At 39.7% G+C, this 72,089-nt stretch overlaps 2 protein-coding genes across 2 annotated transcripts in view; one reads left to right on the top strand and one right to left on the bottom strand.

Moving 5' to 3' along the window:
- Nucleotides 1–4,697, bottom strand: part of PSKH2 (protein serine kinase H2) — a 20,724-nt gene extending 16,027 nt beyond the window's left edge. Inside the window, exon 1 of the mRNA XM_044246971.1 lies at nt 4,513–4,697. Coding sequence (XP_044102906.1) covers nt 4,513–4,697 — 185 coding nt within the window. The remainder of the gene's footprint in view (nt 1–4,512) is intronic.
- A 19,854-nt stretch (nt 4,698–24,551) lies between these two features.
- ATP6V0D2 (ATPase H+ transporting V0 subunit d2) lies at nt 24,552–69,692 on the top strand. Its single transcript, XM_044245370.1, has 8 exons — nt 24,552–24,879; nt 36,665–36,836; nt 55,195–55,373; nt 56,780–56,859; nt 58,280–58,357; nt 65,518–65,694; nt 66,882–66,959; nt 69,201–69,692. The coding sequence occupies exons 1-8, from the start codon at nt 24,750–24,752 to the stop codon at nt 69,360–69,362; spliced, it is 1,056 nt and encodes a 351-aa protein (XP_044101305.1). The 5' UTR covers nt 24,552–24,749; the 3' UTR covers nt 69,363–69,692.
- The last annotated feature ends 2,397 nt before the right edge of the window (nt 69,693–72,089 follow it).

The raw sequence follows: 72,089 nt of genomic DNA, 5'->3' as shown, positions 1-72,089 counted from the left end.
CCTTACTCATTGTTGCTTAATTGTATTCCTTATTTTTGAAAGCCTCCCCAGATTCTTCTTTGAAACGGAGGTAAGTGATATAAAAGTAATTAGTTGGTGGAAAGGTAACTATTAAGACAACAGACTTAGTAACAGCAACTACCATTTATTATACATTTATTGTGTGCCAGAAAATTTATTTTTTGAAAAAAATTCTAATGACAATATCCCTATTGGCTAACATAATACTATCTCCCTTTTTCAGATAAGAAAATTAAGAATAACAAAAATTAAGTGATTTTCCAAGGTCACACAGATTATGGTTGAAATGGATAGGATTTAAATCCAACCCCTTCGAAGGTGTTTCACCGATTGAGTACCCATGCCCTATCTCGTCCGCAGCAGCACCCTGATAGACAAGCACTGATAAAATAAACACATCAGGTGGGGACAGTGTTACAGCCACAGTTTTCTCCCAGCGATCCCACTGCACTTGCAATTTCTACACAAGAAACAGACTTTTAACATGGGATATATGTCAATGCATAAAGTTATTTTCTCTCTTTCCTCTCTGGGAAAGGCCAGGAGGTCAGCTAGGATTTCAAAGACTGGTGATCTTAAACTTGAATTATCCGTGTAAACGCCTATGTCAATTTGAGAATTCTATTAAGTTCAACCCTCTATTTAAGAAATGTCGAGAAAGGGGAGCCTGGGTGGCTCAGTAGGTTAAGCCTCTGCCTTTGGCTCAGGTCCTGATCCCAGGGTCCTGGGATTGAGCCCTGCGGCGGGCTCTCTGCTCAGTGGGGAGCCTGCTTCCTCTTCTCTCTGTGCCTGCCTCTCAGCCTATTTGTGATCTCTCTCTCTTTCTGTTGAATAGATAAATAAAATCTTTAAAAAAAAAAAAAAAAAAGAAAAGAAAAGAAATGTTGAGAAAGTGCTCCACTTAGAATCACGATTTTACAGCTGGAAAGAATATTAGAAAATGACTTACTCCAACCCCTCATTTGACAAATGAAGAAATTTCAAGATCAGGTTAGCAGATTGGTTGTTTAAATTGTACAGTGAGGATGAGAACCCAGGTCGCCTTACTTTTATTGTAATTTGCTACTCTTCCACTTTGTTAAAACTTCTCCCCAGAAAGGATGCCAGCAAGTGGAACCAGCTCTGGGAGTATGTAGGGAAAGGTAATGCTTTCAGTTACATACTCAGTAACAGAGATTCAAATGCAAACATCAATCTGTGCTGAAAATAGCCTTACTTCTTTTGGCTGAGTTTATTCTTCCAGTAATTCTTCCCTCTACCTATCTATTCCTTAGGCCTGTGCTTCCTAAATAAAAGTGTCATTTGGCTGTACCAGCTTACAGAAAACAGCTTTGTTCTATGCAGTGCATTTAATTTTCTGGGCAATTACTTTATCAAAACAGAGAGCAATTTACTCATCTTAAGTGGATTCTGTCGCCTCTTCTTTTTCCAACTTTGCTTTTTTATTCACATGCACTTTCAGATTGATTTTGAAGATAATCATGGGCATTTTAAATTCTGTTACTTTGCAGACTAGCCAAAATTTACATTTACCTTTAATGGAGATGAAAGCACTTTGCAAATACTAATTTATCACTATGCCTTCAAAACTGCAGGCAAAATCATTTGCTCATGAAATTAATCATCAGCTATCAGATGAATTACCATCTCTGAGGAACTACACTCTTTTGTTTAAAGAAAAGGAGCTTTATTCAGTACTGCTAAGGGACCTTCATACACCAAATACTTGGGAAAAAAAAAATGATAGTAATTTGGCACTGAAGGGAACAGTAGGCTTTAAGCCAAAATGTAGAGTAGTAGAAATAAATGGTTTCAGATTGAATAACCAATGTCTCATAACAAATTCCTATAACTGCAGCCTTGCTTGTGATCCCGTGATGGCCATGGACGGTGACTATTTTTATGATTTGAGTGGCTATATCTTCTGCAGCGCCTGGCACAGAAGGTACAGCAATAAATGTTGAATGAAAGAATCACTCATTGAATACATATTATTTCCAAATGACCACATATATTTTGAAAACATTAAGGATCAAATCAAACATCAGAGAAGGCATTTACAAGGCCATGCCATTCCTTGCCCTTCCACTGCTCCACTCCTACCCACTGCCCAACAGGGCAGCCTCAACATTACTTTTGTAGGTGGTGCAATTTTACATCACCCTCGAAATTGAAATTATTACTTTAACTACAGCTGCTACAAACCGGGAATTTTTTCAACGTGTAAAAAAAATGAAAGCCAGAAACAATAGTAATATCACAACGTGTTTGATAGAAGCAACTGAGAAAAGGCATACAGTCAGATTTAAATTCTATTGTCTCTATTCTGCAAGAGTTCTAAGTGGATCACAATGAAGAAGAAAGACAACTGTATTCTAGACTCAATTCTGTCACTAACTTGGGCAAGTCACTTAATCTTTTGGGACTTAACTCCTCATCAGGTAAGGAGCCTTGAGTTAGTCACTAGGGCCCTTACAATGTTGTGACCTTCCACCTCTCTGACCCCTTCACACTCTAAAGGACTAGGACTATCCCGCAGATGGAGGTTATGAGAGTAGGTAAGACTGGACCACAGCAACCTCATTCTCTCTGGGTGTGGATAACCAGAGATGCCATCTAACCAATTCAGTCATGATAAGATCCCATGTCCATTCTGATTCAAGTTCAATTGGGTCAGCCTACTTTGTCTCTAAGCTTAGCAGCTACTGGGCTAATCCAAAACGTTTCCTTATATTAGAAGTTCCCAAGTAGGCTGGGAAGTGGCTCTGCACAGACTGTGTTTACAGCACTGCAGTAAAGTAAGCATATCATTTGAGGGCTAGAAATGTCCCTGAGGGGGCGCCTGGGTGGTTCAGTGGGTTAAGCCTCTGCCTTTGGCTCAAGTCATGATTTCAGGGTCCTGGGATTGAGCCCTACATTGGGGCTCAGCAGGGAGCCTGCTTCCCCTCTCTCTCTCGGCCTGCTGCTCTGCCTACTTGTCATCTCTCTCTCTGTGTTAAATAAGTAAATAAATAAAATCTTAAAAAAAAAAAAAAAAAAAGGAATGTCCCTGAGAAGCCAGATGAGCCACCCACCACTGTGTTCCACCAAGCCCTGCAGAGTGGAAGAGGACTTCATGATTTCCTTCCTCTTTATGGCCAACATGGTATGTTCTGAGGAAGGTAGTTTTCAGGTCCAACCAACCTGTCATCCTCGCTCATTTCTTACAGGGATCAGCTAGGTCTTTTTTTTTTTTTCCAAAAAAAATATTTTTTTATTTATTTGACAGAGATCACAAGTAGGCAGAGAGGCAGAGAGAGAGGAGGAAGCAGGCTCCCCACTGAGCAGAAAGCCCAACGTTACCGATGCCGCACTTGATCCCAGGATGCTGGTATCATGACCTGAGCCAAAGGCAGAGGCTTAACCCACTGAGCCACCCAGGTGCCCCAAGTCAGCTAGGTCTTATGTGTGCCTTAAGAAGACAATAAAAAATACTGCACTAATATCTCAATACAGACTTGTGTCATGCACTGTTCACCACAATTTGCATATATTACGTCAATTATCCTCACAACATTTGTATGGAGTAGATATTATTATTATTCCCACTTTACTGAGGCAAAAACTGAGGAAGGAGAAAGGCTAAGGAACATTCTCAACCACACATGACAAAAGACACAAGAGTGGATCAAAATCTGGCCGATTGAAAGACTTGTTTCTATTCCATGATTTATGGTCTCCTTTTCAAGAATGTGGTAAAGATCCTTCACAAACATGCCTGTTTGGTCCCAGCTCCAGCATATCTGTGGCAAGGCCCCATCAACCCTGTAGGGGTTGGGAGGCCTTCCTCCTTCCCCAGCTCTGAGGTCAGGATTCCCTCCCCTTCCTTGCTCCTGTTCCCCCTCTACTTTCAGTCTGGAATTTTCCTAATCCTCTGCCCTCCCTGCTCAGAGGTGTCAAAGAGAATTTGTCCTAACACTTGCTAAAAACAGTGGAAAAGACTTTATTCCAGACTATTACAACTGGAGTCAAAACTATTGCCGTAGGGGAGAGAGACTGACTTCAACTCTGTTGAAACAAAAGGAAAGAAAGTACTCAGCACTGGGCAAGCTAGTATAAAAGTCCTAGAGGAACTCAGTGGGGGGTTGAGGCGGGGCGGGGAGGGGAGATTGGTAGAGTGACTAAGCCACCTGTGTTTGCTAATTAGTGCTTAGGGAAGTTGGGCTCCTGCCTTCCCACAGAGACTGGGAGAAAGTGGCCTCCTGATTACATTTCAAAAGGATGGCCTCCTAGTCCTTGGGAAAGACATTCCTAGGTTGTAGAAGACTTACATCTCAAAGAGGCAGAGGAAGTAGGGACATCAGGGACCTGTCATCTGAAAGAAGGCTGTCTAAGGTTTAATCAAGCTGGGGCTATTAATCAAGCTAAGGCCATCTTGATGCCTGCTTGGTTTATCTTCCTCAACCCAGTCCCAGGCCATTCCCTCTGCCACTGCTTCACCTGGCGCTTTACCTGGCAAGGACACGGGGGTCGAACCTGGCGCGGAAGCGGGCCACCTGCATCCTCCAAGCCGCCTCGGACACCGCCTCAGGCCCAGGTCCTACGTCTCTGGAGTTGCCCTGGCCTTGACCCTCCTGCTTGACCGGGGCCAGCACAGGCGACCCTGGGACCACCTTGGTGCTCACACCGCAGCCCATGCCTTCTCTGCTCTGGAGAGGGGCGAATCGGCCGGGAACTGTAGGTAGGGCTGAGCAGTTTTTTCCCCCTGGAGCTTGGGGGTGGTGGGCGGAGAGGGACCCAGGACAGATCAGGTCCACCCCCAGGGCCGGCCTAGAAAGAAACCCCACTGTGGATCTTTGTTAGGAAAATAACTTTCAAAGGGTCCTGCTGCCATGAGGCCACCTTGATGGTCACTAACATTTTATCTTTCGTAGAGTTTGACCTGGTAAAAGCAAAGCATACAGAGAAAAGGCAGGAGCCTCTCGTGCCTCTGCTTAATTCTCTGGGCCTTAGTTTTCTCATCTGAAGATGTGAACATACCGGTGGAATTTTGATCAGAATGGCATTAAAATATAGATGGCTCTAAGCAATATAGACATCTTAACAATGTTTATTCATCCGATCCAAGAGCATGGAATGGTTTTCCATCTTTCTCTGTCTTCTTGCATTTCTTTCATGAGTGTTCTGTAGTTCCTCAAGTACAGATCCTTTACCTCTTTGGTTAGGTTTATTCCCAGGTATCTTAAGGTTCTTGGTGCTATAGTAAATGGAATTGCTTCTCTAATTTCCCTTTCTGTATTTTCATTGTTAGTGTATAAGAAAGCAACTGATTTCTGTACATTGGTTTTGTATCCTGCCATATTACTGAATTGCTGTATGAGTTCTAGTAGTTTGGGGGTGGAGTCTTTGGGTTTTCCATATAAAGTATATGTCATCTGTGAAGAGAGAGAGTTTGACTTCTTCATTGCCAATTTGGATATCTTTTATTTCTCTTTGTTGTCTGATTGCTGTTGCTAGGACTTCTAATACTATGTTGAACAAGAGTGGTGAAGATGTGAACATAAAAAATTATATGAGCCAACGAAGGATATCATCTCCTTCATATCATATCATCTCCTTTATCATCCTATCCTAAAGAATCTTTATGTTTCCAAGGCTGAGCTGTATCTAGATGGCAGGAACATTAAATATATATGTATGTCTTAAACTAGAAGAACTTATAATATTGGATGTATGTAATATTATTGTACTCTGTTGCATTAATTAAACATGCATTAATTAAACACACTCATTTGTTTCTGGTACTCCACTAACTCTCCTGCAGCTAGAAGAGCCTTCCTCTGGATGATTCAACTGAAATAGAAAGACTGGGAGAAAACCAGGTGTCTAGAACCCAGCCCAACACACTGTGCAAATACAAGAATAAAATATGTAAAAGTAATAAGAAGAAAATTATATAATCTTTCTATTATGTAGAAATTGTGTAATCTTATAATATATAATAATTACTATATTATTAATTATAATTATACTATATATTATCTTATGTTTTATATATTTCATCTTTGCATTCATAATTATCCATATATGCATTATATGCATGATATGCATATTTTATATATCTGGTAAATATTTCTTTTTAATAAATAGTATTTTATGTATTGAGTAGATATCAAGATATTGATTATATGTCGTTTACCTTGCTAAATTTTAAGTAAATGATGTGTGGAAAGTGAAATCCAGTGAAGACCAAGCAAATCAAGATGCGGGACCCCTAGCAAGTTGTAGAACCAGTACTGCAGCCCAGTCTCCAAACGCCTAGGGTCGTGCTCTTTCAGTTATGACATTTCCTTTATAAATTCATTTAATTTTTAGTTTGATTTAACACAATATCTGTGATGAGTCAGTTACTCATGGATTTGCCCAGAAGAACTGTATTTTGAAGGAAGATTTGAAATACGACTTGAGGGTTGCTGAGAGAAAAATGAGCCTATCCTGCAAGGGGAGCTGAACTACCAAATAGTGAACTTTTTTTGATTAAGAACCCTCAGAATCCTCTGAGTACTAGGAAACCAAGAGACAAGATTGATTTTTTCTTTTTTTTCTAAAGATTTTATTTATTTATTTGACACACAGAGAGAGATCATAAGTAGGCAGAGGCAGGCAGGGCGGGGGGTGGGGAGCAGGCTCCCTGCTGAGCAGAGAGCCCTATGTGGGGCTTGATCCCAGGATCCTGAAATATAACCTGAGCCAAAGAGGCTTAACCCACTGAGCCACCCAGGTTCCTGAGAAGATTGGTTTTAAGCTGGTGCTGGTGGCTCAAACTTTTAAAATAATTCTCAGAGTAAACAATATAAAGCAAAATGGAAAAGAATAAAAGGACAGAAGTAAAATGTCAAGGTGATGCTCAAAGAACTACATTTGTTACTCAGAGGGCCCTCGAGTATGGGTCGTTTGGATGTGTGGCCCAGCAACTAGGACACATCCATTCTAAGTTCAGAACTTGGGCAGCAGGGAAGGAATCCAGTAGTTAGGAGGCACCTCTCTGGTGTGTCCCCCGTCCTTCAGGTCTCACAGAGCTCTGGTCTCCTTGCTGCAGCTGACCACAAAGCAGGAGAAGCTTTGTCAAGAGCCTCTCACTAAGCCTGAGCCACATTCCTTGAAAATTGGCTAAAATAGTCACTGATTTTAAAGCCTTTTAAAATGAAAACAGTAATAGAAACCATTGATGAGCTCTCTTTTGGGAAAGCATCAGCTATTAACTAGAAGTGTTATTGGTGAAATAAATCTTGTGCCTGGAGAAAAAAATGAACTACTTAATGCATTCAAAACTGCTACTTACTCTTAATCTCACAAAACAAACTGAGGGATGCTGGGGGGAGGGGGGTACGGAGAGGGTGGTTGGGTTATGGACACTGGGGAGGGTATGTGCTATGGTGAGTGCTGTGAATTGTGTAAGCCTGATGATTCGCAGACCTGTACCCCTGGGGCAAATAATAATACATTATATGTTAATAAAAATAATTAATAATAAAATAAAATAAAATGGGGGGGGGAAAACTGCTACTTTTAAAGCTTTCACTGAGTTTTGAAATGTTGAAATGTTAAAGTCACATCGTAAGCAAGTTCTTTTAGCCTAAGTAACCCTCAAGAAAAGGTGATAGCTCAAATAACGTGTGGCATAACGTCATACAACACAATCTCTTAAGTGTATTTCTCTTTATCATGTGTAATCGCTACATTATTTAGGACACCTCTCAAACACTGCTTGGGATACGTGCTATGTATACATTAATTAACTATTTGTAGTTATTTAAATTACACATTTTATCTTAGTTGAAATAATAAAATTGTTAAAATGAGCTTTAGACTTAAGACCAGTTTTAAATGAATTTTTATTTTTACATCAAGTATTTCATGCCTACGGGTGGCTTCCTATAACACTTATACCAGCTGAATACATCGAAATGGTGTCCAGCATCTGTTTCTGGGCGAAACTTGACTCCAGTGGTGTTTTCTGAAGAGGATTAAATAAATTGAACCTCCAGCTTCCGAAGGAAAACACCTTACCTCATTCTCAACTTCCACTCATTGCCCCAAAGTCACAAATTCTTAAGAAATGATCATCTGTAACGTTCCTAACCATATGTAAATACTGCTCCAATCACTTCTGCCAGGTTCCATCCTGTAACTAGTTTTTGTTTTGTTTTGTTTTTTTAATGAGAGAGAAGTTAAATCCTAAAAAAATGAGGATAAATCCTAAAAACCATTCTGGAAATACATATTCTGAACCCATAGAAACTTCCTAAAATAGCGCTCTGGCTTATACTTCATAAATAGATTTATGTAACTTGACCTGTGAGAGCAATACAGTTATAATCCAGCTCTTAAAGAGTATTCCACTGAGAGCATGTAAGGAATTATGTCCAATCAAAACCCATTAAAGACTCATATTATCATTTAGAGAGAATTCATTTAACTCTTACATGAGCAAGATTGTTGGAAAACATGAAAAAAAATTTTTAACATTTTTGTATTCTAGTCTATTCTCAATATTCGGTACACTGTAGTAAAGAAGAGCAAAAAAGAAAATAGGGTTATCACAAGGAGTGAAACACTGGGAAGCCCTGCAATTCTATGCCCTCCCATATCTTAAAAACAATATATATCTATAACCAAAATATTTGTTTATAACCAAAATATATATATAACCAAAATATGTATATAAAACCTATATATATATATAAAACCAAAATATATATATATATAACTAACCAAAACACATTTTAAACAGATAACATGAAGAATTTGTTTCATTTAGAATTAGATCCTCCTGGAATAGCTGCAATTTGGCTGTAGTTATTTTTCCAGTCTTGCTTCTCTTTAGAGCCCTCCGGCTGGGATCCATTTTCCCTAAAGTGATCTCACGCCTGAAACATCAGTCTGAAGGTGCTCCTCTGATTGACTTCCTTTTTCCCAAGGTGTAGGATTTGTGTTTGTAATGACAACTCGCACGGGGCCCTTTCAAGCCAATTTCACATACCCAGAGACGCCACGGCATGCAAGCAAGAGCGCAAAGCTGCTCGCTGGGCTTTGTTCCCATGAACAAATAATACAAGTGTCTCTAAGTAGGATGCCTTTGTGTGGAAGTCAGAGACGGGAGAAAACTTCCAGCTTCCCTTGGTAGATTATTTCTCACTCTCACAACACCTCACCAAAAAAGAAAGAAGCTTTAAAAAAAAAAAAAAAGACCATAATCCAGACAAGTCAGGAAGAAATTTTCAATGACTGAAAATGTTTTTCCTTCACTACAGTAATGAATTATTCATGTTAACTTGCCTCTCTCTGCATTGGACACTAAATAAAGAGTACTTAGCTTTTGTACGATTTCAAGTTTAAAACATTCTTTATCTTGCAATTACAAAAAAGAAGACAAATTATTAGTATATATAGTACTATACTGTAGGTAAGAACTCTGCTGTTAAGTAAAAATACAACTCTCACTTTGTTTATAGTAGCGAACCAAAGAAGTGACAGACGTCACGGTGAAGTTTCCCTATTTTAATGCATCAGTTAAAGTGGGAAAATATTTCACTATTTTAGCTGATTCGCCTATTCTGTCTTTTCAAGGTGGCGATTTGAATCCAGAGCCTTTAAAAAATGATGGTTAGACATGTTTAGTTACATCAAAACAGATTTACAGTATGTTGGTGGGTGGAAAAAAAGCCCTATATGGTGTGATATCATTTTTAAACTCACTAATGAGATAAATTCCTGTGGTGAGGAAGGAAGCCTCTGGCTAATAAGCAGTAAGGAATTAGGCCTGCTGACAACTATGTGAGTGAACTTGGGAACAGATTCCCCAACCCCCACTGAGCCTTGAGATGGCTAAAGCCCCAGCCTATAGCTTGATGTGAGCTCCTGAGAGCTTTGCTCAGAAAATAGAACTCAAATGTTTATGTCCCAGTGACACTCTCTACCAGCTCTATGAAGGAAGGTTACTTAACCTTCTGGGCACCCCCCACAATTTTTCTCATCTAGGAACCTGAAATAATAAAAATATAAATGTCATAGGATTGTTGTGAATAACTTAACTCCCGTAAAGCCCTTAGAGCACTGCCTGGAAGAGCATAGATGCTCAATAAATATCATTTTTGTTATGTATTATATATAATTATTATATGTTACATTAAAAACAAATATAAGTAAATGACTTCAAAGGATATTACTAATCTATTATTATGTAACAAACTCCCCCCAAATATAGCAGCTTTCAGACAACAAGCATTTATTTTTCCCCAGTTCTGAAGATGAGGCATCTAGGAGGCGTGCTCCCTAGCTGGGTGCATCTGGCTCAGGGTCTCAGGAAGTTACCATCAAGCTGTCTAATGAGGCTGCAGGCATCTCATGGCTAGACTGAGCCTGAATGCCCTTCCAATTTTATGTCTGTAACTATTAGCAGGTCCCAGTTCCCTGCTGGTTATTGGACAAACAGACAAACAGCCTCATCACAGGCGCTTCTCCACAGATTGCCTGAATGTCCACTCCACACAACAGCCAGCTTCCCCTACGACAGGGAAGGAGAAAAAGCAAGCATGCACGGGTGAAGGAGGAAGAAAGTACTGAAAACAGAAGCTTCAGTCTCGTATAACTCTATCTCAGAAGTGACATCCCATCACATTTGCCATGTGTTCTTGGTCACACAGCATCTCTGTTCTCATGTGGGCAGGAAGCGTGCAAGGCTATGACTACCAAGAGGTGAGTATTTGAGGGGGCCATCTTGAAAACTGGCTTCCGGGGGCGCCTGGGTGGCTCAGTGGGTTAAAGCCTCTGCCTTCGGCTCAGGTCATGATCCCAGGGTCCTGGGATCGAGCCCCGCATCGGGCTCTCTGCTCCGTGGGGAGCCTGCTTCCTCCTCTCTCTGCCTGCCTCTCTGCTTACTTGTGATTTCTCTCTATCAAATAAATAAATTAAATCTTTAAAAAAAAAAAAAAAAAAAAGCCTCTGCCTTCGGCTCAGGTCATGATCCCAGGGTCCTGGGATCGAGCCCCGCATCGGGCTCTCTGCTCCGTGGGGAGCCTGCTTCCTCCTCTCTCTGCCTGCCTCTCTGCTTACTTGTGATTTCTCTCTATCAAATAAATAAATAAAATCTTTAAAAAAAAAAAAAAAAAGAAAACTGGCTTCCGCAGAGGCAGCACTCAGACCAGAGAGGGAAACTTCATCATGAAGAGGTATTTTGAAAGTCAAAGATAGCTAGAGATGAAATTGTAGGCTCTTTCTCTCACTGGAATGAAGTAGTCTTGCAAGCACTTGGCCTTGTTGGGGAAGAGAATATTCGACATGATTGGACGTGATGAACATTCAAACCTCTTCGAAGCGTGGGTTTCTATGATCTTTCATGTGGTCAAGTCTAATCATTACTAGAGAGTAAGGCTCTTGAGGATCCGGATCACTGTGTCCATCCAGCTGTTAAAATAAAAGGAAGATCTCTGTAAATTCATGTTAATTCAGTTTGTAACCAACAGACATTAAAACTACTATCAGACTGAATCAAAATGAATGTATGCACATCTGTATGTTAATACATTTTGAAATACATTTATATCCATAATTTTGTAATCAAGCACTTATTTTGCCATAGTAAGTCCTTTATATTCGCTTCTTTTTAAAAAAAGATTATTTATTTATTTATTTGAGAGGAGAGAGAGAAGGAGAGAGTAAGCACGCGCTGGGGGAGGGGCAGAGGAAGCACAGGAGAGAGAAGCAGACACTCCACTGAGCGGGGAACCTGACATAGAGCTTGATCCCTGGACCTCAAGGTCATGACCTGAGCTGAAGGCAGACACTTAACCAACTAAGCCACCCAGGACCCCCTTTCTATTCACTTCCATTGCGTTTCTCTAGGGACTTCATTTTATAAACTTTTCAAAGGTCTGAATCTAACTACTGAAATTAAAAATAAATAAATAAATAAGTTGTGATAACTACAAACACATGTGATTTCAGATAAAACCCCTCGCAAGGAAAATATGCAGTTGCTAGGAGATAGAGAAATAAAAATTTCAAAAAGGATCCAAGATATTTAAGAGGAGAATAGAAATACAAAGGGGATAAATGACTACCAGTGGCATCTCAGCAGAGTAGGACATTTTGTAATTTTCCATCCCTGCAGTCTAGATTCTAGCTCCATATTCTTCCATTATGAAAACAAAGAATGCATGTTTACTCCTACACTTCAAATTCAACCACTTTAACCTCTCATCAGAATGCAGTTCTGAGCACCTGAGTGGCTCAGTTGGTTAAGCTTCTGCCTTCAGCTCAGGTCATGATCTCAGGGTCCTGGGATGGAGCCCGAAATCTGGCTCCCTACTCAGCCGGGAATCTGTTTCTCCCTCCCCCTCTGCTGCTTCCCCTGCTTGTGTTCTCGATCTCTGTCAAATAAATAAAACTTAAAAGAAAAGGGGGGGAAAAAAAAGAATGCAATGCTGAGGGAAGAAACCAAAGAGATATTGTGTTATTCCAGTCCCTTCAAGAAGCAGGTGCCGAAATACGACTAAATGTGCAAGAATGTTATGTGGTGAAATGCGTGTGCAAAAGGAAACAGGGAGGGAGCCAAAAAAGACTAAAAGAGTCATTAAAAAAGACCGAGTTCTAAAGCGCCATGCAGAGTGTCATCAGGAAGTCCTTGAGCCAACTCATCTGAGAAAAGAGTCCCCTGTCTCTCAGGAACAGGTTTTAGGATTATCCACCACAGAGATGTTGGGGGAGCTGGCGGCCTCTGGGCAAACACAGTGGATTTCAAAGTACAGAGGCTGGACCTCAGTCAAGTTCCTGAAAGTAAGAGGTTCTCAAGGTGCAGTTCTCATGGCTGCCTCAGATACCAACTATCCATACAATTACTAGGGGGAAAAAAGCAGTATTTGAATTATCTAGACAAACAGTTTTCAGATGAGCATTTTAACAAAAATCAAAACGTGTATTCAAAGAATTTTTGCAAAGTTTTCATAAATATCTCAAACACCAGTGGTTTAGAGACTGATTTCTAACTTAAACCAACATTTTGCTTCCTATTTACTGAAACATGCCTTGGATTTCCTTGTTGTAATATTTTTTTTTTTTAAAGATTTTATTTATTTATTTGACAGAGAGAGATCACAAGCAGGCAGAGAGGCAGGCAGAGAGAGAGGAGGAAGCAAGCTCCCCGCTGAGCAGAGAGCCAGATGCAAGACTCGATCCCAGGACCCTGAGATCATGACCTGAGCCGAAGGCAGCGGCTTAACCCACTGAGCCACCCAGGCACCCTCCTTGTTGTAATATTTAAACCAAACCAAACTCTTTAAAAAAAGTTAACAAGGAAAAAAACCTCGGTTCTTTTTTTTTTTTTTTTTTTAAGATTTCCTTGGTTCTTGATTGACTTGTGGTCTCGGGGCCTTTCCACAGGTACGAGATAACAATTCTCACACAAACCTTTCTCTCCAGGGAAAGAGCTTTCTCTTCCTACAACACAGTCCACTGCATTCTTGGCAATACTTTTCTCTCCAACTGTTAGTCTGTGACCAATGTTTTCACGCCGGCATTTTGGAGAAACCTGCTGTGGATTGAATTGGAGGTCACAGTTTCCTTCCAAACATTACTCTCAGAATGTAGGACAAAGCCCTTCTACCCAAGAGGAGCCCATGGTCAAGCTGAAGCCAGCTGTGAAAGCTTTCAAGACTAATTTTCTTCACTCCATTATCAACCCTTCTGGTGTCCAAATGTGTCCGGTGCTGTTTGGCTTCAGCTATAAGAGAGAATGTTTAAATCCAGATTTTATTCCTCCGGTATGTAAGGCTTTATTTCTGAAATGCTGTTTTGTGTTGTTTTTCAAGACATTCTTTCTTGTTTTATTCACTTCAATTTCCAAATCATGCTGGTGCTTTAATGAAGTAGTAAATTGCTGAGCTGCCTGGTGGGAAGATCTCAGGTTATTAAAATTACATGATTGGTTTGTCCCTATACGTTTGTGCCTTTTACAATGTTGAGTAGAGAACCATTTGCCAGAAAAATGGTTCGGACAAGAAGTCTAATAAATAAAATACAGTGCTGAAAATCATTCACTAGTTCAAATATTTTTTTTTTTAAAGATTTTATTTATTTATTTGAGAGAGAGAGACAGTGAGAGAAAGCATGAGCGAGGAGAAGGTCAGAGAGTGAAGCAGACTCCCCATGGAGCTGGGAGCCTGATGTGGGACTCGATCCTGGGACTCCAGGATCACGCCCTGAGCCGAAGGCAGTCGTCCAACCAACTGAGCCACCCAGGCGTCCCCTAGTTCAAATATTTTTGCTCTCATTTTTCTCACCCTTCATCCCAACCATTACCAATCGTTCTCAAATGCTAATGTACCTCAAACAAACTCAGGGAGCTCGTTTAAAAGGCAAATTCCTGAATGCCATTCCCCAAATTTCAGATTCATTGAGCCTGGGAAAGAGCCCAAGAATCTGCATTTTTAACCCAGTGCAAATGGTCTATAAACTACAGTTTGAAAATACTATTTTAGGGACGCCTGGGTGGCGCAGTTGGTTGGACGACTGCCTCCGGCTCAGGGCGTGATCCTGGAGTCCCGGGATCGAGTCCCACATCAGGCTCCCAGCTCCACGGGGAGTCTGCTTTGCTCTCTGACCTTCTCCTCGCTCATGCTCTCTCTCACTGTATCTCTCTCTCAAATAAATAAATAAAATCTTTAAAAAAAGAAAAAGAAAATACTATTTTAGACATTCAAATTTAAAGGTCATTAAAATGCAACCCAAAGATTCATGGCCAAAAAAAAAAAAAAATTACAGCCATACTCAGTACTATAACTCATAAATGGCAAAATTGGCCGTCTAGTTCATAGACCCCCAAATGCCTTACCTTTAGGGAAATGAGGATATTAGGTAGCCACCACAGGATAGGGCGATAGAGAGGAGTGGAGAGAGAGAGAGAATCAACTTTGACTTACAGATGTATATAAATGTCATTCATTTCCATGTTTGTAACTTATTTATTATTTATTTATTATTTATTAAAAATACTGTGGTGTATATAATGCAAAGTAACATTTTTTCTGCCTGTCAGTATCCTTATTTTCCCGTGCCAAAAAAATATATATATTTATCTAAAGGATGATTTGAATGATTTTTTAAAAGATTTATTTATTTGGAGAGAGCCAAAGATAACAACTGAGAGCAGGAGCTGGGAAAAGAGGAAGAAGCAGGCTCCCTGACTGCAGGGCTCTATCCCAGGATGCTAGGATCATGGCCTGAACCCAAGGCAGACACTTAACTGACTGAGCCACCCAGGCACTCCTCTAAAGGACGAATTTTAAATGGCTGACCAGCATTCCATCATGTACACACTCTACAATGTGATTAAGCATTCCTTTGTTACTGAATATTTCATTCCACTGTGTAGAGGACACTAGAATGTGCTACCAACATCACCTACAACACACAGGATTTTTTTTTTTTTTTTTTTTTTTTTTAAGGTGAGTGCTAACTAAGCCTGAGACCAAAAGTCTCCTGAACTAGGGACTGAGCCAGGCAGGTGCCCCATTATAAAAGTATTTTAAATATTTGTGGAGAAGTCTTTTCAATTTGTTCCTTTATTGTTTCTGTCCCTTACACTGTACTGAGAAAGGTCTTCTACAGTGGGAACATTCTGATGCCAAAATGCACTGTGTAATGTCTCTAATTTTGATCGAAACTTCTCGTTTTCTACTCAACACACAGACGTGAGCTCACCAAAGCAAATTGTATCTCAGGGTTCAAGAGTCATTGGAAATGGCTCTCATTGCTTTCCGAGTGAAGTGAAGTGGGGGAAAATGATGACCTCACTCTCAGCAAGCAAATCCCTTTCACCTAAATCTTTACAACTTCCTATCTTTTGTGACTTTGCAATTCACTACTCTTGTCAATGACCCTAGTTCCCGCTCTAGATCCATAGGAGGTCCCGAGCATATTGTGTGTCATTCAGGAATCTTCCATCTAGTGGTGCAAATAGAGAAGAAGGCTTTTCTCCCGCAAAGAACAACTCCATTTCAGAATATAGCTCTAAGGACAATTGAATAATAAACTCATATTGTGTAAAATTATGAACAATTCACTTTTAAAATAGTGGAATGAATCATCAAAACCTGTTTTCAGAACATCTTTGCTCTATCCCCAATTCTGCCATTATTAGTTTCTTATGTCTGTTTAAAAAAAAAAATCCTCAACTCTTTTGAATCTGTGTTTCCCTTTTTTTAAGATGAGAAGGATGTTTTTTATGTTCCCAACTTCTCTGTCATATCTCTATATGTTTTATAACTCTATTTCACGTGGCATTTGAAGCACTCTTACATTAAAAGGTTTCTTTTCCAGAAAAAAAATAATCATATATCAAATGTTTTTTAAAAGCCATTTTGTAATGGTGAACTAAATAATCTTTTTAAAAAAAAAAAAAACCAATCTTGCTGAAATAGAACTAGCGTATTGGAGTTCTATGAAAGCATGATTTTCTTTACTAGAAAATATGTATTTTTAATACTTGGAAATATCTGAAAATGTAATGATTAGCCTCAAAAAACCATGAGTTCCTCCTTATTTCTGCAGTTGGCTTGTCAAATGACATCCAAGATCCCATCTTATTCTGATTGTAAGGTTTATTAGTATAAAATCTTTTCTGATCATAAATCTTTCTTCTGTGACATTTTTCTAGCCTTCTAATAATGTAAAATAATGACCTTTCTACCTATAATAATCTATTTTTCTCAGTTCATACTTTCTTATAGAAATAATGTTCTTGGCATAATAATGCCATTTATTATATCTAGTGGTGAATTTTCCATCATTAGCTCATGTAATTACTATAAGAGCTTACTGCTGTAGCAAGACAGGTCCTGGGATTTCTGCCATCAAGACTGAAAAAATTTAAAAAAGGGAAATACTTGTAGGAGAGAAGAAAACACTGTAAGGTTGTTACATATTAAAATACATGTGAATTCAAAAATATATATAATTTCTTCAAGCTACAGATAGTTTTTTTTAATATAATAGTGCAATATGAGCTTTGTAACGTTTAAAAAATAATTAATGTTATAAATAAGGATTTCCCTAACGTTCCAAAGAATACTATTTCTGGCTGTTAAAGGCATGAATTACCCAAAGAAAGGGAGCCATTGTCCAACCAGCTGTTTGAAATATGCTGTTTTAAAGTTAACCATCTTTAATCACCAAATGACTTCTCAGAGACTTTTTCTGTTAATATGCACTTTGTCCAAGATGGGATACACTTATCTCTTGCATTTCTCAAACCTGTTTGTCCACAGAGATTTTCTTCCCCTCCCTCCCCCAGACCATCTCTCAAGGATGCTGAAAACAAGATAAGTTGCTGTTAATATAAAGGTTAAATGAAACCAATTTGTGAAATAACAGATGAAAAGGTAAAAAAAAAAATAATTTGTAGTCTAGAAAGAAGAAAAGAAGGGCTTGCATTTAAGACCAATGATGGCTTGGGGAATGGAGTAAAAGACAGGTCATGGCAAGACTCCTTGAGCTTAGTGAGATGTCTAAAAGAAATCTTTTAACATAAACAACTGGAAGTCACTTGTTTAAACTTTGATGTGACATTTTTCAAAGAAAAGATTTACAGGTAAGGTAAATCAAACAAAGAGAGGCTTACTTTAATGTTATGGTGACCTCTTGTGGTTCAAAACCAAAATGACCCTCTCTTTGAAAAATCAAGTATGGCACCATAGCGGTAAATATGTTGGAGCTTAAATAACCTTTTCCAGAGGCGCCTGGGTGGCTCAGTGGGTTGAGCCGCTGCTTTCGGCTTGGGTCATGATCTCGGGGTCCTGGGATCGAGTCCTGCGTTGGGCTCTCTGCTCGGCGGGGAGCCTGCTTCCTCCTCTCTCTCTGCCTGCCTCTTTGCCTACTTGTGGTCTCTCTCTGTCAAATAAATAAATAAAATCTTAAAAAAAAAAAAAATAATAACCTTTTCCAGTGTCCATCCAAACTGTTATCAGTGGTTATCTCTTCAGAGTGGTATTAGAGGAAATTTCATCTCATGTATTTCTGTAATGGCTGAAGTTTTGCAAAAACTATGCGTTGCTTTGGTGAGCAGCAAAGAAAACAAAAAGAACAAAGCATAAAATGTAAGAGGAAATGATTTTTCTCAGGTAATTATTCAGAATATGGAATTTGGATTAAAGGACTAGTTAATGTCCTTAAGCTCTGGAAACAAATATTCATTCCAAGATTTTGAACTTTTTAACTTTGCATAGTCATACTTACATAAATATTGTATCTGGATATGAGTGATGATTGATTTTTGTTCTTTTCTAATCGGATTAAAAATTTTTGCCATAGACTGGGTTTTGTAATAAGAAATGAAATAGGGCCACTGAAGAACAATGAGATATTATGAAGGAAGGCATGTACTGTCTTAGATCCAGATTTAATTAGTATATGAAAACAAAAATACTCTTTTGTTAAAGTACAGAAAGTGAATCATTAGGACAGACAGCACTTTGCAGATCACTCACATAACAGGTTTCAGAGCCAGCCAACACCTGAAATACTTGTCATTTTCTCTTCAGGAAGAACAATGTATTAAAATACCCTTAAAACTTTGAATTTCCAAAATCAACAAAGCACAGATAGCTCCACTTCTGATCCCAAGCGTAAAGTAGCCTGGAAAAGTCAATGATTCTGATGACAGTTTGCACATTCTCCTGTTTGTAAGAGGCAAGTGAGCCCAGAACCGTCTTCTGGCGGGGTAACATGCTGTTCTGTTTGGAATCAACGACGAGGGAGCAATCTTGGTTTGCTTACAGCGTTCCTGAGCCGAATTCAGAATTCAGTCACATGCTTTCTGTTTTTTCTCACCATCATCCACGTTAATCTAGTTGAGATTCTTGAAGAACATACAGAGGAGTTCAGTTCATGTGGCCTTAAAACTCATTTTCGCCAGGATAATGTTTTTCTTGGGCTGACATAGGAGGTTTGCTTTGTTTTGGCAAGTTCTGATTAGAACGGCTCAAGTGCAGGGGGATGTTACGGAAAGGTAATAGCAAACGCATCTACAGAAACACGGAGCATCTACAGAGAGCATCCGCTCTGAGCAATCCACAGCCCCTGGTTACTGACCTAAGCTTCTGGTGAACAGTGTGGGGCCATCACCACCTGTACTGCCCACTATGCTGCGAGTGCCTTTTTCTGCACGCAGTGTGAAACCAGAGCTTTCTGGAAAATGGCTGATTCCAGGCCTGGGCAAAAACTGCAGAATGAGCATGGAACATCCTGTCGTTAACAGAAATCAAGGAAGCTGTCAAAGACTACCAGAGTTACAGCAAAAGAACATGCTGACTATGTTTAAATACATAAATTAAAAACACAATTGTTTATAAAAATAAAGCTCTTATTGGTCATTTTTGAAGGATGCAGGAGAACAAACGCATTATATGGGAAAGTGGTAAGTAGTAGTTAGTTAAGCATTTAGCTTGCCTTTCTATATAAGAACTATAAGTTAGGGGTCCCTGGGTGCCTCAGTCTGCTAAGCATCCAACTCCTGAGATTACTTAAAAATAAAAAAAAAATTTAAAAATCTTTAAAAAAGAGAAGGGAGAGGCAGATGTTACAAGTATCCTCATGGAAATATTCAACACTGCTGTGATATGTTGTTACAAAACAATCTAAATTTAAAAGTGATCTGGCTTCTGGATCTAACTACCAATGCATAGGAATTACAGGAGACAGAGCAGCAAGTTAAATGACACCTCAGGTGCAATCACCAAACTGTGGAAGCCTTTACAGAACACGTGACCCAGCTTCTTAAACAAAAAACAGCATGAGCGGCAGAGAAAGTATACCTAGAAGTTAAGAGACTTGTAAACCAATTGTAATGTCTCCTCATTCAAACTAACCAAATGTAAAAAAAAAAAAAAAAAAAGTTGAGATAATTTGAACAGTGGATATTTAAGATTAATAAATAACTTTAGTATTTAGTTTTTAGTATTTATTATTTAATAATAAATAACTTTAGTATTTAGTATTATGATATCACTATAATATAGTGATATCATAAAAGGGTCCTTATCTTTTAGAGATCCTGAAATTTGTGCACAAAATAATATGCTATATTGGGTTTACTTGAAAATGATTCAGGGGGAGCAGTAAGTGGTCAAGGTTATAGCTCAGGCGGTGGCAAACTATGGCCCAGAGGCCAAATCCAGCTCACCGCCCGTTTTTGCAAATGAAGTTTATTAGAACACAGTCATGCTCATTTGTTTATGTGTGGTCTGTGGGCACTTTCCTGCAACAATGGCAGAGTTCCGTAGTTGCGATAGGAACAATATGGCCCACAGTGCCTAAGATATTTGCTGTCTTGCCCTATGCAGAAAAAGCTTCGGAGTCCCGGTATAGCTAAATCAAAATGGGCTATGAGTGGATTATAAGCACAGCGGGTGATGCTTATATGGCAATAGGAGACTGTATTATGGAACATGCAATGTTTTAAAATCTAAACCAACCAACCAGTACATACAGCTTTAGGAAAAGGCTTTGACTTGGCCCTTGACTTGATCACTGAGGATGGCATCCTTGTTCCACCCCATAGTGCATCCTCCCCAACACTCAAGACACTGTCCACCTTGAGAACTACTTCAGAGCTTAGCAAGACCTTGGCCTGCCTTAGTCTGCCACATCAGAATGTCCAGTGACGTCTGGGTGGCTCAGTCGGCTAAGCGTCTGCCTTTGGCTCAGGTCATGATCCCAGGGTCCTGAGATAGATCCCCACCTCAGGCTCCTTGCTCAGTGGAGAGCTTGCTTCTCCTTCTCCCACTCCCCCTACTTGTGTTCCCTCTCTTGCTGTGTCTCTCTCTGTCAAATAAATAAATAAAATCTTTAAAATAAAACAAAAGAGAAACAAAAACATCCAGAAGATTTCGTAGGAAGCAGTTTGGATCGTCTTTGCTTACTCACTGTCCTTTGAAGAGGCTACGGTTTCTAGAAAGAAACCCTTTGTTTTCAGGATAACAGACACTGTACCTATCAAAGGAGTATCTCTATTACTTGGAAAAATAAGATGATCCTCTAATGCTGTGAAGCTAATGACATGAAAGCTATCAAAATTGAAACAGAGTCACCATAAATCCTATATATCTTATAGATAAGCATACACACGTATATATCTGCTGTAAAACCCCCAAATAACCTCATTCCTCAAATACATTGACCAAATACGGGGTTTCCTAGAGAAACGCAGGGCTAACGACCGTAAGAGCAAGTTAGGTCATTTTAGAAGTCCAGTTCTGGTTGCTCCAGCAAACAGGTCCTCTCAAGGTGTGCTACTGAGCCGCTGAGAGCCAGAAAGAGGAGTGAAACACTGTTCCTGGCCTGAAGGGTCTGGGGGTAAAGGATTAGGATTGCAGCAGTTGGTAGAAACGAGAGGAAGAGGCAAAGCCATCGCAATGGTTTCTCTTATTACGTACTTAGTACACACACCTGCATGTGTTAAACATTCTAAGGATTTTATCTCACTTCATCTTTACAGTCAACTGTGAGGTAAGTATCATTGTCCTCATTTTACACATGGAAACACTGGTGCTTAGAGAGGAAGTGACTTACACCCATGCTCTGCCGTAGTCCAAGCTGCTCTCCTAAACTCTGGTGGTCGTTTAAACGCCGAAATGAACATTTTTCTTTGGTTTGCACCGTGGGGACGCATTTATAAAGAAGCTCCAGATGCGTGTCCCTGCACTGGGTTTCCCCTCATCTCTCATGAGTTGGATCTCATCTCTGATGAGTAACTTTAACAGGAATGAGACTTTTGTTTAAAGATTGATTGAGTATTTATTTATTTATTTGACTGAGAGCGACATAGCGAGAGAGGGAACACAAGCAGGGGTAGGGGGAGAGGGAGAAGCAGGCTTTCCGCTGAGCAGGGAGCCCGATGTGGGGCTAGATTCCAGGACCCTGGGATCATGACCTGAGCTGAAGGCAGACACTTTGTGACGGAGCCACCCAGGCGCCCCAGGAATGAGACATTTTTGTTTGTGCAAAGTTTGAAGGATTATGTGAAGAGGAGAAATTGGCCTGCCTCATTCATGAATTTTGTAATCACAGGGGAAGTTGGTGTCTATCATTGTTTTTTTATTCTGTAGTCTTTTAAGTAACCTCTACACCCAACGTGGGCCTGAAATTCGTGACCCTGAGATCAAGATCACATGCTCTGTGGACTGAGCCAGCAAGGAGTCCCTCTATCTATCATTTTAAAGAAACACTGGAACTTGGCTCTCCATATAAATGTAAAAGATGGCAAATTAAAAAGTCTTTTTGGGGACACCTGGGTGGCTCGGTCGGTAGGCTCAGGTCGTGATTGCAGGGTCCTGAGATCAAGTCCCACATTGGGCTCCATTGGGCAGGTGGGGAGCCTGCTTCTCTCTCCACCTCTGCCAGCTGCTTGTACCCTCGCTCTCTCGTTCTCTCTCTCTGACAAATAAATAAATAAATAAAATCTTTAAAAAGTCTTTTTGCACACACACATACACAAAATTCTCTTTTGAGCATGTTGACAAGCAAGGCTAGCTCTGGGCAGAACTATCATGAGGATTGCGTGTTGTACCGTAAGTGTTTAACAACTGGCTCTCTTCCCAAAATATGTGTCTCTATGTTTAGGATAATTTTTACTATTATAAAGAATGTGTGCCAATTTACAAATAACAATAAAATAATACTCTGTATTGTAAATTCCATACGGTCGATCAATTTTCACAGAATGCTTTCACTGATCTTTGTTCAACTCCAGTATCCGTAGTCAAACTTCAGTTTCGACCAACAGATAAATTCAGTTACAGGATGAATGGTGGTTGATGGGTTTGTTTACACTAAAGAGTAGAATCAAAGTGAAACAATAAAGACATATATCAGCACTTCACTTAGTCCTTATTACGGGAATCCTGTCTTTGCTAAATCAGGTAATGGTTTTTGAATACTGAAAGACTATTTCCCCCAAATTTGTGATTCACACTCTAATGGCTAGAGAGATAGCACATACTTTTGAGTTTAATTTGCATTGTTAACATTTTCTCAAATCTAGACAAACAACCAGCAATAAATCAAGCCCTGATTTATACCATTTGGCTATTTCCCTGTTCTAAACACTCCCACCATGGTCAACTTCAAACTACAATAATGTGATCATTAAACCTTTACTTGAAAAAAAATGCATGGTAACAAGCCATTACACAGAAATCTATCATATATCTACAACAGACATAACCTCAAGTGCATAAATTATAGTAATATGCTGAAATGATTAGGGAATGATGAATTTGTTTTATAATTTATTTAATTGTAAGTTTGTATTAAATTGAACTGTATAAAATTACTGATAGGCAACCATTTTTTTGATCTACAAAGGTTAAGTTCATACAATTCAACCTAAAACATACTCCGGGAGTTTGAGATGGTGGAATTATTGGATGGAGGTTTGGATAATGATGATGGTAATCAAAAGAACCTTTACTGTTTATTAAATGAAGCTTTCAAAGTGCTGGACACTGTGCTAAACCAAGTCTGGCTATCTGTGATTTCTCAACTACAGCAGAATTTCTTGTGATTCGATCTTATCTAGTTTCTCCCAGTTGGAAAATATTGAGACAGAGACTGGAGAATTTCTAACACTTTTAATTCAGTTAAGAATTTGACACAATATATATGAAAGTGAAACACTGTATATGTAAAATAGCATTCAGGATATTTGACACAATTTTTGAGCTAAGTATAGGAGAGAACAAGCACTCTTTTTGGAGCATGAAACTCAGTAATTGTCCTGGCTTAATTAAATACGTACTGTATTACCACCTGTGTACTTTGAGCTGTCTCACAGATTCTAAGATCTGGTTTCTTATCTGTGATTCGGGTAATAATATTATCTGCCCAGATACATGTTCTAGTGATTGTGAGATTTAAATGGGAAAAGAAAATAAAGAGTGCCTTATGAACGGTGTCCAATTTTGTAAAGGTAGAGACTTATAGAATCACAGCTCTGTGTATTTGCCTCCAGGATATCTTTCTGGGCTCAGCTCCCAGACTTGGGGCTGGGGGCAGGGGCTGGGGGGGGGCGGGAGCGGGGGAGGGTGGATGAGGGGGGTTAAGAGCTATCAGCTATAGCAGTGTTAAGACATTACTAAACATTTATTTTATAAACAACTGCATTGCTGAATTAGCTTCTCAGGATTCTTCCAACTGCCTGTTCCCAACAGATCTATTTACAAAACATAATTTTTAAAAAGAGAAAAAAGCCCTCCCTTTGTCCTCAAGAAATTCAGGACAAATGCAATTCACAATGGAAAAGCTCCAAAGCTCACATGGGGAGAGGTATGTTCACAGAGGCTTCAGGTGTTTCAGGACTTGCAATGGCAAAGCTGGGAGGGGACCAGCTCCCCTGCAAGGGAAAGAGCAGAGACCTGACCCTCCCTCTCTCCTACTCCACTTCTCTCTGTGGCGGTTTGCTTTGGGTTTATTGGACTTATCTCGCTGACTCACTGTTGCTGTGAAAACAGGGACGAGCATGCTGTTGAAAGTGGCAGAAACCAGAGGAAACTAGTCACGAAAACCCTGACTCTCAGCTGATAGATTTTTTTCCTGATAACTGCCACTACTACTTTTTTCCAGACTAGAAGAGGGTTTCAGGAGCAAACCGGCAGCCAAAGCTGCTTCACCCCAAATTGACTGGGATCTCTTTCCCCATGCTTGAGGGCGCCGAGTTCTACTTTAACGTGGACCATGGCTACCTGGAAGGCCTGGTGCGAGGGTGCAAAGCCAGCCTCCTGACCCAGCAGGACTACATCAACCTGGTCCAGTGTGAGACCCTGGAAGGTATGTGCTTCCGTTTACAAGGGGGAAAAGGGAAATGATGCTGCTCATTGGAAGCATGGAGAAGGGACTGTGTTCCCATGGCCTGAGAGCCCAGAACAGGTTCTTATTCCCTGGGTCCAGACTTCAGGGATCCATGAACTTGGATGGGGGAAAAAAAAAATTACATCTTGCTTTTCAGTTTTCTCTAAGTAAAATTTCAGCATTTCTTTTTATTATGAATGGAGGCAACAAATCACAGTGGTTAGTACTTTGTCAACAAACAGTAAAAATTCGATATTTTCATATCTCTGTACAATTCTTGCAGATATTTTGAAATATCATAATTTCACGGTTTCACAATTATACTAGATATTAACTTTTTTTTTTTTTTTAAATTAGAGAGAGAGATCACAAGTAGGCAGAGAGGAAGGCAGAGAGAGAGAGAGGGAAACGGGCTTTCTTCCGAGCAGAGAGTCCAATGCAGGGCTCAGTCCCAGAAACCCGAGATCATGACCTGAGCCGAAGGCAGAGGCTTAACCCACTGAGCCACCCAGGCACCCCAGTATTGCACTTATTCTTTAATCTTTGTATTTAATCTCTTAAGAAAGAAGTACTATGTCATGCTTTGTTTTTTTTTTTTTTATTTTTATTTTTTTGAGAGAGAGCACAGGTGCAAGAGAAGGGGGAGGTACAGAGGGAGAGGGAGGGAATCTTAAGCAGTCTCTGGGCGGGGCTGGATTTCACCCTGAGATCGTGACCAGAGCCAAAATCGAGAGCAGGATGTTCAAACCCAACATCTTAAAACATCTTGATAACCATAGTTTAACATACTGTTTTTACTTTGTAATTGTATGTATTTTCATTTCATTATTTATAAATAATATTTGCAGAAAGACTTAGTCAAAGTGCCCAGGGGTGAATGTCCCCCCACCAAATGATAAGAAACTTGGGCTAGAAAATTTTATTCTATACCCAGTTTCTCAGTATATATTGATAGGAGTTTTATTTGATCTCTTTAACTGAAGCTTCAGGAAAAAGCCAAGAGATGGGTGGGTGGTGAGGCCAGCTCTGTATTCAAAAGTACTGACCTTGACCTCTGCCCTATCTAGGTAGGGTGAGCTAAGGCTCCTGGCCCCTGAGGCTGAGTCCTTACTTGTAAAATGCAATGGTAATGTCTGCTTTGCTTGCTTTGTTTGGAGAAATAAATGAAGTAATACCTAAGAGATACATTAGAAACCAGGAAGCACTATGTAAATGGAAAATACTTTTTTAAAGCACTTTATTGAAGTATGATTGACAGACATAAAACTGTATATATTTAATGTATGCAACCTGATGAGATTAGAGGTAAGTATACCTCCATGAAACCATCAGCATCATCAATGCCATAAATCTATCCATGACCTACAAAAGTTTCTTCCTGCCCTCTGTTATTTTGTGGCGCGCGCGCGCGCGCGATTGTGTGTGTGTGTGTGTGTGTGTTTGAGAGAGAGAGAGAGAGAGAGTGTGTGTGTGTGTATTAACTACTTTCTGTATGCTGTACAGTAGCTCTCTGGGACTTATTTACCTTGTGTTTTGAAACTTCATACCTATTGACTTATACCTCCCCATTTCTCCCTTTATTCTGGAAATCATCTTTAAGCTACAATATTTTCAAAACTTCACCAAAGATTTCACATCTGTAATACAGTATTTTTATTATAGAAACAGCTACACTAGTTCATTTTGAAATGTACTTATAAAATCAACAGATGCTTCAAGACCACAAGATTATTCTAGAGAAAACAGGGAAGCAATATGGATGAAAACTGCTAGGAAGGGCGTTAAAAGCAAAAACAAAACAAAACAAACCTGAAGGTGTCTTGGCAGAGGCTGGGGGTCTTGGGTCACTTGTTTGTGGTTCTGAGCAGTTAGGGCCAGAGTTAAGGCAGACCTGGTCAGTCTGAGGTAGATGCTCTCCTTTCCCTAGCAGTGGAGGCGGCTAGAAAAATCCTTCAGATGATAAGTAGTTCTGTTAGCTGCAAATAATCACAATATAATTCCAACCTCTAAATCACATCAGCTTATTAAATGAGGAGTTTGGTGACTGGAGAATGTGAATCGTGTACAGAAAATCTGTGCAAGTATGGTGGTAACTTCATAGTGTGATAGATAGTAACTACAATTACTGCGGTGAACATTTCATAAGGGTGTATACTTGTGGAATCACTGCGTCCTAAACCTGTAACTAATACAATGTATGTCAGCTATACTTGAATAAAAAGAGAAAATGGACTTAAACTGAAGTATAAACAGTGAATGAATGCAGGGAAGAATGAGTGTTTCTAACAGAAGCCACGTGAAAGAATTGTACTTAGTTGTCAGTCAAGCTTTTACTTTTTTTAATTTTTTAAAGTTTATTTATTTAAGTCATCTCTACGCCCAACGTGGGGCTTGAACTCATGACCCCAAGGCCAGGAGTCTGAGCTTCGCTAACTGGGCCAGCCAGGCACCTCCAGCCAAGCTTTTAAATGAGCTAAAGAATGCAAATTTTAACACAAACAATACATAAAATGTGATACGAAATCACGTTTAGCCAACTCACTAAAGAACCCTCTGCTTCAATTTGGGAGAAAAAAAAGGGTTTCAGACCCTTTTGAAGACCTGACGAAAGAATCTTCTTAGAAAATACAGAGGTGCATGCATACAGAATTTTCCATGTACTATCAGGGGTCACGGACCACCCAGAGCCATCCCTGCGCCCTCTTAAGAAACCCTGGCACCTACACCATTGCTTTCTTGTCCTTGTGCCTCAGCTTTTATCTTACTTCCCTCCTAATAATGTATTTTTTTCAACCATTCATTTCACAACTATGTTTGAATCTGTGTGCCAGTCTGTTTGGAGACTCCCAGGGATATCATGTGTGTGAGTCATTAGCCGCACGTTCTAATGGCTGCTGAGAAAAGAAATCTAAATAAGGATTTCACGTCTGCAGGTGACAGTTGAGCACACCGATGCTTAAAATGGTCGCGGCCGGTCTGACGCTCTAGTCAAGGGGTGCAGGCATATCCGCATCTCCTTTTCCACTAAAATGTCCATGTCTCCTGAGCATGAACTGAAAATAAATGATTATTGTCTATGTTGATACCATTTTTTTTTTAAGATTCTATTTATTTATTTGATAGACAGAGGGAGAGCGTAGGAAGAGGGAGTGGCAGGCAGAGGCAGAGGGAGAGGGAGAAGTGGATTCCCTGCCAAGCAGAGAGCCCTGTGCTGGGCTGGATCCAAGGACTCCGGGATCATGACTTGAGCCTAAGACAGACACTTAACAGCCGAGCCACCAGGCACCCCAGCTCCATTTTGATAAAGAACATAATAAGGTCTGCTCTACTGATTATTCCATAGGATGTTGGGAAATAACTTGTGAAAAGCAATGCAACTGTTGCATATGCAAATGTGCTGAGAGAAACCCAACCGCCTCCTGAGCTGGATTTCTCGAAAATTGAGAAGAGGGGCAGCAGGCTGGCTAAATCAGTAAAACATGGGACTCTTGATCTTGGGCTTCTTAAGTTCACGCCCCTTATTGGCTGTAGAGATCACTTAAAAATAAAATAAAGAAAGTTGGAGGGGCTCCTGGGTGGCTTAGTGGGTTAAGCCTCTGCCTTTGGCTCAGGTCATGATCTCAGGGTCCTGGGATCGAGCCCCGCATCCGGCTCCCTGCTCAGCAGAGAGCCTGCTTGCCCCTCTCTCTCTGTCTGCTTGTAATCTCTCTCTCTCTCTCTCTCTGTCAAATAAATAAATAAATAAATAAATCTTTTTTTAAAAAAAAAGAGAGACTTGGAGAGAAGAAATCAAGGTCATTTATTGGAGCAGATGTTAAGGACTTTGGGATTTCTATTTACATTTGCACAAAACATGCCTTGTACCAGGAATGGATGAAGAAGAGTAGGTAAGACTGTCGCTGTGGCACCCTGTGTTGACACAGACGCTCTCTGCAAAAGAAAAGCTAACGTAGCAAAGATTAAATTTGCCTTTAGTCTTTTCACGTTCTCTAGACTTCAGAAGTGTTCTGATACTGACAAATTATTTTAGAATTACTTAGAAAGAATACATATGATTTCAGGTAAATTTAGAAGAGAAAATGAAGATTGTCTAGCAAAGCTTTGAAACGTCCTAGAATTCATTCTTGTGCTTAACTGCGTATATAATTGTGCCGGTGTGATCAGAAATACTCATCTGTTCCAAGGTCTGCCCCTGACTCACAGTGACCTGAATCAGTTGCTAAGACACTCAGTGACTCAGTCCTTCCCAGAGACAAAAGAGCAAGGCTAGTGCACATGGCACGTCCCACTGGTAGTGCTAGAACTCTGTACCATATGGAAACTTGAAAACCTTTAAAAGTGACTTTGCAGCGAAATAATAATGCTAAAAGGACATGAAATACTCTTTTAGAGAATTTACACTTTTTTTTAAGAATTAAGACTTTGTTTTTTTAGAGCAACTTTTTAAGCTAACAGCAAAGTTGAGGAGAAAGTACCCAGATTTCCTGTACATCCCCGGCCTCTACACCCACGCAGCCTCACCATTGTCAGCATTCCCCACCACAGCCTAGGGGTGCATTTGTTATAATCGATGAATTTGCACTGATGCATCATAATACTCAGAGTCCATAGTTTACCTTGTGGTTCACTCTTGGTGTTACACACTATGGGTTTGGACAAATAGATAATGACATGTATCTGTCATTATGGTATTATACAAAGTACTTTCACTGCCCTAAAAGTACTCTGTCCGACCTGTTCATTCCACTTTCCCAACCCTACTCTGACCATCACCAGTCTTTTTACTGTCTCATAGTTTTGCCTATTCCAGAACGTGGTATAGTTAGAATTATACAGCATGCACCCTTTTCATATTGGCTTCTCTCACTTAATAACATGCATTTTTTCCATTTCTTTTGATGGCAATATGGCTATTTTCATTAGAATTTTTTTTTAAGATTTTTTTTTTTTTAAAGATTTTATTTGACAGAGAGAGAGATCACAAGTAGGCAGAGAGACAGGCAGAGAGAGATGGGGGAAGCAGGCTTCCCGCCCAGCAGAGAGCCCGATGCGGGGCTCTATCTCAGGACCCTGGGATCATGACCAGAGCCGAAGGCAGAGGCTTTAACCCACTGAGCCACCCAAGTGCCCTTTTTTTTAAGATTTTATTTATCTCTTTGACAGACAGAGATCACAAATAAGCAGAGAGGCAGGCAGAGAGGGAAAGAGGAGGAAGTAGGCTTGCCCCCAGCCAGGACCCTGAGATCATGACCTGAGCTGAAGACAAGCTTTAACGCACTGAGCCACCCAGGTGCCCCCATTAGAATTTTTTAAATGACAAATAAGACTGTTAAATATTCGTTCCTCTTCAAAAAAGACAAGATGGTCAAGTTAACACTTTAGAGCTCTAGAATTTAGTACTTGGTATTTTCTAAAATACTTGGTGAGAAGTGTCTGCTGGCTCTGTGGATTGAACCTTTCCTTTGTCCTCTCTGCTATATTTTTTTAAAAGGGGATGAGGGACTCTGATTCTATCGTACTAACAATTACGTACCTTTAGGGGGCACGACCTTCTTTCTTTTCCAGTAGTAATTAATTTAACAACATGTTAAGCATTTCTAGCTAGAGTTGAGGAAGTATAACTAAACAAGATATAATCCCTGCCCTAAAAGGGCTCCCACTCTGGAGAAATATTGAAAATAAGAACTCTTAATGGGGGCAATTTGGGCAATACCTATCAAAATTCCAAAGGCATATACACTTGGCCTAGGATTTCATATAGCATTGTTTAGAATAGCAAACGATGGGGGGGCGCCTGGGTGGCTCAGTGGGTTGAGCTGCTGCCCTCTGCTCAGGTCATGATCTCAGGGTCCTGGGATTGAGCCCCACATCAGACTCTCTACTCAGCAGGGAGCCTGCTTCCTCCTCTCTCTGCCTGCTTGTGATCTCTCTCTGTCAAATAAATAAATAAAATCTTTAAAAAAAAAAAAAAAGAATAGCAAACGATGGAAGCAAATCAAATGTCCATCTGCAGGGAACTGATTAAACAAATTATGTAACATTCACATAACAGAATATTCTGCAGCTATTAAAGGAAAAAAAAAAAAAGTCACGAGGATACCCCCTTAAGAGGACTGTTATGGAAAGACCACCAAGCTCTATTAAGGGAGGAAAGCAACGGGAAGAACTATGTGTGGTATAGTACTCTTTAGTAAAAAGGCAGATAAATTTAAAAATACATTTTCTATATGATGGTCTAGATACTGAAAGGATCCAACAGAAACTAAAAATAGTAATTACCTGCACCTAGGAGTGAGTGGGCAGCGGTGGTTGACAAGTTTAGGCGACCTTTCACTTTTTACCTATATTTATACCTACTATCTATTTTTAAGGGAAAAATATATATATATAGGAGGAAGACTTAACTCAAAGAACTTTCTTCATGCTCCCTTAAATACTACCTGTGCCTCTAATTATAGCACTTTTCCACCTTGTATTAAAAATGCATATCCAATGCCGTCACTTTCCTGTTCAGAAATACTTCAATGGCTTTCATCAGGCAGGATCAACTTCACCCTTGGCTCAAAAGGGTGGAGGAGTCTTGCTGATCTCTACCTTGCGAGCATTTCCTCAGAACCCTTCTACCTTTTGTAAAGTTCTTCCTTCAGTCACAAATTCCATTCTCTATCCTGTTTGCCTAGAGGACACTCATTCCTCTTTCCAGTCTCCATTCAGGTTACTTCCTCTGTAAATCGTTTCCTACTGCAGACGTGTTGGGGTGCAGTTGACAACCCCTAACTTCATACTCTGTTGTACCTTATGAAGGACCTGATTCTGTGACATTTGTATAGATGTGTCATACCGGGGGTGTACATTTGTCTTGCTTGACTATCTCGCACCCTGAATTAACAGTTAAGGACTTAACTCATAAACTAATAAATGAATCTATCTCCTTCTGTGTTACAAGCTTCTTTAAGGGCAGAAAGTATCAGTATGTGAGGCCACTGAAGTGTCAGATAGGTTGGGGGGGGTACTTTGATGTTGTATACGTATATCAGATGTATACTTGAAATACCTTACAGTTTTATTTGTCAGATGCACTTCAGTAAAGCTGAAATTTTAAAAAGAAATATCCATTTTTTTAAAAAAGGAGTAGAGACTGTCTACTTTACTGTCCTAGTTCCCCGGCCCTAAGACTATGTTTTGCACATAGAAAGAATCTGAAAACTCAATTAGAAAAGTATACGTGTTTGGGTTCAAGTCCTAGCAATTCCACTCTCTGGCTGTAGGATATTAAGCCAGACTGCTTAACTTTTAACATGGTGTTTTCTTATCTGATACTTAGATTATATCTCCCTGGCCTAACTCCCAGTTATCAGGAGCATCAGAAATTTCTGAAAATGTTTTGTAAACTGCTAATCATAAGAATTCCTAGGAATTCATAATCCCCTCCCTGAACAACTGTGTGTATACAACAAGAACTAGTTTTCCCTCTTTTGCTAGACTTTTGAATTCCTGAAATAATTCTTCCCATCTCATAGTTATGATTAATGGTGTTTCAAATATGGTCCTATGTAGCTGATTGTGTTCTTCAGAGAGCACCTGTTTGGTGCATAAGAGCCAGAATGAGGAGTTTCAATCCTGATAACATGCATGGAATTATATAATGAAGTGCTATATGGCCCTAGGTGTTTTGTTGTTTTGGGTTTTTTGGGGTTTTTTGTTTGTGGTTTTTTTTAAGATTTTATTTATTTATTTGACACACAGAGAGCGAGAGAGAGAGCACAAGCAGGCAGGCGGGGTGGGGGGGGAGCAGCTCCCTGCTGAGCAGAGAGCCCGATGCAGGGCTCAATCCCAGGACCCTGAGATCATGACCTGAGCCAAAGGCAGAGGCTTAACCCTCTGAGCCAACCCGTTGCCCCTATTGTTGTGTGTGTGTGTTTTGTTTGTTTGTTTTTAAGATTTTATTTATTTATTTGAGAGAGTGTATGAGAAAGAGAGAGAGGGAGCCCAAGCAGGGGGAAGTGGCAGAGAGAGCGGGAGAAGCAGACCCCTGACTGAGCAGAGACTCCGATGTGGGACTTGATCATGAGGATCATGACCTGAGCTAAAGGCAGACATTTAACTGACTGAGCCAGCCAGGAACCCCAAGGTCCTAGGTTTTAATCAGAAATTAAAATCTACTGGGACGCGTGGGTGGCTTAGTTGGTTAAGCGGCTGCATTTGGCTCAGGTCGTGATCCCAGAGTCCCATATCCGGCTCCTTGCCCGGCGGGGAGCCTGCTTCTCGAACCTCTGCCTCTGCCTGCCACTCTGTCTGCCTGTGCTCACTCTCTGACAAATAAATAAATAAAATCTTTTAAAAAAAAAAAAGAAAAATTAAACCTACTAATATTTGAAGCTAATCTATGTGATAAAAATTGTATTGGGCGACGTAAAGAATATGATAAACAAAATATTATGCACTCCCTAAACAGCTCTGTAGTTGAGAAGATATCATAAATAAGTAAAAACAATAAAACTTCTAAAATACAAGAACATTTTAAACCTATAGATCAAACATATATTCAAAAGCAAAGTAGATCTCCAGGGCTATAAGCTAGGAAGATGCCAGTGAGATGTTAGCAAACAGTGTTGAGGTGGCTGGGCGTTCTGGGCCAGGAGGGAAAATTAATGAACTACAGATTCCTGTATTTAAATAAAAGCATATGGGTGAGGAGTAAACCAGTTTGGCTGCAGTACTAGAATACCTGAAGATAAGGCCGGAATTTAGGCTGGGAAAAGAATCTTGAAGGACCTTGGAGATCTGATTGTGGAGCTTTAGGAAAATGAATGAGGCCAAGAGGCATGACTGAATCTTCAGTCAAGTACTTGCAAGCATAGAAAACATAAACATACTTCTCTGGGCCTCAGTTTCTTCATCTATGAAATGGGAATATTTGCTCAAGTTAAGAGATAATGTCCATGAGCGCCATTCTGTCACTAGTAAAACATTACAAATTTAGCAAAGGCCTTTTTAATCTGCCTACAACTGTCAGTGACTCCAAGATTCCAAATAATTCTTAGGAAAGATTGAATTTGAGGCAGGGAGTGCATGAGGAGAAGGGAGCTTGGGAGATTCAATTTAAGAGCTCACGGTAGTAATCTTGATGTCAGGTGGCCATTCTAAACCAGGGGCACGTGGAGTGGAAACCAGAGAGGGCAATAGAGAACAGTGCAAGGGATTGGGAGTAAGAAAGCACCAAAAAGGACTTGAAGCTTTATCACCGTAAGAAAGGCAGTAAATTAAGCAAAAATGGAGGGAGACGTCCTGGTTTTACAGAAATTGGTATATGTATTAAAATCCGAGTAATTACAAGATCTGATGGCTGATGCCAGTGTATTCGCTGAGAATATTCTGGTGTAGACAGTAAGAACCAAAGTCTTTAGCCAGCTGAATCAGATTATCGCTGAGGTAGGTGGGTAAAAGGGAGAAGAGAAAAGGTAACATTATGGAGTAGCTCCTCCATAGGAGTGCTGGCTCTTCACTTACCTCCACTTGTTTAATCCCCACATCAACCCGAAAGCATGGATTCTGTATCCATCTGATAGGTGAAGAAACAGAGTTCAGAAAAGCCAGGTAACTTCTAAAGTTCAGCGCCTGCAGGGTGTAGGGAAAAGGGGGGGGATGGCTCAAGGAAAACACCCCTTGTGGGTTCTTCTCGAAGGTGTTTCCTTGGCATAAAACCTACCTGGAGTGTGAAAGGTTTGGATGTTCACTTTTAGAGAGAGCCCCAGACTGGAAGCTGCACAGGGGGAAAAAAAAAAAAAATTACCATTTTCTAAAACTAATCTGACCAACAAGTTAGTAGAAGATAATCATGATGTCCCAGAGCCTCAACCTACCTCACTAACCAAGTGATCTCCAAGAATTCACTGACCCTAGTGACTGCAAGCCACAGAGGACACATTTTTATGCTGCCCCATAGACACACATGCACATATGTGGGTGCTACGCTGTGTTATATGCTCATATTGTTATAATGGCTTAATCTAATACTTCCATTCTTTGCCCTTTGGGACCTATTAAATTGATTCAGTTGGTAGTGATCCCAGTTTGGAAAACATTCCATTTCCTCATTTGAATAAAAAAGAAAAAACGTCACTTCTCTGGATAAAAAAGTGGTGTAATTTTCCAAAGTGTGCTCTGTGGTGGCTTCATTGTTTCCTAGTGGCTTGGGAGGTTCTGAACATACTCTTTTCAAAAATCACTCAAAGTAATGTGTTCCTACAGCTAAGAAGCCCGTTTATTCCAAATTTATTTGACCACAGCGTCCTTTTTATTACATACCTATTTAAATAAGCGCTTGGGGAAACGCAAAGAAAAAATTACGTGAGCCCATTTTGAAAACTATACAACTATAAGCATTGTTGATATTATTAGCAGTCTGTTACCATCTCAGAGCAAACATTTCAGATTTTGAGATTCTCTGAGAATCTCAATGCAAGGGTCCTTTGGATTGTTTTGGTGCTGGGGAAAAAAGGTTCCTTCTATTTCATTTGCCTTTCCATTGATTAAAGTATTACATGATTGCTATGGGGTCTGAAACACTTGAGACATTGAATTTCAGGATCTCACTGGCAGCTGAAAGGTTTGGAAGTTATTTTGCTTAAAAGAAACATATGCCGCATGAGCAAAATACCATGGTTTTGAAAGAAATAACATTTGTGTTTCTTCTGTTGGCAAATATTCCTCAGTGCTGAGAAAGCAAACTGTCAAACTGTATAAAAAATCTGAGCTGCCAAAAGAAAAGCCAAACAAGACATGCCCTCCCCAAAAAAAGTATGTACTTTTTAAAAATTAAATTAATTAAATAAGTACTTGAACTAGTAAATTCTGCAGTCAGATAAAGAATATTTCAGTGCATAATCTTCTCCAGGTACTAAGGAAACATGCCTGTCCTTTGAATCTCTCAGATACTTTACAATCACTTGAGGGCCTAATTGCAAATTCACCGTCTGATCAGCCAATGCAGCAATCAGTTCATAGCCAACAAGGGCTCCCGGTAAGCCTCAGGATAAAAAGAAAGCCACGCCAGGGCCAAGGCCCCTGTTCCTGGGGACAACCTCCTGCTTACTGGTCTAACTTCATTTCTTACCTCTCCTCCTATCCCACGCAATGCTTCAGCACTTACCTGGCATTGAAAAACATTGGCATTTACAGGATGCCTGGTGTGGTCTTCTGGAAATGATGTTGGATTTTAAGAGTAAGGAGAGCCATCTCCCAATTCAAGACTTATTTCTCTACAACTCTACCACTTAGTCCCCACTGAGACTCAATTTCTGCATCTATACTAAAAGGATATTATTGATTGCCCATTCCACCTCTCGTACCCATGGTAAATATTACTAATAAATTTCTTGTTTCCATCAAGCCAAGGTGAAGCTTTAGGATTCTTCTCAACAGCTTTCTGAGCAGCTAGTCCCAAATGACTACAACAGGCTCAGGTAAACTTAGGACTAGGTGGTTGTTAGTGTTCTTTTCAACTGTATTAAATAGTTCTAGATTGTTTTGATAACTGAGTTTGTAGTTGTTGTACTAGAATATCTGTACTAACACTGAATTTTTTATTGCTTTAGAGAGTGACACTCAAGGCTAAATCATACATAGGCATACACATCTAATAAGATAATAATAATTTAATATACATTTATCATAAAGTCACAATAAATTCAATTAATGTTGCAAAAGCTATGTATGCATGTTCAAACTTTAATCTGATTTTGAGGTTTCATTTAATTTTCAGATGTGAAAATTCATCTCCAGACCACTGACTATGGCAACTTCTTGGCTAATGAAACAAATCCACTTACTGTTTCCAAAATTGACACGGAGATGAGGAAAAAGCTATGCAGAGAATTTGAATATTTCCGGAATCATTCCCTGGAACCCCTGAGCACATTTTTTACGTACATGACGTAAGTGGTAGCAGGAAGCCCAATTAATCTCCCGTGTGATTGTGCAAATGACTCCTAACAGTTAGGAGTAATGCCCTCGTAACAGGTAGGGCATTAGGCTGGCATGAAGCTTAAAACCCTTTTTCTTTTTTGTAAGTTTGAATACATTCAGATTTTCGCAACTAATAAACTCACGGAGCCACATATTCACTGTTGGAAAAGAGATTTCATTCATTTCTGAACATGATTATGTAGGTGATGGCAGCCTCCACATAAAGGCCTGGTTTCAGGGCTGTCTGGCTGGCTTGGTCGGTAGAGCATGCAACTCTTGGTCTCAAGGTCATGAGTTCAAACTCCACTCTGAGCCTAAAGATTCGTTTTTAAAAAAAGTGTTTTCAGTTTCAGTTTTCATTTTAAGAAAAATAGTAAGTGTCCTATTAAAAGGTTCTGCCTGCTGATACTGAAAGTAAATACTATGTGACATTTTGGATCACTTGTCAGGCTAGAGCTGAAACATCAAAGTTGTTGGTAAAACCATATCTACCCCTTGCAACAGCAGAAGTAACTCCCATCATAGTTATATATGTTTCACTTTTTTCACTTTCCATAACCAGTAGTTTCAATATCTCACTGTCAAGGATTCTCATTCTAAAAATGCTTGAATTTCCACATAGTAATGAATTGTACTTCTATTAATCCAGTTAATAAATCCTGTCCAGGGCTCAAAACTTTGGGCCTCTCCAGTTGTCCTAATAGATAAGCTGGGAACAAATGTCCACAGTAAATGAGCTGATTATTATGTATATACCATTCCAATGTAATATACACAGATATGTATACTAGACCTGGGCCCTAGACTGGATTAGAAAAGTATAAAATAAAAATATTCCTCTGTTCCACATGTCCCCTTCTTCTGCACTCGATTCCTTTCCCCAAAAGTAAATGCTTTCATTTCATATGTATTTTCTAGTAAAATATTTAGAGTTGAGTATGTTCATTGATACTCACTCAACCCACCCCACTTCCATACTTCAAATTTATGCAAATGGGGTCATATTCTTTCTACACTTTTTTCCCACCTGGTACTTCTTAGAAATATCCTTGTCAATATCATTCTTTTTACAACTGCCTAGAATTCCATTTTGATATATATCGTGACTCAATTTACCAGGAATCTATTAACAAATAACTCATTTTTTTCCAATGCAAAAAATTTTGCAACTAGCCTATTACTGTGTAGGTCTTGAATTTATTTTTAAGATACATTTTTAGCAGGGGAAGTAGTGAATTGAAGGAGTGTTCTTTTTTTATTTTTGTAAATTTTGCTAAGTTGTACTCAACAAAAGTGGCACCAGTTCGTATCCCCAAAACAGTGCATGAGAAAGCCTGTGTCCTTACACCATTACCAAGATTGAATATTATCTTTTTAGTTTTTCCCTGTCCAATAGGTTAAAAATTTTATCTTTTGCTTTCATTTATATTTCTTTATTATCAAAATCGAATAATTTTGTAGTTACTAATCATGTGTATTTGCTACCTGACCAAACACTTTGTATTTTTGTTATTGATATATTCAGCAGTTTTTCTTGATAGGGAAGAGCTCTTTGTAAATTAAGAAAGATAGCCCTTCATAATACAGGTTGAAAAATTATTTCCTCAGTGTGATATGATTTAATTTTTATAGCTTTTTTTTTCCTGTAGAAACATTGAATTTTTTCACTAGCTAGACCCATCAATCCTTTCATTTTTTGACTTCTGATTGTTGTGTACTGCTTAGAAAGTCCTTCTCCACTCCCAATTTGTAGGGAAATTTACCTTTTATTTCATTCATTCATTATTGTTGATTTTTTCTTTTCTTTTCTTTTTTTTTTTGATGTTTCATTTTTAACATTTAAAACCTTATTTCATCTAGAATTTATTTTAGTATAGGGAATAAGACTAGGGATTTAGCTCAAATTGTTTTTCCCCAATAGCTATCCATTTATTCCTATACCATGTCTGTAAATAAGTAGAAAAGATGACCATAGTTTGAGGCAGGAAGTAATCGTTGGTATACCTGAGGTATGTGATTAGTGCCTATATACCTTGTTTGTGCAATTAGACCTCCTGTCAGTGCTAGAGGCTAAGTTTTTATTTATTGGCAAGACCCCAGGTGCTGATTTTATAAAGAATCACAAATACACAGCTGGTTAGAGATGAAAATCAGGTGTGAACTTGGGTCTACTCAGTCTGAAGCCCAAGCACTTTCTTTGGGAAGGATTCTGGGAAGCCTTCCAAAGATCTGACATTCCTTTTGATCCTGGAAATAGGGTGGAATTTGGATATGAGGGAGAAGGCTGAGCATCTGGGGTTGAAGCATGTAGATGGGAAGGACATAGCATGCATGGTGAATAACAGGTCAGTTTGGGCAGGAGTGGGCTGCGCCAGAAGTGTAGGGGAGCAACAGGGAGAGGAGATTAGAAAAGTCAGTTCCAGCTAGATAATGCAAGTCTTCAATGGCAGGCTAAGGAAATTGTGCTTTATCACATTGGAGAGGGGTGTGTGTGTGTGTGTGTGTGTGTGTGTGTGTGTGTGTTGGTATCTCCAAGACCCAGCCTTACAAATCTGAAGGCGTGCCTAGGTGGCATAGTCAGTAGAGATTGTGACTCCCGATCTTGGGTTCATGAGTTCAATCCCCATGTTAGGTGTGGAGCCTAATTAAAAAATATTTTCATACATACATACATACATACATACAACTGAAGCAGAAACGCAAAATGCAAAATAGACAAAAGAAGAGGCCAGGTCTGCTCATAGGACTCTTACCTCCTCGTAATGGTTGGGGTGAAGAACAAAGTGCTTGGGCTTAGGCTGAGTCAGCTCCGGGTTCATATCTAATCTTCAGTGACTGCCTGGGAGAGAGGCTTTCGAAGCTGCAATGCCTCCAGCAAAAAGGTCTGACAAGGGTAGTTATGGAGACATCATTAAAGATTCTTCAGACCGGCAAGAGGGCCCTATCTGTGTGGAGGTAGAAATGACAATCAAAATACTGGACAATATTTATGGAGTATTACTACATGCCAAGACTCTGCTAAGTGCTTTGCAAACATTGTCTCCTTTAAAGCTGACAAATCAGGGTACCTGGGTGGCTCAGTGGTTAAGTGCTGCCTTTGGTTCAGGTCATGGTCCTCAGGTTCCTTGGATGGAAATGGATCAGTTCAACTGGATTGAAGTGAATCAGGCTCCCTACTCAGTGGGAGGCCTGCTTCTCCTTCTCCCACTCCCCCTGCTTGTGTTCCCTTCTTGCTCTCTGTCAATAAGTAAATAAAATCTTTAAAAAAAATAATAAACCTGATAAATCTTAGTTCTTATCCTCACCATTTTGAGGATGAGGAAACTAAAAGTTAATTGCAGCAGCTTGCCTGGGTCACGAATCAACAGATTAAAAAAAATATTTTATTTTAAAGTAAAAATAAAATAAACGTTGGAAATAGGCTTTGTAAGCATCTTTTGCTCAGATTTTAGACGAGTTCAGAAAATCTAACCCATGATAGTAATAGAGGACAGTCCAATTTTAATGGAGTCAGAAAGCTGCCACATTTTGTACTTTTTGCATTGAGAGACGAGTCTCACATGACAGAAACTTGCTCAAAATGTATTAGGAAGTACTTTAGCTCTAAGAATGACTCTGAGTCACTTGGTTAGTGTTTCCTCTTATGTGATGACTCCATGGGTTAGTGTTTCCTAACTATAGAATCTTAAACCTGGGAGAAGCCTTAGCATTAATTAAGCAAGCTTGCTTATTTCACAGAAAACAACCATGTTGATCTAGGTAAAATGTATTCTGTTTCTAGGGGCACTTGGGTGGCTTAGTCAGTTAAGCATCCAACTCTTGATCTCAGGTCGTGAGTTCAAGCCCCAAGTTGGACTCCACTTAGAAAAAATAAATAAATAAAATTTAAAAAAGGAAAATCTGCTGTTTCTAAAATAAAATTACTTGGGGTGCCTGGGTGGCTCAGTTGGTTGAGCAACTGCCTTCGGCTCAGGTCATGATCCTGGAGTTCCTGGATCGAGTCCCACATCAGGCTCCCTGCTCAGCAGGGAGTCTGCTTCTCCTGCTGACCTCTCTCATGCTCTCTTCTCTCACTAATAAATAAACTCTTTTTTTTTTAGATTTTACTCATTTTATTTGACAGACAGAGATCACAAGTAGGCAGAGAGGGGCAGAGAGAGAGAGGAAGAAGCAGGCTCCCTGCTGAGCAGAGAACCCGATGCGGGGCTCGATCCCAGGACCCTGGGATCATGACCTGAGCCGAAGGCAGAGGCTTTAACCCACTGAGCCACCCAGGTGCCCAATAAACAAACTCTTTAAAAAATAAAATAAAATTACTTAAAATTCCAAATATTAACAATGTTTAAAAATTACATATAAGAATACAGGTAGTCACAAAGCCTTGCATAGAACATTAAGGCAAAATTGAAAGTAGAAACGTAATTTGGGTGGTATCAGTATTGTTAGTGGTATTGGTAATGGACATGTTTTGACTTAAATACTCTCTCTCTCTCATCTGTAAATCCTTTGAACAAACTAGTTCTTTTAGTATCTGTATCTGTATTTACTAGTATGTAATGGGCACTGAATATTTGTTGAATCAGTATATAATCCCATATTTAGCCACAACTTATACAGAGCTAGAAAATATTTGTAGACTACTCAGAATTTTATATTTTATATACCACTTGAATATTGGATATTTATTGGCCAATATGTTAGGAGTAAAAACCAGACGTCATGCCTGCAGATACATTTTGTATAACAGGGTCATTGTTTAAAGTAATTTAAAAATGTATTTAGTTGAGCTTGCATTCTTCAATTAACCACAGTCTCTAACAGTTCTGTCTTTTGTCTTAAGATCATCTGTTCTATCTTGTGTCTTATGATCTTAGGTTACTTATCAGATCCCTGAAGATACTTACTCTCACTTAAATGTTTTATTTACATCTCCACTCAAGAACCCTGCAAAGAAGGTGTTTATATCTCCATTTTCTTCAGTTAGAGAAACTGAGGGTCAATAAATTAATGAATTTTCTTCTCTTTTTCTTTTTTAAGAGTTTATTTATTTAACAGAGAGAAAGAGATCACAAGCAGAGGGAGAAGTAGGGGGAGCATCAGCAGGGTGCCTGATGCTGGACCCTGGTATCACAGCCTAAGCAGAAGGCAGCCGTTTAACTGACTGAGCCACCCGGGCATCCCAATTAATGAATTTTCTAAAGTCACAATACTATTAAGAGACTTGGAAGGGTTTTGACTCTGGGTCCATCCGTCTAGAAAGCTAAAGATCTTGCACTTCCCCAGTAGTTTACTAAAAGACAAGTAATTCAGAATTGTCTGTGGCCCTTCAAAAAGTAAGTATATTCCAGATCCTTATTCCAGAAAATTCTGACTTTGTTGGCCTTGGAGTGGGATAGACACCCTTTTGGAAGACACCCGGGTTATTCTGATGAACACCTTTGATTAACAATGTCTTATTGTGGTGTTTCAACTTTATGACTTGGAAGTCACTTTCACAATTATTCTCATGAGTTTCTCTCTATTGTTATCTGCATAGACAGCATCACCTCCCAGTCAGAGACCAGATAGCTCAACTGCACCAAAACCTAGGTCTTCTAAATCTTAGTCCATGATTTGTCCCACCCAGTCCCGTGAGTTGCCTGCCCAGGCAGCATCCAGTCACTCTGGGCAGAACTTTGACATGTGTCACCACAACAAAAGGTGTACATATGGAAAAGAGTCCTGAAACTACTTATTTCTCTTCTAGAATTTTTTCAGAAGTCAGGTGTCTAGCACCCACAAACTTCCATCAGGTAGGATTACTTTCTGTTCTATCAGGAATTGCCCAGGGCATCCTTTTGGAAATGGGAAGTCAACCCTAATAGAGATGGTCTAAATTTAAGTTGTTATAATAAATACAATCTAAGTATTGCAGATTTGTGTGATATAATTACTGTACATGTGAAACTTATTTTGAAAATCTGGAATGGATATTTTTAAATGCTTAATAGCAGGAAGATCTGGGGGTTTTGTATACTATAATTATACACAGTTGTGTGAAACAAAGGAATGAATCCATAGCATTTTAATGAAGAGACTATTTAATATAGGACTAGATTGTTTTATTTTCTTCCCTTCTACTCAGCACTTTCTGGCAGGCTTTCAGCTTCCCATCCCTTTTGAGATGAGCCATCTTTTAAAAATAATCTTTCAATATTCAAAATACTCCACCTCAGGGGATGTACATTTTCTGAATATAAGAAGATCAAGGAAGAGCACGATCAAAGTCAAACATAGTCTTAAGTACTTGGACTATTATTAGCCAAGAAGTGTAGGTTAAGGACCACACATTGAAAAAAATCTTCAAAGCTTTATTCATAAAGGCTAATCAAACTCCTTGACTATTCAGATGATGTATTACAAACCTTCTTCAGGCTTTTTACTGCACTATACATTAGGAAACTGTATACCCTCATTTGCCCAGAGGGGTTTCTCGGGACGCGGGTCTCCCCCTGCTAAAACCAGCAAAGTCCTCAGCTGGCAGCCTGTTTCTTCCTCTCCCTGCCGCTCGTGCGCTCATGCGCTCTCTAAATAAATAAATAAAATATTTTTAAAAAAAGATTTGCAGAAAAAAGTCAAATTTGAACCAAAATATTAAATGGGCATTACATGGAAGGACTAACTTACACATTAGTGAGGCATGAGAAGATGTTGTGTTTGGAAATGACAAGTCAGCTCAGATGTGGCTGGAGCCAAGACAAGAGCAGGAGCATGGGCCGGGAACAGAGAGTCTGGCCAGATTAAGGGCTCTGACCCTAAGTTTCTATGAGTAAAAGTCAAAAAAGGAAGGCTTTTCAGAAAGGGTTCCACCACCACCGGCATGCTTCCTGTGTGCTATTGACTGAACCCCTCACCAAATGGTCACCATCTTGTCCGGTGGGGCATAGTCTCCTGGGAAGCCATTTGGAAGAGCCTTTGAACACATACAGCCCCTCTGCCTAAGGCAATGAGGCATGGCATTAATTTCTCCTCTAACCGATAGAAAGCATCTGTTCTTATTATCTACATAGTGTTTGTTCGGTAATTGGTAATTGTTATTATGATGCCCATTTTCTGGGACACATGAGGACCTTGTAGCTGGTAAGTAGAGAAGCTAAGTAAGATGTGACATTAGGTCACTCCTGACAGCATTCCATAGGTGCTACTTTCTCTTCTTTGTTCATTTGTTTTTACTTTTCAACACTTAACACTGCCTTGAAAAATGAGGGGACTGATCTTAACGTTTATTTTAGAAAGATGATTCTGCTGGAATTGTGAAAGATGCTTGAAGGGATGGAACTGGAAACAGAGAAGCCAGAGGGAGATATTTTAAAAGTTTAGACTAGAAATAGCAGCCAAGATAGAAAGGAGGGGACAGTGGTTAGATAGATTTGGGAGATAGACGTAACATAATTTAGCATCTTGATATATGATCAGTGAGAGAAAACAGGCAATAACTCCTGCAAATTCTAAGCTAAGGAAAGAGAATCTGCAAGTTAAAGGATTTTTATTTTTATTTTTATTTCTAAACAAAAAGAATAAGAAGCCCACTGTAAATTAGAGACAATTATACAAATAAAGCACCCTTAACCTCACTATCATTTTCATATTCTTTCTTTCATACATTTTAAAAGAACTAAAATCACTCAAAATACAATTTCAAATTTTAACTTTTCTATATATACTATAAGCATTTTTTTCTATGTCAAAAATTTTTCTGACATTTGTAAATGACTATATAGCCTTCCATCTGTCATGAAAATTTTAGAAGGGCTGAGTTTTATGTATTCCTTACCTAAAGTCCCCACAGTATTTAATTTATTAAATTTTGATTTCTGTAATTAAGTTCCCAATAATACTATGAGATTGACCATTTGACACCACTTTGCATTTGTGATTCTGAATCTCTGGCCAGAAAAGTCCTTCTGAAATCTTAAAGACTGCAACATTTTAAAGGTTTTCTATCCAGAGATTCCATATGGATGTTCAGTGGCAAGCAAGTTCAGGGCAAAAATGTCTCAACCGCAGCTGCTGATAAGGCCTCCAGCATTTAAAACTCTCAGCACTTTGAGAATTGAAAAACCCTTGTGCTATCTTGTAATAGCAATACTTGATCTGTCTGGAATTGAATGACATTCACTTAATCAGCATACCGTATACTAAGTGCTAGGAGTGAAAGCCTATGCTAAGTTCTAAAATTAGAGATGAATTGAACATAAACTTGTCCTTAAAGCCAGTGGGATAGTTACTTAAGAAGCAGATTCCAAGACCATTTCTCTAAAAACTGTTTTATTAGGTCCTGAATCTTCTTTTTTTTTTTTTTTAAGATTTTATTTATTTATTAGAGAGAGAAAGTGAGTGAGTGAGAGAGAGCACTAGAGGGGGAGGGTCAGAGGGAAAAGCAGGGAGCCTGACCAGCATCATGACCTGAACTGAACTCAGTCGCTTAACCAACTGAGCCACCCGGAAACCCCTCTTCACTTTGAATAAGCCCTCCAGGTGACTCTGTTGCAGGTGAGAAAGTCTTAGAACCATTTGGTAGACTCTCACCTGAGTCTACAATAGGCCAGTTACGAGATCTTGAAAAAAAGTTCCTTAGTCATTCAAAGCTTTGGTTTCCTTATCTAGAATACTAATAATTGTATTCAAATCGGAATTGTTAATGTAATTTGAAAACAGGGCCAGCTATGTATTTTGCAAGGCCTTGTGCAAATGAATATACAGGGCCCTTGTTTAAAACAAAACAAAACAAAACAAAACAAAACAAAACAAAAAAAAAACGGTTAGTAATTTCAAAGAGAGCAACAGCAGAGAATTAAACCAAGCATGGGGCCCTTCTCCACATTGGGCCCTGTGTGACTACACAGATCGCACACCCATGAAACTGGCTGATAGACAATATATGAATATACCTACACAGTATATGAATATATCCATACTTACAACATATCCACATACACATACTTTTAGAAATGCAGCAAATTTTTTGCATAGAGTATCATCACCAGTGAAGGCGAGAAAAGATTGCACAAAGGAGGTGATGCCAAAGCTGTAGACTTGAAGGAAGAGACCGTGTTTGCACACGGACATGCCTGGGAGGAGGCAAAGCAAAGGGTGCAGAAACATGGAACTGCCTACCCAGTATTACTGTTGTGTTGCCCGTGCCACGTGACATCGGCAAAATTAGCGTCTGCCCGTTAGGGATGTTAAGGTAATGGATGTAAAAGAGCTTAGGGTGCTATATTCCTACAACAGTTCTCCCTGAAGGGGAAATAATCAGGGTCAAGGCAGACCTGTTTTTTCACTTCATTCTTCGGCCGCATTTCAGGTGGGGGATGATAATCAACCACCAGAGGGCAAACATGATCCCAGTAGCCTGTTTTCCAGAGCATTGCTCCCTCCCCAATAATTGTTGAGTAAAAGAAATTTGAGACTGTCTCATAACCTGGAAGGATTGAAATCCTCCCTGGTACTGATCCAGATATCCACTGCCTCAGTCGTATTTTATTTTATCGTGTTTATTTTATTTTTTTAATTGAAAAAGAAACCCGTGCTTGTGTTTTTAAAGAGTTTTTTTTTATTAAAAATTTTTTAGTGTTCACTAGGAGCCAGCACTTGTATAATGACTTTATGTGTATTAAATTCATTTAATTCTCATGACATCCGTATGGGTGGCACTAATATTGGTGTTTTAGGAATAAGGAAACAGATTAAGTAGAGACTGTATTTTGGAATGCAGTTCCCAAAACCCAGAGGTAACCCTCATAGTGATTTTTGCTCTTGTTTTTATTTTTATTAGTTTTCATTTTTTATTTATTTATTTTTTTTAGATTTTATTTTTAAGTAATCTCTATACCCAAGGTGAGGCTCCAACCTTCAACCCTAAGATTAAGAGTTACATGTTTTACCAACTAAGCCAGCAAGGAACCCCAACCCTTTTTAGTTTGATGCATAATTACTTCCTATGCGAAAAAAAGTTTTATATGTATGCAAATGTTTATATGTAAACAAATATAAATATACATAGTTGGTTTTATTGTCTTAGAACAGCAATATCATATTACATGTATTATCTATACTTGGTCATTTTTTACAAAATCTAGTCAGAATTTTCTACAAAAGCATACAAGGTCTGTCTTAATTAAGGCATATATTGCATCCCATTGTGTCTACCATCGTTTGTTTAACCAATTTCCCTTTTATCCATTTAGGTCATTTCTTTTTTTTTTTTTTTTTTTTTTTTTTTTGCTATCCCAAGTAATGCTGCAACAAACATCATTGTACACACATCTCTGCTTTCTCACGCCAAAATTTCTTCGACATGGATTCCCAGAAGTGAAATTATCAGTAGACATGCAGGTCTTAAGATTGTGATAGATATTAGCAGATTGCTCTCTCATACTCCAGCAATAAATGAAAGTTTTCTTCCTTAGGCTCTCAGCTGTTTTTTTTTTTTCTTCTTCTTTTCTTTCCCCATCGGAAGACATGAGATTTCCCAACATCTGTTGTGACTGGTGTTTTGAACATGATAAAGATGAGCTCCATCTATTAACTGTTCTTGACCGAATGAATAGGCTGTGAGAGACACAGCTTATTTAAACCCATCTAACAGGCAAGAAGAATCACTCCACTGGAGTTTTCCTGTGAATTACCATAAATTTACATGGATGGTGAGCGAAGGGGTGGCAGTGGAGGAATTTCCCTAGTGTTACATTCTCCTCAATGGAAAAGCATAGAAAAGGCAAGGGAAGAGACAGCTATGACCCCTAGAAAGGGAGCTCAGGCAAAGCTACCAGGTAGGCAGTTATCTTCACTTCTGTTTACCCACTATCAGAGTTAATGTACTTGAATGACCATAAAGAAGAATTTATTCATTGAAAAAAAATCATCGTGTCCCTATGCTGTACAAGTATGGTTCGGGCTTCTTGGAGCCCACAAAAAATGTAACTAAGAAAGATGGTAAGGATTATCGACAAATAACTATATTTGAAATGAATATGTAAAATGACTTACCTAAAAGCACACAGTTGAACAGTGGCAGAATTAGTATTACAGTCCAGGTCTTATTTCCTCAGATATGCAGTAAATACTTGTGAATGAATGAGCCGATGGTTCATGTTCACCATTGGTACTGCCAATATATATTGAAAGTTAATATCACCCCAGGATAAATATAAATACACAAATTTAGAGAGAGGAAAAAAAGATCACTTCTAGCTGGAGATATTAAAAGCTTAATGAAAAATGTGGAATTTAATACGACCTTAAAGAATGAGAAGGATTTCGATTTCTAGCAACTGGTGGGGAAGGAAGGTTTTATGCATCTGAAGAATAAGAACAGAGACACTGATGTAGAAAAGGACAAGTATGTTTGAGGAATTTTTAAATCCAAACAGATGGGTTAAACCAAGATTATAGAAAAGTACTAGAGAAAAGAGTTTTCTAAAGATTCCAGATCTACCAAGGGTTTGGGAAATGCATAGTGATCAGCATTCTCATTCTAAATATGCTATTATAGGCAATGCTGACTTCTGAGCAATTTTTTTAGTATTTTGTGAGAAGGGGGAAAAAAATGAGTGTGACAGCAAAATTAATTGCTTTTTTAAATTATTTTAATTTTCACTTCTTCTATTTTAAAAAAGGGAAACTTTAGGGAAGAAATGCTACCCAAAAAAGTCCAATTTCAAGAGAGAGCAGATGTTTATGGGGGATATTCTGAATCTCAACAGTCTATTTAGCAAGTCAGACCAAATAGCAGAACTGCCCCCTGTGAGGTTATAGAGTTAGCCTGGGATTAAATGAATCTGGAGTAGCAGAAATGTTTACCAGTGTGATCGAGGAAACTTTCATTTGCAAATACTGCCCACATGGCCCTGTTGTTCATGTCACAATAAATACTGTCAGGCCTGTTCAGCACGGATCAGCAGCACCTTTCATGAAGAAGGAAATAACTTTAAGTCCACCAAGTGTATTTTGCACATAGCCCAGTCCTTCCCATGAAGAGTTACTCTTGATTTTGCATTTCGTGTCCCTCTTCCGGGATATTCCATACGTACAAGTGTGACCTAGCGATCATATCACAGTTCTAGTCACCTAAAACAGAATCGTTGTCATAAAGAACGCTGTGTATCACGTGTTGCAGATGGAAGGATGCTGACCCAGCCTCTTGGTAAGAAGGAACCTACAGCAATCAAGTCCTGATACCAGGATGTGGCTCTTGGGATGAAGCCAGGTGGAAGTCATTCAATGGCTGTCAGATAACGAACCTGTTGTAATCACCAAGTCACCAAGTTACTTACTATCCAACTGCACCCAAATGGAGAAGTTCAGATGGAGTCTTGAAGAGCTTCCTTCTAACAAAGGGATTCAGGCCTTTTAGGATATAAAAGCAGTTACCATTTATGACCACGAGTTAAGGGATATTGTTTTGAGATTAATGATTACATTCCCAAAAGATAAACTGTTGGAAGTGCTGATATCTTAAAGGAAACATCCTAAAGTAATGACCACACAAGGCTCATTCTAGGGTTGTGTGATGCAGAACAGGATGGGAACAGGTTTTCTAAAATCGGTATAAGTCAGATTTAATATTTAATATCCCAGCAGAAAACATAATTTATGGTCTTGTGGATGATGCAGTCTTCCACTCAGTTCCTTGTCTCTACACCACAAAAAGATTGATAACTTCTTATCTTCTAAGAGCAATGGGTAAATTTAGAATAAAGATTCTATTGGCTAGAACTAAGTGTAAAACTACAAAGATGTAGAAATCTCAGATGATAAAAGAATTTAAACATTGTACATTTTTTTATATCAAAGATTAGGTGGCTTATAATTTCCTGTTCCCCTTCCTCCAGAGTCTGGTTTATTATCTTCTAAGAGCTTATGATCACACCCTCCTTCTTTATCCAAGGCACTCTACCAGGATTTCGTATGTGTTACTAATCCAGTGCCAACCACTCAAAGTAGAACAAATATTTCCATTTTAAGCCTGGGAAAATGGAGCTCTTGTTAAACTGGTTTTTAGGTGACAGAGTTGGGATTTGAATTAGGCTTCCCTCTTTCAAAGCCTGCGCTCCTATTGTGACAACTTAATGATTTATAAAATGTCACACGTATGATTTGATTTAGTTTACACAAAGACTGTATGAAGGCAGTGATATCCTACCCTTTCCCACAACTTGATGCTAAACTTCTTAAAGAGGATAGTCTATACTCATCTGTTTTCTCACTTGTTTACTGAAACCAATTCAGTCTTGTTTCCTTCCTCATTGTACCCCCCAAACCACTCTGGTTGCGAGGTCCCGTGGATATATTTTTCAGCCCTTCCACAACTCACTGTTGTATTCAGTTGTTGATGTCCTTGTCCCATGCATTCTGGGATGACACTTTCTCTTTCTGCTCCTTTTTCCATTCTGGCCCTTCCTCAGTCTTCCTTGCGAAGTCTTCTTCCTGCCCCTTAAGAATTTTGGGGTGGTCTGTTCTATTCACTTTTCTAAAATGCATACTTTTTTTTTCTTTAAAGATTCTGTTTATTTGATGGGCAGAGATCACAAGTAGGCAGAGAGGCAGATGGGGGTGGGGGCAGCAGGCTCCCTGCTGAGCAGAGAGCCCTATGCGGGACTCCATCCAGGACCCTGAGACCATGACCTGAGCTGAAGGCAGAGGCTTTAACCCACTGAGCCATCCAGGCACCCCTAAAATGCATACTTTTTAAAAATGGTATTATTCACATCCATAGTTAAAGAAATAATCAGAAGCCAGGTAATAGAGAGCTTTGCATACAATGATGAGAAATCTCTGCTTTATCGAAGAGGCAAAAGGAAGCCATTGACAGATTTTTAGGAAAAAGAGTAGTGATGCTGCTGATAGAGGGATTATAGAAGAAGGAGAGACACTGCGGGCTTTCAGGTTTTGAGATAATGTAACTGAGGCGTCTATAAGAAAACCGAGCAGTCGGGGCCACAATGAGGAAGTAAAAGAGTCTGGATCTGGGCTGGGCAGAGAGGTTTGGACTAGAGCTGAAGAATACTTTCTCTAACTCAACAAATTACGGCTCTACATTGTCTGACCATTCAGCTGCTGTTGTATCAGCCCAGAATTGATAGTTAACATACAGGAAATGTATTTTAGTTAGCTTCAAGATCCTTTATTAAGTTCAGGGGCAAAAAAGAGAAAGAACAGCACTAAGATCAAAAGGAAATGTTAAAATATCACCTGCCTTGAGCTGGTTTTTTCCAAATCTGATAGGAGCCAGAGTTTTGGCTTTAGGGTGCCAGCTCTGCCGCCTCCTCACAGTGTGATCTTGGACAAGGTATTCAAAGTGGGGATGATAGCAGTCCTTACAGGACTGAGTTGCGAGGCTTGCATGAGAACACACATGTAATGCCTGACACACAGGAAAAACCTCCAAGAGGGCTGGCATTTTAAAAATTACAATTTTTACAGCCTAAAATTTTTAGAGTAACTGCATCCCAGTTTTAGGTGACTTCATGATTTTCACAGGTGCCAGTATTAGAGTTACAGAATAAAATATTTAGCAGGGGCTATAAATGAGGGTGTTTGTCCAGACCACTCGTGAGAGAAAAATTAGCCCAGCTCCTCCTGGCTCGGTCACTACATCCGAACACAATTATCTAAAACATGAGGACTTTGAACTAGTGGAACGCCCCGCTGTCTTTAAAGTCAAAAATTACTCAAGCAAGATCAGCAGTGATTTTATTCCTAACCGCTCTGTGTGTGGCTCTGAGGGTCTACAAAGGTTATAGGCAGAAGAAAGGAAACCATTTCTGGCCGCATCACCCCCCTGCCATCCCAGAGAGCCAACGAGAATTATATACCCAGTGCATATGTGCGATGTGGATGAGGAAGGGGGCAGGACTCCTCCTGCCTCCCGCCATGGGCTGAGTCCTGCGTTTTCACTCCAATTCCTGAACAACACTACGAGAACTGGTGTCACTGTTCCTTCTTGGAAACAAAGCAGTTTAAATAGTGAGTTGAAATAAAACAGAATCCAGGCCCTATAGTCCTTGCTCTTTGCAAAATACAGAATCTAGCCTATTAGCAAAAAATATTTTTTGATTCTTATTTTATTTTTTAAGTGAACTCTACCCCCAATGTGGGCACAGATTCAAGACCCCGAGATCAGGGTCTCATGCCCTATGGACTGAGCCAGCCAGATGCCCCTGAAAAGAATGTTTAACTCAATATAGACATGGGCACACACACTGCAAAGACACAGGCATGAGTGTCACATGTGGGTAAATCCGTATAGCATAGACATTGGTTGCCCGTCAGCATGGTCTAATAGTCCTCTGCAAGTTGGGAATGTTGGCAGCTCATATGCTTTTACATTACAGAGGTGCTGTGGGGAACAATTAAATGTCTGGAGCCTGCTAAGGATTATTAAGTGCTAGCGATTCTTCTCTCAGGTAATAGCTTTTGAGCCATAAAGGGACAGTTAAATAAGCACTTCCTTTTTAATATCATTTTTAAGAGATAAAAGGGAGTCTAAAATTCTGTAATGGCTAAATTTGGTACTGCTGTTTGGGAGATGAAGAAACTTCAGAGTCATGTGCCTTTTGTAAAGAGATAATTGCCTGCTTCTAAATTTCTTCAGATAGAATTTTTTATTGGAGTAAATTGTCGAATGTCCACAATAAGGGAGACTCTCTTCTAGCTGGAAATGCAGTCTTGTGCGCAAGGTCTGTGACCCATGCAGCCGGACTCCAGTGACAGTGCTTCTGAGGGGCTCGGCTGATTTTTACCTGGTTGTTTTTCAAGCCTGCATTGTGGCTGTAGTTTGTCCCATCCCTGTCAGACCTGAAGGACCTCAGCTCCTCAGGTGACAGCCCCTTCAGTGTCTTGATCCAAAACCTCACCCTCTCAGGTTCTCCTTTCTTCACAGCACTGGAACACCTTCTCTTCTCTCCCATCTTAAAAAAAAAAAAAAAAAAAACCAAAGTTCAAAGCCCCTTGGCCCCTGGGTCTCCATGGAGCTATCTTTCCCTTCCTTTAAGGTTAGCTTGTAGTTTGAACTCCTTGTTTCTTTTTAGACCTCTGTATTTCCTGGTCACTTTATTTATTTATTTTTTTAAAGATTTTATTTATTTATTTGACAGACGGATCACAAGTAGACAGAGAAGCAGGCAGAGAGAGAAGAGGAAGCAGGCAGGCTCCCTGCTGAGTGGAGAGCCTGATGCAGGGCTCGATCCCAGCACCCTGGGACCATAACCCGAGCCAAAGGCAGAGGCTTTAACCCACTGAGCCACCCAGGCGCCCCTATTTCCTGGTCACTTTAGAAATACACAAGTCACATTTCTGCCACCATCTCCCCTTTCCCTTCCACTAATAAACTGTCCTGGAAGTGTTTTGACTGTTGACAGATAACCTGTAAGTTGCTGCATCTTATGGACATTTCAGTGTCTACCTTGATTTTCTTGTGGCATTTGAAGCTCTGGCCACTTCTTCCTAGAATTTCTAAAATTCCCCCCCACCCCCGGGTTTTCCTCCTATTCTCTGGTCTTTCCTTCTCAGGTTCCATCAAGGTCCTTGAATTTGAGGTTCTCCGGGGTTCTCAGGGCAGAACTCTTCATGTGCACGCTAAGATGTGATCCCAACCATCCCAAGACTTCTGCTTCCACCATTAAACTTACACTACTAAACCCCCCAAATGTCTGGTCCTGGCTGTCTGCAGGACTCTGACTTCTGAAACCTACTTAGCGTCTCCTCTTGGATATCTCGCAGGCATCTAAGCTCACTCTGTCCAAAGCATCGCTTCCACTGCAGCCTGCTCATCCTCTAATGCTCTCATCTCAGTAAATGGCTCCACGATCTGTTAAACCTAGAAACCTATGGGTCATCCTTGACAGCTAAACAAACCCAGCATAGTAGAAGGGCTAAGAGGAAGATTCCAGAAGCAGACTGCTTGAGTTTCTCAGTTGTCTCGGTTGTTAGCTGTGTCACCATGAGTGGAATTTTTACCTCTCTGGGCCCGTCTGGTTCCTCATCTATAAAGTGGAGAGGAGAGCAGTACCTATTATCATCATAGTGTTGTTATCCCGATTAAATAACTTTTGTGAAGCACCTCACTATCTGTTTGTCCCTTCTCCTGTTTAAATCATTATTCTGCAAGATCATAACACCCGCTTCTAATGTTTAAAGGCATTCAGAGTCTTCCATCGCCCTCCACCCCCAAATTCCTCATTTTGTCTGTCAAAACCCTGCATGCTCAGCCTTGGCCCCCACCAGCACTGCCCAGTGCCAGGCAGAAAACTCTTCTCTTCTTTTCTCTGGGGCTTTTTGCATGCTCTTCCTTCTGCCTTGAATACTTCTCTCCCTCAATTCCCAGCCACTTTTGCCTGGACAGCTCCTACTCATTCTACAAGTTTCAGCCTGAATATCACTCCCTAGGAAGTCTGATCCCAGACTGCTTCGGTGCCCCGATCTGAATCTCCACACTACCCTATAATTTGTCTAGCATCCGTGCTTTGTTACAATTTACCATAATGGATACTTTGTCAAGCTCCTCCCTCAGACTACATTCTCCGCAAAGTAAGGAACTCTTTCTTTCGCTTCTCAGCCTCACTGCTTGGAATATCCTGGGTGATGAGCACATGATCGAACAAGCATATGCACCCAGGATATCCCAGACAGAGCTTATATTGAGCAACATAATCACATAAAATATGAACCTGTGGACTTTTGGGGAACTTGGGAGAAAACAGCTAGAAAGTTCACTACCTAGTCTTCATAGGAGGAAAAGAATATGGACTATTTTAAATTTCTAATAAATAAAATATTAATATTTTAATATTTAATAAGTATTTTATTTATTTTAAAATATTTTAAATTCTGAATCAGTGATGGGCTTTATTGCGATCTAAAAAGTAAGTTTTTAAGATAGAGTGAAATGCTCCGGGTCTTTGTTTCTCCACTTCCTAAGCCCATAGTCTGTTCTGAGAAAATGCACAATTTCACACTCATCCTCACCCTACCACATATGACAATTAAAATATATGGGTCGTTCTCTGCCTATTACCACCAGCCTAGGTTTTATTTAGCTTTACTTAGTTACAACAACATTGATTTTCAAACTATGCTATCTCCAGAGAGTCAGATATTTTACCCCATTCACAGCTCTCAAACCCCAGAGTTTAAAAGAAAAGAAGACTCATATATTTCCGTAATGAAAGTGTATGTGCCTGAACTATGTATGTGTATATCTATATCTATATATTTTTAACTTTTGGTATGCTTCATATTCTCATACAGTTGATTTCCTAATGCTCGAGCCTTCTTCTAAACCAGGTGCAGTTACATGATAGACAATGTGATCCTATTGATGAATGGTGCATTGCAAAAAAAATCTGTGAAAGAAATTCTGGTCAAGTGCCACCCTTTGGGCCGTTTCACAGAAATGGAAGCAGTCAACATTGCAGAGACACCTTCTGATCTCTTTAATGCTGTTCTGGTGGAAACACCACTAGGTATGAACATGTAAGCAATTATATCTCTCCCTATGCATGTTTTCATAGTCATCAGAAAATGTACATTCAATTCCTTTTCTCCATGAGTCTGATGTCATACTGTACAGATTCCTAAGCATGGAAGGGACATTAAGAAATAATTTAGTCCAGCTCCCTCATTGACAACAAATGAAAGTAACCTTCCCAGAATCACATAAGAACCATTGGTAGCTAAGTAGGAGCTGGGGCTCACCTCCCAACCTCCTAACCTTTGTATGTTGGGCCAGATCATGGTAAATAAATGATAGAACTTGTAATTTTTCAAAAAAATTAATTTTCTTACTCGGTTTTTTATGATTAATTCCTTATCCTTTGGTTTTAAACTTCTGTCTAAATAAGGCTGTATTGTGGCACCGTTTTGTTTTAGGAAGTTGAGGCATGCCATTTTTCTGAGATGCTTGGGGCGCCTGTCAAATGACCTGAAGCAATGATGAAATAAATGCTAATTTCATTATATTTAATACTGATAATATTTCTAGCATTTAAAATCTTAGAAGGATCATTTTATATACGTTATTGTCAGGAAAACTGGAGGGTAGCAATTCATAGCAATTCACTGTTGACCATGTGACAAAATTTTTGCTGTTGAAAACAGAAATTTTTTTTTAAAAATTTTTATTTATTTATTTGACAGAGAGAGATCACAAGTAGGCAGAGAGGCAGGCAGAGAGAGAGGTGGAAGCAGGCTCCCCGCTGAGCAGAGAGCCTGATGCAGGGCTTGAGCCCAGGACCCTGGGATCATGAACTGAGCCGAAGGCAGAGGCTTTAACCGCCTGAGGCATCCAGGTGCCCCTAAAACAGAAATTTTAAAAAGTAAAAAAAAAAAAAAAAATGGCCATCATTTAATGTGTGATGCTAAGGGAGTGTGGTGGAAAGAGGGTAAGTCATAATCATGGATATTTGACTCCAGGCTCTGCCTGGTCCCAAACTGGTGAGGTAGAGCAGTGCAGTTTTCCCATTTTAAAAATATTAGTATCTTAGTATAAAAGCGCTTTGAAAACTAAATACGACACAGTTTTAGTACAACTCAATGCTTAGCACATAGTAAGGCTGCAAATGATAAAGGCTGCTATGAGATGAGGGGTGAGGAGGGGGCTTCCAAAAGTAAGCCATAAAGTGAATAGTTCCGAGGTGTCGTCAGGATCAAATAAGGTGAAATAGATGCAGTGTTCAGTGACCAGTTGGCACACAGTAAATAATGACTCTTATTCTCATTGTTTACTGGTAGCTGGACCCAGTCTGTGGCTTTCCCCTGCACAGTGTTCTGGTCAGAAGTGAGCTCAGGGTGAGATGTTCGGGAAATCGTTTCTACAGTTAATAATCATGCTTTCAGTTAATTTATTTTGTGTGATAATTTCTGCTTTCAGCTCCATTCTTTCAAGACTGTATGTCTGAAAATACCCTTGATGAACTGAATATTGAATTACTGCGCAACAAACTGTACAAAGTAAGTGTCTCCCAAAATACTGTGTGTTTCTTTATGACATACTACATCTTAACCAGTGTTTTTCATTAAAAGTTACTTTGCCCATTAGCCATTTTCTGCAGTTGTGAAGCTTTGTGGGCTTGGAATACAGTTTTTATGGTCCTGGTCTTCTAGTTCAGGACATAAATGTCAGCTTCCCCTGAAACAGCAAGATTTTTGAAAGGAAGTATGTACCCCATTCTTCTCTTCATTCCTAGCTCCTTGCCTGGTGTGCCTGGGACATAAAAGGTAGCAGTTGGATTGATGGATGTGGGTGGGAGGACAGATGAGGAAGGTGAACCATATCCATTTTTTAAAAACCCGCATACAGGGGTGCCTGTCTGGTTCATTTGGTGGAGCCTGCAACTCTTGATCTCAGGGTTGTAGGTTTGAGACTTGTATTGGGTGTAAAGATCACTTAAAAATAAAAAATTTTGAAAAATAAAATATAAAACCATGAGCATACCTAGTGATCCTTGTGTTACACAGTATCCATCTCTTTCCTCCTTGAATTTCACCTTGCCAACCTGGCCAGCTCTGTGTCTGAACTATGTTGCTACCATTTGTGTAGCTCTATGTCCTTTGGGCTGAGCAAAATCTGGCTATTTTCACTCATACAACCATAGCATCTTTGGACAATCTCACAGAGTAACTAAAGGAGTGTATGCTGTCATGCCATTTACATAACTGGTTATGCGAAAACATATAGTCCTTTCAAAAGCACTGTGTTGCAGGTGATTTTCCTTTTTGTGAAGAAATGTATGGACTTAGAGAAGGCATCTTTGAGATACAGCTAAGAGAAGGCACTGCTCTAAGCAGATTATAGGCATTAATTCACCTAATCTAGCCAGCAAAACTCTCTGCTCTTCCCAATCCTCAGAGGAGAAAGCAGAGACATGGAGAGGTAAGATTTACTTGGCAGAAGTGAGTTAGCTAGTAAGTAATTGAGTTGGGATGCAAACAGTCTAACTGTTTAGCCCAGACTCTGCCTTCCAATGTGTCCTCCATGTTCAAAGCCATCCCAAACATGTCTCCCGGGCACCAAGAGAGATTAAATGTCAGCACAAGACCAAATCTAGAACTCCTTGGTGAGTTCATAAAAGAGCTTGGCACTCTTATTAGAGTACGAAAAGTTAACCATGTGAAATAAACCCAAGAACCATGCAAAAAAAGTGCTTATTAAGGAATCATAAGGTACGATAAATATACTTTTGTTCTTTTTTAAAGCTGTGCAGCATGCTTCAATGTGAAAGTTTGTATCAAATTTTTAATAAAATATCGCCCTATGGGACAAGTAATTCAACCTCCATTAAAGTATTTAATAAGCCATGAAAAGCTGATCTACAAATTTCCAAAGGAAATTATCTTAATTTATTGTTTTATGGTCTTCCTTCTTCTTAAGTCTTACCTCGAGGCATTCTATAAATTCTGTAAGAATCATGGTGATGTCACAGCAGAAATCATGTGTCCCATTCTTGAGGTAAGAAAGTCCTTAAATTTCTTTATGCCAAATAATGTGCTTACACACTTTTCATTTACATAATTGTACTTATATATCTTTATGTTAGAAGCTCCTTTATGTTAGAAGCTCCTGCGGGTTCCTTTGTGGCTGTCAGTTAAGCATCTGCCTTCGGCTCAGGTCATGATCCTGGGTCCTGGGGTCAAGCCCCATGTTGGGCTCCCCACTCAGCAGGGAGCCTAATTCTCCCTCTCCTTCTACCCCCCTGCCCATGCCTGTTCTCTCTCATGCTCTTTGTCTCTCTCTCAAATAAAAAATAATTATTTTTAAAAAGCTTCTTTATCTAAAAATAAAATAGGGGCACCTGGGTGGCTCAGTGGGTTGAAGCCTCTGCCTTCAGCTCAGGTCATGATCTCAGGGTTCTGGGATTAAGCCCCACATGGGACTCTGCTCAGGAGGGAGCCTGCTTCCCCCCCTCTCTCTGCCTGCCTCTCTGCCTACTTGTGATCTCTGTCTGTCACATAAATAAATAAAATCTTTAATAAATAAATAAAAATAAAATAACATATTTTATCATATATATCATTTGATGCCTTCAGTTAAGAGTGACATTTTCTAAGTTTTCTACATAGAAATTCTAATTTTGAAATTAGAAAAGAATGATGTTTATAGTAGGTTGGTCATGATGATTCATTTTGATGTAATATAAACGAAGTAGATTATAATTAGTTAAAATTTGGGTATACTATGAGCAATTGGTAGACCATAAGGACTTGTAATAATAACGCAACTTCCCTCCAATATTGGGCAAGCTGGGAATTCACACAGTGTGGAACCAAAGTCCACTGTAGACCTTGTTCCTTATATAAATCCTAAAATAAAGGAGGCTCAAACAATCCTCAAGTGTTCTGCTCTGGGTAGGAAAACTCTTTGGGTTAGGTGATTCACAGATGGCCTGCTCACTACATTAGGTTTCAGGTGCCACCACTGCTTTCTAACCTGCCTCTCTGACTGAAGCTATAATCTTTTAAATTCTTCTTTATCATCACAGATTTCATCTGTGCTCAGAGATCGTCTTGCTTGCATGTGTGGATCTCAGAGATTCAGGCTAGAGATCAGAAGGATCTGGGGATATCCTGGGCATAGTCTGTATTGTGTTTCATACAAATCTCTTCTGCTGGCTTCACTTGGATAAGGGGCAGCAGGGAGGCAGACACCATTGTAGACTTTTTAAAAAGCCCTTTGCTTTGCCCTTGTGAAACTAAGTTTTGCCTAAAGAATGTCCTTAATTGGGGCACCTGGGTTGCTCAGTGGGTTAAAGCCTCTGCCTTCAGCTCAGATCATGATCCCAGGGTCCTGGAATCGAGCCCCCGCATCAGGCTCTCTGCTCTGCAGGGAGCCTGCTTCCTCCTCTCTCTCTCTCTCTGCCTGCCTCTCTGCCTACTTGTGATCTCTATCTGTCAAATAAATAAATAAAATCTTAAAAAAAAATAAGGTCTTTAATCATTAGATTACCTGTCACAGTGACTTCATTGGTAGGTAGATTAAATAGTTCAATGACTTCTGATTTCAAGAAAAAGCCTGATAAGAGCTGCCCTTTAGGCAAAAAAAGGAAAAAACAAAAAACCTGAATAACTTCATCTGCATATATTTTAAGTTAATTTCTAAAGCTGCATATGATAAAATTAGTTCCCTTCAAAACATCTAATCATTAAAATTTTACAGTTAAAGATACTTTGCTATGCCCTGTTGAAACTCTTCAAGCAAAAGCAGTCCTTGAAGTAACAATTTATCACTGGAAGACTCCAAGAAATCTTTTTTGCCTTTATCTATATTACACAGGAAGTAGGCATGGATAAATAAATAACATTTTTTATGGTATACTAAATGTCAGAAAGTGAGCTAGTCTCTTTCAGACATTCTGATCACATAACATAAGTGACCTGCTGGCCCTATGAAGCACTCTCCTTGTCATAAATTTTTAACTGCTAGCTACCCTATAAGAAGCCACATTATCTATGACTTGAAAATGTAATTTCTACTGACATAATTTCTGTGGTTTAGAAATGGCTTGTGTGCTTTTTACGTACAAAATACGTGAAATAAGAGCTATGGCAAAACTCATAACCTTACAGAAGATGTAAAATGACACTATTAATAGTTAACATTTATTATGTGCCAGATAATATCCTAGCTGTTTTATATACTTGAATTCACTTGGACTTCAAAGCAGCACAATGAGGGCACCTGGATGGCTCCACTGGTTAAGCATCTGCCTTCGACTCAGGTCCTGATCCCAAGTCCCGGGATCAAGTCCCACATCAGGCTCCCTGGGAGCCTGCTTCTCCCTCTCCTTCTGACCCTCCCCCCATTCGTGCTCTCTCTCTCTCTCAAATGAATAAATTTAAAAATCTAAAAAAAAAAAAAAAACCAGCACAATGAAAATCTAAAAAACAACACAACAACATGGGAGTTTAGTATCTATTTCTCAGAACTGGCAACTGAGGTGCAAAGAAGGCTAGTAACTTGCCAGAGGACACATAGCTGATAAGTGGTAACGTCAGAATTTGAACCCAGGTAGCCTACCTCTGGATCCTCTGTGTTTGTCCACTATATTACCTCTACATTAACTTCTACATTAACCATTCACAATTCTTGGATAAAAGTAAGTGCTAATTCGAGGCACCCGGGTGACTCAGTTAAGCATCTGCCTTCCCCTCGGGTCATGATCCCAGGATCCTGGGATCCAGCCCTGCATTGGGCTCCCTGCTCAGTGGGAAACCTGCTTTTCCCTTTCCTCCCGCCATGCCCCCTGCTTGTGCTCTCTCTCTCTCTCTCAAATAAATAAAATCTTTTTTCTTTTAAAGTGCTAATTGACGAGCAAGATCATATTGCATGTGCTATAAAAATCAGAACTAGGTAAGAATTATGTCTCTGTAATCCTCAGTAATGTAGAAAGGACAGCACAGTATTAGAAGAATCCTTATCCCTGTAAGGGTTTGATCAAACTATATACCCAGTGTTCCCATTATCCCTTTCCTGTGCCCATGATATTACCACATTAGATTAGGTTTTCGTCAAGCTGTGTTAAAAATAAAAGGACATTTAACTATCTTTATGTAAAAGCGTTGTTACACTAGCATGCAGTTATGATGTTTCTAATGATATGATCAGAAGAGACCTGTCAGATTTATATAAATTGATGTATTTTTTAAAATAAATAAATAAATTGACATATTTCCATAAATCTATCAGATCATGTAATTAGCCCCCGTTTTACTCGTGCCCCAGGAGCGCACTTCCAGTTACAGAATTCTTCCGTGTCTGTCCTTATTTAATCTTAGTTGACAGGATACTTCAGAAAACTCAGTATGGTAAAAGAGAGCACTGTTAACCTGGCCTTGCATGCAAAAATTTGACCTAATTACAAGATTGTGACTTCACATGGAAAAAAAAAAAAGAAAGAATGAAATTCACTTAGGTTCAAGACAAGTGTACTGCAGTTTAACGTTTGCCTTTGTGCCTTTTATTATTTGTCTTTGCCCTTCTGACAACCTGTATGTTTAACGAAACAGTGAAAAAAAAGCTTAGAATAAGTGTGTTTCATCTTCCTGAGCTAGCAAGGCTAGGTTCGATTCCCATTCTCTTCCCTCTCTTCCACGGCCGTCAGCCCCTCTACCCACTGCCCCCACGAGGTATTCCTGCCCTCCAATAATGAACCGGCAAGAATGTGTCCTGATCAGCCCAACTCGATCACGTGCAACTGATAATGATTTTGAATACGTCAACAGTATACTTTTGCAACAATAACAAAAAATAAGTTTTGGTTTCAAAATGAATGCGTGTAAGGAAGAGTGAAAGGACATAGGACATCTGGCATCATCTGTGCCACACAGGAAGCCAGCCCTCCATAAATGGCAGAGAGGGCTTAAGTGAAATCGAATACCACCCATTTACTCTCGTCCATAATCAGATGTTGTGTCAAACTGTCTGCTTAGGGATGGTCAAACACAACATAGCCCTTTTACAATTTCAAGATTATAGCTCCTTTCACCAAGAATACACACACACACACACACACACACGCACAGAACCTCCAGACTAGAAAAAATTACTAAGGTAGATACATCAGGCAGTTATAGTAAAAAAGGAAATTAAAGGATAATAGGAATTCAAAGGAAATCATATCAAATTGGGGAGGAAATAAAAGGGCTTTTTGTTAAAAAAAAAAAAAAAAAAAGAAAGAAAATGGCATTTGATGGGACCCTCCAGTGCCCGTAAGATTTCAACATGGAGGTTTCTGGCAGGAAGGACACACACTGTAGGCAAAGAGAAGTATTTACAAGAAAATGAAGTTGGCAAGTTCAGAGAACCTATTGTATCAATCAAAGTCCTCTCTTGGCATAGCCTATGAAGCCTTTTCTCTTCCCAACTACCTGTCCAGGTACCCGGTGCAGCCTACTTCTTCACCTGCTTTCCCAGTGCTTTGCCCAAGACCGTTCCTCCACGCGTCATGCTTTAACTTCATGCACCTTCCTCCTCTACAGCAGCCTCTGCTGCTCGGCACGTCTGCAATGCTGCCTAGTCCACCCTGCTGCTCCCCATGAAAACCCTAACATCTTCTACAGCAGTGCATGTCAATGATTGCTCAATAAAACTTGGGGGGTGGGGAGTGGGGGAAAAAAAACACAAAACTCCAACGTCTTAGAACTAGAAAGCACATTAAAGGGCATGTGGGACAATTAACTCTATTGTTGGTCCTCCTGCTCTAATTTTTATTTCAAGGTTTCCGATTGCCTTGAAATCTCCCTCGTGCATTTCTTCTGTCCCTGGAAGGCCTAAAATTCCTGACAGTTACATTCAATGTCCAGAGGCGGCTGCCTTTGCTTCTAAATGAGGTCTCTTCCTGCTTGTGGGTCACCTATACTTGGCCATGAGGTCAGTCCAAAGGATCAGAAGGAACCAACTCTCACCCTCCTGATAGGAAACACCTGTTCTAACCAGAGAGTTCCAGTAAAATCTGTGGCAAGTCTGGATTTGTTAATTCGTCAAAAGTAAGCTGATCAAAGTAGAGCAATTTATTTCAGCTATTGTTTGCGTCCAAATAACCTTGGAATCCTGTTAAAATGCAAGCCCTGGTTTAGTAGGGCTAGACAATGGCCTGAGACTCTGCATTTCTTTTTCTCATGACCTGAGTCAAAAACAAGGGTGGGACGCCTAACCGGCAGAGCCACCCCAAGACTGCGTGTCTGACAAGCTTCTAGCTGATATCAAAGCTACCCATCCAAGAAACACCTTGAGTAGCAACATTATGGAGAATATTGGAGAATTTTGAAAGTAGTGGAATCACAGATCACTGTACTGGATTCAGTAAATAGTTGTTGTCTTTGTACATTTCAAGCACTGGATATTAGAAAATAAACAATATGAAAAGAAGGGCCATCTGTACCCCAACGTTTATAGCAGCAATGGCCACGGTCGCCAAACTATGGAAAGAACCAAGATGCCCTTCAACGGATGAATGGATAAGGAAGATGTGGTCCATATACACTATGGAGTATTATGCCTCCAGCAGAAAGGATGAATACCCAACTTTTGTAGCAACATGGACGGGACTGGAAGAGATTATGCTGAGTGAAATAAATCAAGCAGAGAGAGTCAATTATCATATGGTTTCACTTATTTGTGGAGCATAACAAATAGCATGGAGGACAAGGGGCGTTAGAGAGGAGAAGGGAGTTGGGGTAAATTGGAAGGGGAGGTGAACCACGATAGACTATGGACTCTGAAAAACAATCTGAGGGGTTGGAAGAGGTGGCGGGGTGGGAGGTTGGGGTACCAGGTGGTGAGTATTATAGAGGGCACGGATTGCATGGAGCACTGGGTGTGGTGAAAAAATAATGAATACTGTTTTTCTGAAAATAAATAAATTGGAAAAAAAATAAACAATAAACAAGAGTGACATGATTTCCCTCAAAGATTTTACAGTGTAGTAAGGAGAAAAATAATTTCCAGATTTTCAAATACTGTAAGTGCAGGGTGTTTCAGGTAGATGGAGAATTTCTCAGCTCAAGGACACTATGAGAAACTCCCATGATAGGCAGAGAGGATCCCATGAAGGACAGACTAAGAAGGTATGGTCAGAGGAGGTAGGAAGAGAACCAAGAGACAGAAGAAACATGGAGTTGAAAGAAATAGTAAGAAATTTCAAGAAAAACTGGGTGGTTAGAGGAAATCAGCCTGACCTGGAGCTGGTTGCGCAGGTGCCCGGTGGTGCTCAGCACAAAGACAGGACCTGAGTATATGTGACCCACCTGGGAGAGCATGAGGTCCAGCCCTGTCACCTTAAAAGTAAGGAGATAGGCCTGAGAGGAAGATACCTTGTCCTGGGCCAAATGATCCTGAGCTACACAGTTAGACTGATTGATATCCAACCTAGGACTTTCAAGAAGAAAACCAAAACCACCAAAGTACAAACAAATGGTAAGTAGCATAAAGCTTCATTAGGTTAAAAAAAAAAAAAAAATCCTAACATCAGGAACCAGAAAGAGATGTTAACATTTACAACACGCACTCTTTGGTCCAGACACCCTGCCAGGCACTTCCACTTATCTTGTCCTATCCCTGGACAGACCCCAGCAAGTAGGTACTATTCCCATTTTTATGGAAGAGACATTTGAGATTCTAGTGACCTATGTGACAGAGATCCATGAGTAACTAATTGCAGAGTGCCTGGGAGGTAAAGTTCAGTGGGGTTTCAAGAGTCATGGACCATTAACACTGTGTGGTCCTTCTCTGGCCAGCAAAATTACTCCATTAAGGGTTGGGGCACCTGGGTGGCTCAGTCGGTTAAGCAGCTGCCTTCCGTTCAGGTCACGATCCCAGGCTCCTGGGATCCAGCCTCTCCTGCTCAGCAGGGGATTCTGCTTCTCTTTCTCCCTCTACCATTCCCCCTGCTCATGCTGGCGCTCTCTCTCTCTCTCTCTGTCAAAATAAAGAAATAAAATGTTTTTAAAAAAAAAGGCTAAGGGAACATTAATAACACATGTTTGTATTATAATTAGACAAAAATCTGGAAAGGAAAGCAAATCACTGCGGAAATTAATTTGTCTACTTAGGGTTCTGTTTATAGCATTTCATACATGGTTACATTTCACTGATTTTATGTCTTGCAAATTCAGTTTGAGGCTGACAGGCGTGCTTTTATCATCACTCTTAACTCCTTTGGCACTGAACTGAGCAAAGATGACCGGGAGACCCTCTACCCAACCTGTGGCAAGCTCTATCCTGAAGGGTTGCGCCTTTTGGCTCAAGCAGAAGACTTTGATCAGATGAGGAGAGTAGCAGAGCATTATGGGGTACGTAACTACACCAGGCACCCTGAATTTCTCACTTTTCATTACCCGTTCTTTAGAAGCTCACATTAAATTTACATGTCTTCTCTAAAGCAGTTATGTTCTTAAGGTAGAAAGCAATGTCATTCTAGAACTTCTCCCAAAGAAGTACTTCAAATTTCCAAGCCATGTGGGTTTTTCTTTTTCTTTCTTTCTTTCTTTCTTTTTTTATCTTATTGAGGTTCCTGCCAAGCAAGTACTTGTTTAAATCTCCAAAGAGCAGTCATTTGAGCAGGTCTTTTGAAGTGCTTCATAGAGCAAGTTCCCCAAGGGACTGGTGCAGTGTTCTGGATATGTGAGCTCATGTCAAAGTTACAAAAAAGAGCCTGACCCAGCAGTCCTTACCCATTGGGTAGACACACTCAGGTACAGGATGTCTACTTGAAATGCAAGGGAGAATATGGACATACTGGTTTCTACCATTCCCTTTAATCAGGGCCAGAAACAGGGGATGAAAGGAGGGCTGCTGTGCTGTTCCCCTCCTCCACATCCAAATGCTCTCTTTAAGAGCCTGCGGCTTCTCAGCTCATCCCCTGATTCCATTCCTTCTGACTTACGGTGACATGATGCCCTCCAGATAACTTCTCCAGAACTGGGATGACACTCTTACCTTTTCTTATGGGTTTCTGAAGCCTTCTGGGAAAGAGAAGTCAGCAAACTGCATAAATCTTTGTAGTAGCTTATGTCATCACAAGAGGCTTTTTAGCATAATATTAAATTTCGAGCTTCTCCCCAGTTTCCACTCCTTCCACACTTGAAATTCCATGTGAATTTTATCAACTGTCATTTCAAAGAACCCATGAACCCATCCTGGTTAAACCACAAGCATTCATTTATCCTCTATAATGTGCCCAGCCAGCCCTAAGAACCTAATGCAGAAATTAGTTCATCCGAGTATATCCAGAGTAGACTTGCTCTTGCCTCTTGCCCTGTAGGCCTGAATAAGCCAGTAGGCTAGATATCCATCCATACTCTTTTATCTGGGTTTTTTTTTTGGTATTGTTTTCAGGAGGCCAAAGATCTCACAAGAAAACATTCAGTCCTTCTGGGGAGATGAGAAGAGAAACATCATTTCTATATTGCTAGGAAAACATCTTCATACCGATTTATAAGAAATGAGAATCTGTTTAAAAATAGCCTCTGTTTTTTAGGTATACAAGCCTTTGTTTGAGGCTGTGGGTGATGGCAGTGGAGGAAAGACATTGGAAGACGTGTTTTATGAGCATGAGGTAGGATATAAATGGAAATGCTATTAGCTTATGTGTGCTTTTACTCTCAGTTTTAGATGTTTCTTACTTTGGGTTTTCTTTTGGTGGGGCTTCTTTTTTTTTTTTTTTAAAGATTTTATTTATTTATTTGACAGAGAGAAATCACAAGTAGGCAGAGAGGCAGGCAGAGAGAGAGGGGGAAGCAGGCTCCCTGCTGAGCAGAGAGCCCGATGCGGGACTCGATCCCAGGACTCTGAGATCATGACCTGAGCCGAAGGCAGCGGCTTAACCCACTGAGCCACCCAGGCGCCCCTGGTGGGGCTTCTTGTTTCAGTTGATCAATTCAGCTGATTAAGTACATTCACAATTTGACAGCCAAATGGGTATTAGTGTCTCTCTGCCTTGGAGGCCCAGTGGTTCCTATATGATGGCTTCCTGTTGACTTGTCCTAGCCAAAAACACAGTGTGTCTTATCCAGAACACATTGCAAAGCTCTGGAAAGAATGCAGCTACTCCATAATTAACTAAAGAATCAGAAGTAGGACATTCTTATGATCATATATGGATTCTCCTCATCGTGTATACTCTGTGATATGCATCTAACCCTAATCCATCCCTTAAGAAGGACTTGTCTACGGTTATAATATAATTTAGGAACACAGTTATAACACTTAGGAATTATTTGCATGGAATTCTATCTGGAGAGTCTAGACTATTCTCTTTACCTGAAAAACAGAAGAGTCTTTAATCCATTTATAGTCAAGTCCTGGGCTATTAACTATTCAACAGAGGGCTTTTTTTGAGGGAGATGGGGATACCAGATAAGGTCTCTCCAATCTGAAGAATTTTTCTAGTGTGTTTTATTCGTTTCCTTAAAACCACTGGCCCTTCCCTTTCAGTTGATTGAGAAAAAATCCTGAAATTTTACCCAAATTTAGAGTAGGACTGGCTCCAGAAAGCAGTTCAGGCCTCTTCCTCTAAGTCCTACTCCAGACATCTTCAAACAACTCCCTAGTGCTTGTCATACAAAGAAGTAAAAACAATGCAATTTATCCCATATATTAGGGAGATTTTTAAAATTTCACACTGTTGCACAACTGCTTCAAAGAAGGCTGTTAAGAAAGTGGCCCTGCACAGAAAAAATAAGTGTCTGTTGGTGAAAGCAAGGACTTCCACTTCCTGAATACTTAGCTTGACGCTTTCAGAACTGCGGGAGGGACGCAGTACCTCTCATCCTTTTTTCAAAATGGAATGGAATAAAAGAATTGTTCCATTTCAGACTTTACATGAGTTACACAATTTTTTTTATTTTTTTTTAATTTTTAATTTTTTATAAACATATAATATATTTTTATCCCCAGGGGTACAGGTCTGTGAATCGCCAGGTTTACACACTTCACAGCACTCACCAAAGCTACACAATTTTTTTTTAAGTTGTCTTTTACTGTTCTACCTTCTGCAGAAAAACAACAAAAACATAAATTTAACCGAATGTCAAATTGCTGCCAAGCATCCTAAGAAAGCTCATTATGTCACTCATTCCAAATTCCAGGGGCCTGTGACATTGCCCTGGAAGAGAGTTAGGCAGCCTACAAACCTTTTTAACATTTTCAAAGTTTTGGTCTAGGGAAAATGGTTTACCTAAATGAGGCAAGCCCACTAGCTAGAAGCCAACCATATTTTTACTACAAAGTTCCACACATACATACACAAACACTAGATTTTCCCAGGAATCTTTGTGCTAGCAGTGCTGTGAAGATTTGGAGTTTGTCTAGTGATTCTATAAACCTACTTTATTTTACTTATTTTTTATAAAGTTACTTTTTAAACTACTATTTTCTATCTTTATCTGTAGAGTGACACTAAAGTTCCCTTTAGAACTTGATGAATTGCTACCATTTTCCGGTATTTGGTCCAATTTGGGCATTGCCTGTTTGTTTGTTTGTTTGTTTGTTTTTAACATTTTACTATTTATTTGACAGAGAGGGAAAGATCACAAGTAGGCAGAGCAACAGGCAGAGAGAAAGGGGGAAGCAGGCTCCCCACTGAGCAGAGAGCTCGATGAGGTGGTTGGATCCTAGGACCCTGAGATCATGACCTAAGCTGAAAGCAGAGGCTTAACCCACTGAGCACCCCCGTCATTGCCTATTTAAATACAAATAAGCACTGTACAAATACAAGCCAGTCTGTAGTTTAATATTATTTTGTAAATGTTGTACACTCCTGATAAGTGATGGTCTTTATTGTTTTTTCCTTCCTCAGGTACAAATGAACGTGCTGGCATTCAACAGGCAGTTCCACTATGGCGTGTTTTATGCATACGCAAAGCTGAAGGAACAAGAAATGAGAAATATTGTGTGGATAGCAGAATGCATTTCACAAAGACATCGAACTAAAATTAACAGTTACATTCCAATTTTATAAGCCAGTGTGGGGCTTCCAATGTAGAACATCTTAATTATTAAGAAGAGGTTCCAAGGAAATTAAAAATTGTGTTATATTCTCTGGGTTACACAAAAATAATTCACACTGCAGCTTCCTGAGTTGCAGATCCACTAGGAACATAGTAAACCAACAGAAACAACGTGATTCTTTTTTTTTTTTTCCAGCAGTCTTAAATTTTTTTCCACATTTATGTCTCACTCTTTTACCAGAACTTAGACATTAGTTCTAATTAACCTTATGGTACTTTTCCTATTTTTGTTTAGTTGTATTAACAATTATATCTAATTAAAGTATTTTATTCTTGCTTTCCCTTGCTTCTCCGCAGGCCCAAATTACTATCTGCTTTACTTTTCCTTCACTTAGGTCCACAAAAATCCAGGGTTGTGTGAGGCCAGTATTGACCACGTGTACTGAAAATATTGTATTTCTTTTCTTTTTAAGATTTTATTTTATTTTATTTTATTTTTTTGAGAAAGAGAGAGAAAGTGCATGTACACACAAGTGGAGTTGTGTGTACTGTTGATCCTCTAAAATCCATTCAAGTGCAACCTAGCGGTCCACAGACTCCAGGTTGAAAACCTCCATTGCATAGGCCAAGGAATAAAAGAAAACAGGTTAGAAAGTAATGGATGAGAAAGGATTTAATTTAAATAAAATATAAGTACTCATATACCCCTCCATCTTTTTCAAGTGCATCCTGTTTAGCTGAGCAAGCATTTTCAGGATGGAGCCACATGCTTGGGTAGAAAGGGCTCCCCACCTGGCCAGCAAGGTCAGTCATATCAATCTCGGAGACGATGGAAGGACGGAGGTTACAATCAGTTTGCTGTCATACTAAACTGAAATTATGATCCAAAACATGACCCAACTTTCCTTTTTGAAATGATTGATGTTCATATCCATCCAATGCATTAACCAACGTTACTATTTTTGCAAGAAGAGTAGGTGAAAACTTCGTGGATTGGTTAAAAAATAAATGCTCATCTATAAATAGAGTCAATTGGTCTTGGACTAAGAAGCAAAAGCAATACAATAGACCAAAGATAGTCCCTTCAACAGATGGTGCTGGAACATCTGGGCATCCATATGCAAAAAAAGAAGAAAAAAGGCACTAGACACAGATCTTATACCCTTCACAAAAATAACTCAAATGGATTATGATTTAAATATATGACCTATATAATGACCTAAATATAAAACATGAAACTATAAAGCTCCTAGAAGATAACATAGGAGAAAACCTATATGATCTTGGGTATGGTGATGCCTTTTTTGATACAACACCGAGGACACAATCCAGGAAAGAAATAACTGATAAGGGACGCCTGGGTGGCTCAGTTGGTTGGACGACTGCCTTCAGCTCAGGGCGTGATCCTGGAGTCCCGGGATCGAGTCCCACATCAGGCTCCCAGCTCCATGGGGAGTCTGCTTCGCTCTCTGACCTTCTCCTCGCTCATGCTCTCTCTCACTGTCTCTCTCTCTCAAATAAATAAATAAAATCTTTAAAAAAAAAAAAAAAGAAATAACTGATAAGCTACAGTTTGTTAAAATTTTCTGCTGTGTAAAAGATAAAATCAAGAGAATTACAAGACAAGCTAAAGACTAGGAGAATATATTTGCAAAAGACATATCTGATAAAATAATGCTATCCAAAATATACAAAAAGAAATTCTTAAAAACTCAAGAACAAGAAAACAGGGGCGCCAGGGTGGCTCAGTGGGTTAAAGCCTCTGCCTTCAGCTCAGGTCGTGATCCCAGGGTCCTGGGATTGAGCCCCGCAATGGGCTCTCTGCTCAGCAGGGAGCCTGCTTCCTCCTTTCTACCTCTGCCTGCCTGTCTGCCTACTTGTGATCTCTGTCTGTCAAATAAATAAAATCTTAAAAAATAAGAAAGCAAATAACCTGATCAATAAATGAGCCAAATCTTTTCAAAGATTTTTTTTTATTTATTTGAGAGAGAAAGAGAACACAGGCAGAGGGAAGAGCTGAGAAAGAGAGAGAGAAAGAGAAGCAGACTCCTTGTTGAGTGGGGAGCCTGACAAGGGGCTCAATCTCGGGACTCTGAGATCATGACCTGAGCTGAAGTCAGGTGCTTAACCAACTGAGCCACCCACTCACCCCGAGCCAAAGATCTTAACAGACATACAGGTGGCAAAGAAACATACAAGAAAATGTTCCATGGCATACGTCATCAGGGACATACAAATAAAAACAAGGTACCGTTACACACCTATTAGAATGGCCAAAGTCTAAAAAAAAAAGAAAGGCCAAAGTCTAGAACATGGGCAATTCCCCAAGCTGGCAAGGAGAGGGAGAAACAGGAACTCCTGATTCATTATTGGTAGGAAGGAGTTGAAACTTAGGTCTACAGAAAAACCTGCACATAAATCTTTATAGCAGCTTTATTCATAATTGCCAAAACTTGGAAGCAACCAAATGCCCTTTAGTAGATAAATGGATAAACAGGAGTACATCCAGACAATGGAATATTACTCAGCACTAAAGGGAAAAGGCTATCCAGCCATGAAAAGACAGAGAAACCTTAAATGCATATTGCTAAGTGAAATAAGACAACCTGAAAAGGCTATATATTATCTGATTTCACCTATATGACATTTTGGAAAAAAAAACAAACAAACTATGGAGACAATAAAAAATCAGTGATTACCAGAGGCGGAGGGGATGGGGGGGATGAATAGGCAAAACA

The sequence above is a fragment of the Neovison vison genome, chromosome 4 (assembly GCF_020171115.1).
Source record: "Neovison vison isolate M4711 chromosome 4, ASM_NN_V1, whole genome shotgun sequence".
NCBI lineage: Eukaryota > Metazoa > Chordata > Mammalia > Carnivora > Mustelidae > Neogale > Neogale vison.
The sequence above is the reverse complement of the archived record's forward strand: the minus strand, read 5'-3'. Positions and strand labels throughout refer to the sequence as shown.

Excerpts from the sequence above, each read along its gene's own strand:
- ATP6V0D2 (XM_044245370.1), top strand. The coding sequence starts at position 24,750 with ATGCTTGAGGGCGCCGAGTTCTACTTTAACGTGGACCATGGCTACCTG. Across the intron at positions 24,880-36,664 it reads CCAGTGTGAGACCCTGGAAG|ATGTGAAAATTCATCTCCAG; the intron begins GTATGTGCTTCC and ends TTTAATTTTCAG. Across the intron at positions 65,695-66,881 it reads GAGTAGCAGAGCATTATGGG|GTATACAAGCCTTTGTTTGA; the intron begins GTACGTAACTAC and ends TCTGTTTTTTAG.